At 38.5% G+C, this 72,089-nt stretch overlaps 1 protein-coding gene and 1 long non-coding RNA gene across 2 annotated transcripts; both read left to right on the plus strand.

Moving 5' to 3' along the window:
- Positions 1-20,196: 20,196 nt before the first annotated feature.
- On the plus strand, positions 20,197-26,101 carry LOC126934436 (histone-lysine N-methyltransferase SETMAR-like). Its single transcript, XM_050755237.1, has 2 exons — positions 20,197-20,960; positions 26,082-26,101. Exons 1-2 carry the CDS (start codon positions 20,471-20,473, stop codon positions 26,099-26,101), a joined length of 510 nt encoding a protein of 169 aa, XP_050611194.1. The 5' UTR covers positions 20,197-20,470.
- A 5,746-nt stretch (positions 26,102-31,847) lies between these two features.
- LOC126933524 (uncharacterized) lies at positions 31,848-37,546 on the plus strand. The gene is made up of 3 exons (XR_007718648.1): positions 31,848-32,657; positions 35,102-35,427; positions 37,305-37,546. It is a non-coding gene; the product is annotated as an uncharacterized LOC126933524 (long non-coding RNA).
- The last annotated feature ends 34,543 nt before the right edge of the window (positions 37,547-72,089 follow it).

The raw sequence follows: 72,089 nt of genomic DNA on the forward strand, positions 1-72,089 counted from the left end.
TGAGTGGGGTGCCTGCTCTCTTTTGGGGGAGTAACCTCTGAGTGGGTTAAAATGGAGTGAAAGTCTGCTTCTATAGGCTCAGAGATGTGGGAGAATCGAGGAATTCAGAATTTTTCAGGTCATCAACCAAGTCTTTTTTCCATGTTTCAGGGGCCCATTCATCCCAATCAGGGTCTTCACCTAGATAAGAATGGCTTTCTTATGAGTACATTATTCTTTCTAGTTCAGCTATCATGACAATTAAGTTGTGGAACTTTTCTCCAACTTTCTTCCCTGCTTTTAAAGGAGAGGAGAGACTTTTTATAGAGTACTATATAAAAGTTTTGGCTTTTGGCTTTGGCTTTCACACTTAATCTTATTTTTGTTTTTTCTAGAGCTTAAATAGAGTTTAACAATAGTCATACAACCTCTTTGTCCTTATAGTCCCTATCCCTCCCATAATTTTCAAATACATTGAAAAGCATCCATTGCCCCAGTGAGCGCATTCCCTTCCATTGGTGTAGCTTCCTAGCTCACATTCATGAAAGTTTTACCAAGCAGTTCCCACCTTGCACCAGGACTAGCTGTGCTCCACCAACCATAAGTGACTGCATCTTAATCACTGGCTGGGTGGTGAGTCATCCAGCTCCAAAATCCCATCTTAGCCCCACTTGCATTAATGACACCATCTATGTTCACCAGGATGCAGACTCTGAGATGAAGTTTAATATTCAGAGTGTTCTTGTAATCAATCTCCATGGAAGGAAAGCATAGAAAGTGGGACTGGACAAAAGGAAACGCTGAACTATTATGCGGACACAGCCTCAGCCAGTTTCATGGAGAGTTCTGGAACTAAGATGGCCCCAATTCCCCTGCACTGGGCTGCAGTGGCTGGGCCTTCATAGCTCCTGCATCCATCAGTCATGGATGTGGGTCACATGTGGAAGGGCATGACCTTGGGCAAGCTGGTTTGCTGCAGCTGAGAAAAATCACTGGAAGGGCTAGCAGCTGGAACCTGCCTCCTAATAGCTCTACCAAGGGCTGGTGAGAAGATGGGGGCAGGATTTTCCCTTCGTAGGGGATAAGGGTCCTACATCTTTATGGGTCCTGCGCCCTGACTCTGCCAAAGCAAGATGTAAGCAAGAAATTAGGATTCCTTTTTATCTTCTACAGCACTAGTCCTTTCCCTGCTATTAGGAAAGAATTATAATCTCATTCTGAGATGCTTCCTAAAGATTCTAATAAATCCCAGAATAATTATCAATGCACCTTAAAAGTATCTCTAAGTGTAAGAAGGGAATACAGAAACTAAAGTATTAATTCTCTAGAACATAGAGGAATAATTTCAAAATGAGTCAGTCAATAAAAATTATTGTCTATAATGTGCTAGATACTATGCCAGGTGGCAGTGATTCCAAGATATATGCTCCAAATCCAGTAGGAGAAACAAGACAAAAACGCATTTGACATGAATATTGTTCAATACAGACTATAATTAAATAATGTCCCCATTAGAGTGAGAGCTCAGAAAGGACAGCTTCCCAGGAAAGCTTCACAAAAAACAGGACCTCGGAACTGAGGTATCTGACACCTTGCACTCATTCAAGGAATATTTGGTGAATAAATTATGGGTGGAATATTAATAGGCAGCAGAAATGATGGTGGATGGGAGAATTCCAAGCAGACCTCGGAGGCCTTGAAATGTTTCCCTGTATAGAAAGCAGTAGGTAGTCGGTATGAATATTTATTAGGTAAGGCTAGAAATATAGGATGATGTCATGTTGCTTTGAATTCTCTTAGAAGGAGTACTGACAATATTCTGTGGACAGTGGGAGAAGGTGTGGGATTCTGAATGGTTTTTGAGCTAGTGAACAGCTGACACATGAGCAGTTTATAGAATGGTTTCTCTGTGGAAGTCAGGGGAATGGACTGGGTAAGGAAGAACTAAGGGAAGATGACAACGAAGGTGCTATTGCAGTGGCCTGGGTAGGTGGCAGTGAGGCCTCAGGTATGATACGGCTGTACACGTGAGGGAGCATCTTCATGAGGATAAGCTCATCACCAACTGTCACATAATAAATCAACTGCTGAAGGAGCAGTGCTGGCAATGTTTCTGCCTCCAGAACAGGACATGTCACCTCAAAATGCAGTGTCTCGGTTAATAACAAGAGATCCATCGTCTCAATGAATGACGAGAGTTTGGAAGGGTATTCCAAACTCTTTCATGGAAATAAAAAAAAGTTTTAAATTCTACATAATTATTTGTTTATTCTATTTTGAAGGAAATGTCATCATTTAAATATATGTTTGTTGTCACCCCTTAACAAACTCTTCAAACTCTGGCCAAAATACCCATTACACAACAGAGAGTACATTTTTCTTTCTGTGGTCCCTGCATTGTATTCAAACTTCGATCTACCATTTTCTCACATTATGTTTTCACAACTTTCAGGATGCCTTCTAGATAATCCAAATAGATTCACAGAAAGCAGATCTGTTCTTCCTGTCAGTGTGGCCTCAGGCAATGCCCAGGAGTAAAAGGGCATTAGCAGTTATTACTTTGATGACATCACCAGTAATTTGCCTCATTCACTTTCTAACATGTTGTAATTTTGCTTTGAAAATGCTGCATGTAATAAAGTTATTGGCAAGGGTTTTGAACCACTGCATCTCAAGTCAGCTTACAGTTTAACTCTTCTAGCACTGATAATTTCCTGCTGGCCTGCAGCTTGAGAGAATGCCCATGGCATCTGAGGATCGTGCATATGTGCAGATACTATTTCACTGTTTTCATGGCTTCAAATTATGGCAGCCTCTCATCAACACACAGTCATCTGCAAAATGATGAAGTGTGAAGCAATAATTGGGTAGCGAGAAGAACACACGATTTTGAGTTAGAAGATCTGTATCAAGTCATAGGTCTTGGCCAAGTTACTTACAGTCTTAGAGTCTCAACTCCCATCTTTCCACTGATGAGGGGAATCACCCAAGAGCACATACCTAAAGGGGATTTATCAAATTAATAAAAATACAACAATATGGAAAGGTGCAAAAATTATGAGTATGTTGCTCTGTAAATTTCATGAAAGGAGCAAACCCATGAAAATTACAACAGAAATTAGAAGCTGAAACATTACCTGGACCCAGGGGTATCCTCTTTTCCCATTCCAGTTATTATGCCAGCTTTCCTAAAATAACCTGGATTCTTACTTAAATTATTATAGTTAGATTTGGCCATTTCTTCATGTAAATGAAGTTGTACTCTATATACTCACTTGGGTTACTAGTATTCTTTTCTCAACATTCTGTCTGTTAGTTTTATCCTTGATGTCTCACATAGCAATAGTTAAAACCTTGTTGATGCACCATAGTATTACTGTATGTGATTTTGCAACAATGAATCTATTGTATCCTGGGAGGTTATGTCTGTTGTTTCCATTTAAAAGCTATTATGAAAAATGCTTCTAAGAGTGTCCTTGTGCCACTTTTTTTTTGGTGTATATGTGTGTGCATTTCCTTGGGGCAAATTTCTAAAAGGGAAATTGCTCAATCATCAGGTATGCCTATGTTTACTTTCAGTAGATAGTACCACAAGTTTTTTTTTTTTTTTTTTTAGACGGAGTCTACCTCTGTCACCACTGCAACTTCTGGCTCCCGGGTTCAAGTGATTCTCCTGCCTCAGTATCCCAAGTAGCTGGCACTACAGGCACACGCCACCACGCCCAGCTAAGTTTTGTATTTTTAGTAGAGACGGAGTTTCACCATGTTGGCTGGGGAGGTCTCGCTCTCTTGACCTCATGAGCAGCCCGCCTCAGCCTCCCAAAGTACTGGGATTACAGGTGTGAACCACCATGCTCGGCTGGTTTTCCAAATAACCTGTGCAAATTCACATTCCTACTAGCAACACATTCCCACCACCACTGGTCTTGATAAGTTTGTCGTTTGTTTGTTTTTGTCTTTTTTCTTTTTTTAATTTGACATTTCAGATAGTGGTATCTATTTCAATTAGTGGTTTTTGAAAATTTGTGATATTGAGCAGACTTTTTTTTTTTGTTTTCTGTAAAACACCTGTTCATGGCTTTTGCTCATTTTTTTTCCAATTATATTTTCTGTACTGACTTGAGGAAAAAGGAATAAACATATTTGTTTTCTATTTTTCTCATTAAATACAGCTAAAATCAAAACAAGTAGAAGGAAAAGTAACAAAAGTAAGGTAAGAATTTAATGAAATAGGCTAGGCACGGTGGCTCACGCCTGTAATCCCAGCACTTTGGGAGACCAAGGTGGGCAGATCATGAGGTCAGGAGATCAAGACCATCCTGGCTAACACAGTGAAACCCCGTCTCTACTAAAAATACAAAACATTAGCTGGGCGTGGTGGCAGGCGCCTATAATCTCAGCTACTCAGGAGGCTGAGGCAGGCGAATGGCGTGAACCCGGCAGGCGGAGCTTGCAGTGAGCCGAGATCCTGCCACTGCCCTCCAGCCTGTGCGACAGAGCGAGACTCCATTTCAAAAAAAAAAAAAAAAAAAAAAAAAAAGGAAGAAAAAAGAATGTAATGAAATAGAAAGCAGAACAAACTAGAAAAGAGAAAAAATCAAAATGGATTTTTTTGTGGAGATTAATACAATTAATACATTCCTAAAAAATTCTTCGGGAGGCTGAGGCAGGAGAATGGCGTAAACCCGGGAGGCGGAGCTTGCACTGAGCTGAGATCCGGCCACTGCACTCCAGCCCGGGCGACAGAGCCAGACTCCGTCTCAAAAAAAAAAAAAAAAAAAAAAAAAAAAAATCTTAAAGATAGAAAAAAGAAAACACAAATTTTCAATATCAGAATAAAAGATATCCGATAGTCTTTAACAGGATGGTAAGAAAATATAGGTTTCATAGATCCTAAAATCAGTAAAAGGATTATAAGTCAATAAGTAAAATAACTTTCATACTAATAAACTTATCTACATTAATACATAGCTCCCTTTTCATTTTAGCTGAGGTGTAGTATACTTTGCAATTGGATTATTGTATATTTTATTTATCCTTTATCATTTTTGTGATAATGAACAAGTAGACTGTTTCTAGTATTTTTTTGCATATCCAATAACCATCAATTATATGTTGGTGACATAAATGGCAAATACCTTCTGCCATCCTGTAGAAAAAGCTGCATTGTCTTTTGTTGTACAAAATTTTCCATTTTAAGATAGTTGATTTTATGTTCATTGTGTTTTATTTAAGAAATTCTTCATTGCCAAGCCCAAGGTCATAATGTTAACTTACAATCTGTCTTTGCAGGTGATTTAAAAGTTCATTGCTTTTCAGATTTTCATCATCTGAGAAGAATATTTATCTTACGCAGTTTGGGGTAGAGGCATATTTTTTCCCTGTGTAGAGAGCAGATTTTGCAGCACCAAGTATTGTATAATCCTTTCCCCATCTGGTTTAAATGTTACTTCCCATATTACAAGTTTCCATACATGTGCCAATCTAACTTTAGATTCCTTTTTTTTTTTTTTGAGACGGAGTCTCGCTCTGTCGCCGAGGCTGGAGTGCAGTGGAGCGGTGGTGCGATCTCAGCTCACTGCAGCCTCCACCTCCCGGGTTCAAGCGATTCTCCTGCCTCAGCCTCCCGAGTTAGCTGGGACTACAGGCTTGAGCACCTGGCTAATTTTTTGTATTTTTAGTAGAGACGGGATTTCACTGTATTACCCGGAATGGTCTCCATCTCCTGACCTCATGATCCGCCCACCTCAGCCTCTCAAAGTGCAGATTCTATACCTTGTATAACTCCATTTTTCTATTTCTGAACTAATACTACACCACACTTTTAAAATTATTAGAATAAATCTTGATTTCTTTTGGCTAGGGCAAGTGCTTCCACTTTATTTTCATTCAAATAAAATGACTGTTTTTGGCTATTCTATGTATGCCTTTTGGGATCAGTTTATTAGGTTATACAAAATACTATTGGAAATTCAAAAAATAATAGTGTTATTGGAGTATAATTTATATGTTATAAAATTCACCCTTTTGATTTATAACTCTCAGAATTCTTTTAGCATATTCACAGACTTGTGCAATCATTACTTCTATTTAATTTAAAAATATTTTCCTACCCCTAAAAGAAACCCATACCCATTAGCAGTCACACTCGATTCTACCCACCCCCTGACCCTGACAACTTCTTATTTACTTTATGCCTTTATGCATTTGCCTATTCTTCACATTTCATATAATGGAATCACAAGATACATAACTTTTTGTGCCTGGCTTCTTTCACTTAACATCATATTTTTCAAATTCTTCCATGCTGTAGTGTATGTCCATACTCTGTTCCTTTCTATTACCAGATAATATTCCACTAGGTATATGTACCACATTTTATTTATCCATTTAGTCATGTGATGGTCACTTGATTGTTTCCACTTTGGGGCTATTACGAATGATGCTGCTACGAACATTTGTTATGAGTTGCTATGAATGTACCTTTTCAAGTACCTTGGGCATACGCCTAGGAGTGGAATCGTTTGTCATACGGTGGCTATATGCCTAACTTTCTGTGTGCACCAAACTAGTTCACCTGTTGGATTGTCTCTATCAGTTGTCTTTTCTCTTAAGAATTGATCACATTTTCCTCATTCTTTTTATGCCAAGTACTTCTGGATTACAACCCAAGGCACTTGCTACCCATACGCAGAGCACATTCTGCATATCTGCATATTTAAATGGAGTGCTGGGGAGCAATGTTGGATTGGGTTGGAGACTGGATTCTCTTATATTTCTCTGAAGAGTGTGGATTATCTTTTAAGCAGATTTTAGCTTGGTTGGAATCAAGCAGGTTTCCCTTGATTGAACTCAAATAGCAAATTCTGCCTCTTGCAGTTCAGCTGGATTGTGTCCCATTTATTCATGCTTCAAGAATCAGCAAGACACTTAGGAAGTGTTTATATGCAAAAATCAGTTTCAGTTTTATTTTTGGTCTTTCTGTTTCCTGAAAAACAAAAAGAGACCTGAAAAACATGTAACCTATTTTAATACTTGTTAATGCTGAATGGTGGACAGATGCATATGACTATGCTTTTAGCTTAGTTTTTTATTAAATTAAAGCCAGTAAATACTGATTGTTTGCATCCTGAAATATAGCAGAATTTAGAAAGTAGTCAGTTTTCAATTATAATGTTGACCTTTGATTTACTTCTTAGAAAGAAAAGGCATTAACTCTTTACTATAACTAGTATTTCTAAAATTAGTAATTTTTTGTGTTTTGAATTGTTCTGATATTTCGAAGCTAAACTTCACTTTGCTGCACACATATATTGCACACACCTACATATATGTATAGATGTATATTCATGTGTATTTAATATGTATTTTAGGTAGTGTATGTGTAAATAACATATGTAATTTGCTTGCATGTACATATGCATATCTGTAGCTATACATAAGTATATATACACTCCTATGTATATGTGTACAAATGTGTCATATATTTGCATATATCATTTAAAAATATAATACACTATAGAATTATAGTTTTGAATTTTATTTGGATTTTTATATAGATGTTCATATGTGGCATTCATCAGTTGTTTTCTCATTGTGGTCATTTTCAGATTTGGGGTTTAACCTCATGCTGGCTTGGTAAAATGAATCTGAAAATTTTTCTTCTCTTGGCTGGAAGAATTTAAACACACTGAAGTTACATAGCATTCAAAAATGTAAAAGAAATTTTCCTCTGCAACATCTTCTTAGCATGTGCTGTGATGTGTGAGTATGGGTGTGTAGAGGCAGGGGAATTGTCCCATACTCCTTTATTTAAAAAACTGTGGGCATTTGTTTGTTTGAGTTGATGAGATCGTTTTTGAAATACATTTCTGTCCTTGATATTTTCCTGGAAATTCATCCATTTTGTGTATTCACAAACTTATTTTACACAGAAGTTAGTGATGCTACTTGGCAGCAATTGGCAATATTGTATGTGTTTTCCCTTTAACCAAATTATTTCATTTACCTTAAAATAATCCCTCCACATGTTCTCAAAAAAAGGTAATGAAAAAGCATGTTTGATAAAAATGCATTTAGCAATATAACATAGCATGATACTATTTCTGTAAGTGTTAAAAGATCTAATGGTTTCAAATATATTTCTCAAATATGAATAGATATGTTGTTCATGGACATATGTATGTTAATTTATAATTTAGTTCAACAGATATACACCAGTTCTTCACAGTGTCTGTCTCAGAGTAGAGTGAAAGGGGGAAGGCAGATGGAGAGTGTGATTAATCTGTTATGTTTTCTTTCTTTCTTTAAAAATGTCTTGAAATAAATATAACACAATGTGAAACTGTCAATTCAGGGTAATAGATATCTAGCAGTTTCTCACCTTATTCTTCATGCTAATCTGTATTTGTATTTTTTTCTCAACAAAAACTAACTAAATAAATAACCAGAAAGCAGCACATAAAAAGCCCATTCCTATTCTACCACCTACACTCATTCCTACTGCCCAGGGAGCAGTCACTGTTCACGCCGCTCCTCCAGGTCTTAGCCTATGCAAAGAGAAATATGCATTTCATCTCATTCAAAAAGATCAAGGTTTGTAGGAAACATTTGTTTCTGTTTTGTTTTTAATTTGCATTTCCTTTTTCAAAATTTAGAAAGATTTTGCATCATTGGTTTTTTAGGATTTACCTTTATACAAAAATGAACTTTTCCAATAAACCTGCCATTTTTTGATCTTCCACTGTGAACATAGGGAAATAGGAAACTTACATATTCTCTTTTCCCTCCCTACTTCCTGATATTTGTTTTAAAACATTTTTCCAGGGTCCATCAGAGTGATATAGTTGTTTTTATTCATAATGAAAAAAATCTTTTGTTTCTGTTTTAAAATATATATTTTAGGTAACCGTAATCGCCTCAATTATTTCACTTTGGTTTTATATTTAAATGGATTTAGTACTTACTGCCAGTCCTTTCATAGAAGGTCTTTCCATTCCATTAGTTCAGTTTTTTTACTATGGAAATTTCTTGTTTTTATCCGTAAGCTTTTTCAAAAAGGTTTCAGTTTCTGTATCCTAGCAATTTCTAGGATGCCTGTTGATTTCCTTTCTACCTGAATGACTATCAGGCTGTCTATAACATTCACAGATCATACACATTTCCACCCCACAAGCCTCCGCTGAAATTCCTGTATTGTCTTTTGGTATTAAGTGATGCTGTGTAGAACTTTGAATGCAATGCAACTTTTTTTTTCCCCCCCTCTTACAGGATTCTTTCTTCCCCCCAGTAATGTTCAGGAACTTTGCCAAGATACAAACAATAGCTGATACTTGAAAAGAATATCCTCTATACCAGTAACTCACCTAAGTACATGACATATATTACCTCATTTCATTCCCATTCACGACAAACCATGAAGCTGGGATTTTTAATAGTCACACTTTGCAGATTAAAAAATCAGCCTGAGAAACCCACCCAGAGTCACAGCTACTAAAGAATGGAGCTAAGATTCAGGTCAGATCCAGGGATCTCTTTTACTCCCTTTACACGCGTGGATGTAAAAGCTTCTCATGTTTGAAGGTTTGGCAAATGTTTCATTTCAGGAAATATTTTTCTGTATCTCTGAGTGTTCTTTATCTGTTCCATTATTTTCTCTTCTCCATCTCAAGGACACAGATATTCACGTGCTGCTCCTTTGATGCATAACTTCCGTATGTGCCATTTTCATTGAAATTGTTGTCATCCTGCCATGCTTTCTAATGACAGTCTTTATGATTATTTCAATTCTCTCTTCCATAACGCAGCATTGATTTTCAACTGGCATCTTCTCTTTTCTTCACCATCTAAAGCATGTTTATTAATCTGCAGTGCTATTGCTTGATCTTCAAATACTTTCACTACTTTTGCAAATTAATTCGGTGGTATTATATTTTATATTTGTATTTTTATGTATATCAAACTGTTCATTATTTTAATAGTTTCAGTGTTTTTATAAGTTCTTCTCAGAAAGTGTTTTATGAGAATATTTATTCTATTACTTGGTGTATACCTTCTTCTAAAATAAATTCCTCTTTTCTATTTTATATGCTAGCTTTCTTTCTTTTCCTCCTCCTTCTCCTTATTTTTCCTTTTCCTTCATAGTTGTTAACAGTGCCATGACTCTTTTTTCTCATTTTACTCATCTTTGATATTAGCAGCTCTATGTGGACACTTTCTTTGTGCATATATAGCATAAACAAATTATTCTGCTTACCTGCCTATCTTAGTGGAGCCTTATTTGTTTATTCCACTAGAGGTTCAGCTTGTGACCTGGTTACTGCTGATGTCTGTTTGCAGGTTTCTGTTTTCTTAAGGGGCTTCAGATGCAGTTGTGACTGTTTTGATTTGTTGTTTTCTGCTCAATTTCATGTAATTGTATTATTATTACAGAGTTTATTATGAGTACTCCAAGGTGTATCCTTCTTAGGTGAGTAGAGAAATTATGTTTATATTGGATTGTTCTGCTATGTAGACATCGGTTGATAGCTACTACAGTTTCACATTGCCATCTTCCTGAGCTATTCTATACTGTTATCCCTCTTCTGACCAAGCCAGAGATGGGGAACATGAGTGAAATTTATTATTTGAACAAGATGCTATAGGAAGAAAGACCATATCGAGCTCATTTTTTTTTAACCTCCTTTCACATTATTCCCTTTGTCAAGGGACAACCAAATTGCCTCAAGACTTTGTCTTATCTTGATGTTGTTTATTCCTGGAAGTAATTAGTTGTGCTCAATCTATGCCTCTATTCCCTCATCCTCGAGGTGTAGGGGAAGATTGATGAGTACTAACGATTTTCCCTTTGTTGAAAAATTTTTCATCTATGATGTTGGGAAGAGGCTTCTATTATGAAAGAGACATTTTATAAAATTACCCAGGATGGCCTTCCAAACTGGAGAGAATTTTATGCAGTTTTGCCTATAGATGTGTTCTCACACACTTCTCACATAAGAATTTGTGTACCATTTTCTAGATTCATCTGTCTCTCTGTTTCTAGATTATCTTTTTCAAAATGAATAATAATAATTTTTGCTCCATTTATTTTTGTATTGCTCTTGGAGAATTAATTTTTAAAACAAATTTTCTCATTTCTGTTTATTTCATTAGGTTTTGGGTAGAGACATTGAGGACTCTGCTTTGTATCATTCTGTTTTCCCAGAATTCCCCATCAGTTTTCCTCCTGCCTCTAAAATCAGCTCACTCATTTCTGATTTCTGTATTTTCATTCAAAATATTCAAATAACTCCCCTTAATATGGTTTTCTCTCTTACAAGTTATAATCCATGTTTTTTTTCTTTGCTTGTTTCATTTTCATTTTGTTGTGCAACCTCTCTTCCCTGGATAGCCATCTTTCTTGCTTACTTACTAAACATTGATTTGATCATGATGTTTTTAGCCTAACCATTCCCTCTTTATTTTTTTATAGTCTATCGTTGTTTCCTAATCATCTATTGCTGCATACAAATTAACCCGGAACTCAGTGATTTTAAAATAACAATAATCATGTTCTTATTTTTCTCGCACCTCTGCAGGATGACTGGGCATAGGTAGGTGGCCCTCACCCCGTGTCTCTCATTTTGTGATAGTCAGACAGTGGATAAGGCTGTAGTTACCTGAGGGTTTTGCCCAGTCATGTGTCTGGCTGGACTGGGAAGACTCAAATATTCAGGAAAAGCAACAGCGGGAACTCCTTAGGCATCTTTCTCTATCACCAGCTGGCCTTGCCATGCTGTTTCTCCAACATGGTGATGTTAAGAGCAAGGCAGTGACAAAAGTCCTGATCAAGTTCAAGGTCGAGGGTAAATAAGCTCCACCTCTTGAGTGAGGGATGAGAAAGTTCTAGAAGAGCATGGTGTGGCCATTTCCTGAAAAAACAAACAAACAAACAAACAAACAAAAAAAACAATTGGTCAGAGTCCTCCCTCTGCCTACAATAATCTACTTTCCATACACATTAAAAATACACTAACCCTTACCTTCAAGACTTCCTAAAGCTTTATTTCATGATGGGATCAAGCTGAGGCCTTAGAGCCAGAATTTTATCATCTCAATTAGTTCCAGGTATGATGAAGCTCCTAGGGTGCACTTCCTCAACTACAGTTCCTTGAGAGTGTGTCCTCTTGATGTAAAGACTTACTATTTTCAGATCACAAAAGAAAAGTTACCCTCCCCCTTCCCTCTCTGCACTTAACATAGGGAAGCACAACAAGCATAGGAAAACTACTATAGATGTTCCCTTTCAAAGGGGGAATGCTGTGTTGCACAGAGAAGTTGCTGGTCCATTGCTGGTCCGTAGCATTCCTGAAATCAAGCCTGGCACATGTTGTCAGTTTTTTTTTTTTTTTTTTTTTTTTTTAACAGCTTTATTGATGTATAATTGATATACAAAGAACTGTAGATATTTAATATATAGAATTTGATGGGTTTGTAAGTATGTAAACACTTAGGATACCATCTCTACAATCAAGTTAATAGACACATCCAACATCTCCCAATGTTTCCTTGTGTCCCTATGTTTTGAGGTCTTTTGTGTGTGCCTGTGACAAAAACACTCAACACGAGTTCTAGCCTCTCAACAAATTTTAAAGTACATAATACCTTGTTGTTAACTATAGGAACTGTGTTGTACAGCATATCTCTAGAACTTCTTCATCTAGCTAAGATTTAAAACCCATTGAAAACCTAATTTCTGTTTTCTCCATCCCCTTAATCCCTGGCAACCACTACTGTATTCTTATTTCTGTAAGTTTTACTATTATACACATCTTATAAAAGTGGAATCTTATAGTATTTGTCCTTCTGTGACTGTTTTATTTCACTTACCATAATGTCCTGCAGTTTCATGTTGTCAGAAATAGCAGGATTTAGGATTTCCTACTTTTTTTAAGGCTGAATAATATTCCATTGTGTATGTATGCCACATTTCCGTCATCTATTCGTCTGTCAGTGGACATGGGTTATTTTCATATCTTGGTTCTTGTGAATAATGCTGCAATGAATATGGGAGTTCAGATATCTCTTCAAGATCCTGATTTCAATTCTTTGGAATATGTAACCAGATGGAAGATTAATAGATCATATGGTAGTTCTATTTTTAATTTTTGAGAAACTTTATCACTGTTTTCCTTAGTGGCTATACCATTTTGCATTCCCATCAACAGCATACGAGGGTTCCAAAATTTCCACATCTGCACAAACACTTGTTAACTTCTGTTTCTTATTTTGAAATTAGCCATACTAACAGGTGTGAGGTAATATGTCATTGTGGTTTTGACTTTCATCTCCCTGAAATTTCTGATTTCAAAATATATTAAAAGCTCCAGAAATTAGTCTGATACTAGCATAAAGACAGACATGTAGATGCATGGAACAGAACAGGGAGTCCAGAAATAAATCCATGCATATATGATTTGGCCTTGGTACCTTTTTGATGAAGGTACCAAGAATATACAATGGAGAATGGATAGTCTCTAATAAATAGTGCTGGGAACACTGTATATCCTCATGTAAAAAAATAAAATTGAACCATCACATTATACTATACACAAAAACCAACTCAAAATGTTTTAAAGACTTAAATGCAAGACCTGAAACTGTAAAACCTAAAACAAACAAACAAACAAACAAGAAAAACCCACAGGAGGCCAGGGGCTGTGGCTCAAGCCTGTAATCCCAACACTTTGGGAGGCCGAGATGGGTGGATCACTTGAGATCAGCAGTTCGAGACCAGCCTGTCAACATGGTGAAACCCTGTCTCTATTAAAAATAGAAAAAATAGCCGGATGTATTGGTGGGAGCCTGTAATCCCAGTTACATGGGAGGCTGAGGCACAAGAATCACCTGAACCCAGGAGGCAGAGTTTGCAGGGAGCCGAGGTTGCACCACTACATTCCAGCCTGGGTGACAGAGTGAGATTCAGTCTCAAAAACAAAAAAAAAAAAAAAGGAGAAAAGCATCTTAACATTAATCTTGGCAATGATTTCTTGGATGTGACACAAAAAGCATAGGCAACACAAACAAAACTAGACAAGTGCAACATCAAATTCAAAATGTTCTGTATAGCAAAGAAAAGAGTTACCAGAATAAAAAGGCAACATACAGAAAGGGAGAAAATGTTTTCAAATCATATATCTGAGAAGGAGCTTAATTTTCAAAATATATATGAAATTCCTATAACTCAGTAGCAAAACCAACCAAACAACCCCAAATAATTCAATGAAAATTTTAAAAAATGGACAGAGGACCCAAACAGACATTTCTCCAAAGAGGCATACTCATGGCCAATAGGTATCTGAAAGGAAGTTGTCAGTTGTTGATCAGAGCTCAGTTCTAATGTCTGGAAATCATTCCCATAGTATATAGCTCTGAAAAAATGTAGCACATGTACTCCACTTTGTAGTTTTTCAGCCTGCTTCCCGCCTGTAGAATCTAAGGATTCTGATATCTCTTTGTATTTTCTTAGTTTTGATAGCCCTTTCAGTGTAAGCTAATATAATTCCTTTAAAAACATTCTGGGTTTTCAATGAATCAATTTATAATTCACTCCATTAGATCTAAGCCACTCCACAATTTCTTCAAGATAATTCTTTCTGTGCTATGAACTCCCTTGGGGAACACTGTGGGACAATGATCTTAATGTTCTCAGAAAAACTGTTGTTTAAAGAATAGAATCTTCAAGTCATGCCCTCAAGATCTTTAGAAGGATTTCTGTCTGTTGAAAAGGTCTATTAGGCAACACCTTAAATTGATCTGTGGACTTAACAAAGTGTTTTATTTTGATACCCTTAGCTTCTCCCTTACATCATATTTTTCTAAAATTATAAATTTGTCTTCTTTCCAGAAGTCATTTCTGAATTTCAGCATTGTTTGGCCACTGGTGTGGCTGGGCATGAGAAAAACTTTTATTTCAAAACCTGGCAGGTCCTAGCTCTCTTATATTTAACAGTTCTTTATTTAGATTTTCTATCTCCTTTCGCATTTTACTATGTTTAATAAGACGAATCTACACAGCACTACCAACATTCCACCTAGAAATCTTGACTGGATCATCCAAGGCATGAGGCAGACTGCCTATTTTCCACCTTACAGCTGGATGTAGTGATGTTAAACTGTCTATCACTCTGTAAGAAAGTCTCCTTTCTTTCAACTCCTAATTGCCTTACTCTCACTTCCTTTTAAGTCTTTCCTGATGATCTCTTTGGGGTTCATTAAGCTCCCACTGTTTTTCTAAAGTTTTTTCAATGTTTGCATCGTCGCTTAATCCCAAAGTCCCTTAGTTACTTAGTCCCAAAGCCACTGCCTCATGTCTTAGATTCTGTTAGAGCAACACTTCACTTACAGGTATCAGAAGGTTTTCTGATAACAAGTGACCTATTGCTGAATAACAAGTTGCCCTATTCCGTAGGGGTCTTAAACAACAGTATTCATTTCATTACTATTTCTCACATTTCTGGGAGTTGGCTGGACTCTTATGCAATGCCTTTCATGTAGGTATCAACCCATGCAGCTGGTGCTTGAATCTTCTGAGTATTTGCTCCCTCTCCTGTATGGTGGCATTGCTGGGAGATTCAAACTGCTGGGGTCCTGGATTAGCTGGAGTCCTTGGAAGTCTCTCTCAGTCTCTATGTGGTCTCCCAGTTGGCCTTTCCAGCATGGCAGCTTCAGGATAGCTGCAGGGTTGCTGGAATTCTTATGTGGTATATGAGGGCTCCTACAAGAGAGACAAACACAGAGAAAGAGAGAGAAAAAGAGAGGGAGAGAGAGGAGGCTAAAACTGTAGTACCTTTTCTAATCCAGCTTTAGAAACCACCTGTGTCCCTTCTGCCACGTCTCTTTCTTGGACCAGCCATTAAGACCTGTCAAGACTCATGGTGTGGGTAAATCTGCTCTGCTTCTTGATCACAAAATTCTGGAAGACCATGTGGTACCAGAATTATTATTATGGAGACTACAATCTACCACACTGAGTGCTATTCTTTCAAGCATTCAACGTTTCTAGGTGTGAAACACTGTGATGTTGTCAGGGGTTAGAACAAGAGTGACTCCATCTTGAGTAGGGGGTGGGTAAAATAAGGCTAAAACCTACTGGCTGCATTCCCTGTTAGGCATTATAAGTCACAGGGTGAGATAGGAGACTGGCACAAGACACAGGTCACAAAGGCCTTGCTGATAAAACAGGTTGCAGTAAAGGAACTGGCTAAAACCCAACAAAACCAAAATGGCCATGAGAGTGTTGTCCTCACTGCTACACTCTCACCAGCGCCATGACAGTTTACAAATGCCATGGCAATGTCATGAAGGTACCCTATCTGGTCCAAAAAGAGGAGGCATGAATAATCCACCCTTTGTTTAGCATATCATCAAGAAATAACCATAAAAATAGGCAACCAACAGCTCTCAGGGCTGCTGTGTCTACAGAGTAGCCCATTCTTTTATTCCTTTACTTTCTTAAACTTGCTTTCACTTCACTCTGTGGACTTGCCCTGAATTCTTTCTTGCATGAGATCAAAGAACCCTCTCTTGGGGACTGGATCCAGACCTCTTTCCAGTAACAATGTAAGCAGATGCAGAGTGAGGATAAAGAGGATACAGTGAGCTACATCCTGAAAAATAAGGATGAGCTTGAGACTCTCTCAGGGGGGAGTTAGAAACTCCAGAACAAGGATCACAGCTGTAAAGACCTTGTAGTTTAGAAAGCTTTGCCACTCCCTCTGGTGTGTTAGTTCTGCAGTTCTTCATCATTGCCAATGATCCTTGCATGTGACTTCATGAGCAAACTGGAGGAGCGTTAGCTGCAGACTGATTCCACACTGCAGCTATTTACAAAGATTAAAAACTCGAAGGAGATCATGAGAGGTGTCTGCTCTCAAAGGAAGTGCAAACAGCAAAGTCCTGGGTCCTGAAGCAAGAAACACATGCAGAATGGTGGATGACCTGGGACAGCCACACAGCAGCTACCCCTTGTTGACTCATAGTTCAGGCTCTTCCATCGTGCGGTTTAATCTTCATAGCAAGCCTGTGAGGTAGCTCTCTGCATTGTAGGTGAGGAAATGGAGGCTTCCATGATTTAATTAACTTCATACAGCTTTAAGGCAGGAAACTAGGATACAAAACCACGTAAGTCTGTCTCCAAACCCTACAACCTTTCACAACAGTGTACTGGGACAGGTGACTGACAGGACCACATGCAACCCCACTTATCAGGGACGTGTTTTTTCCTCTCTGGAAATGAGAGAACAAAGATTACAAAGACCAAGAGACATTGGCCTGAGGAGTGGGACGTTCACTTAGCTCTTTCTTTTCTATAAGCACTTATAAGTTGAACTAACTTTTTTCCTAATATTCTCCTGTAAATGGTGGGTAGATCGTTTCTGCTATTGATGGTCTTGTTTGTAACTAACAAAATGCATATATTAGTTAGGAGAGAGGAATGAAAATAGTCTGTCAATTACTTTTGTGCTCACAAACTATGCTAGACATTTCAAGTTCTTCATTCAAAATTCCACAGCATCTGTTTAAGGTAGTAGGTACCTACTTCATTTCACAGGTGAGATACTAAGGCTCAGAAAGGTGAAGCATCTCGCCGATGTCACATAGGTAGTAACTGGAAGAATCAAGGTTTAATCCAAAGTTGTCTAACTGCAAACTTAATTTTGGGCTTTCAAATGTAAAATAAAAGCACTGGCTAGGCTGGTTGGGGAGAAACTGAAGAAGAGGAACTCGTGTAGAACAGGGGAACTGTTGGACCAGCCAAGGGTGCTTAACCTCTTCTGCTGTAATAAAACGTTCAAGGGTACCATGGCCTTAGTCAGCTGGGCCTAAATCCACTCTTATGAAGCTGTGATTCTGTGACATGCTTGATAGACACTTACCTGAGTCTATCAATTAAAGCTTCAGCAACCACTGTCCGGATGTATTTTCATCTATAGTTTTAAGACAAATTATTATTTAGTGTCAGTCTTTTTTCCTGCAAATGTATACACCATGCTAAGTGCTTTACATACTTAGCATCAGTTAATCTTCACAACAGCTCTGTGCTGTGGCTTGTTATCCTCATCCAACAGATGTGAAAACCAAGGATCCTTCCAAGCTTGCACAGCCAGTTTTGGTGGAACCACAATTAAGATGCAAGTTGGTTTAACTCTGAAACCTGTATTTCTTCATTAAATTGTGCCACGATTTCATTAGGAGAAGCCCTCTTGCAGGCCCCTTTCGTATTTAACGAATAATCCATACTTCATGATTTCTGCTGCTTTTCTTTTCCTGGAGGATTTTATGAAGAAATCCATTTGTCTTCGCGCCCTGGGAGCTGCTTCCTCCTGCTGTCTGACTCAGGCTTTTCAGACTCTTTGCACCTCAAATCCCTCATTAGGGAATCCAAGCTGGGGAGAGTTCTAGGCACAGTTTAAAAGGTTTTGTTCCCCCCCCACCGCCCGCCCACCCCTTCCTATTTTTGCTTTTATTTTTAACTGCACTTCTTTCTGACAGGAACTCTGTTTGTCCTGACTTGAGTCTGATGTTATGAGTCATTGGGGAGATATAATATGCTGATTGCCGAACCAGGTTATTATTTTTTCTTTTTCTATGACTCATTCTCTTCAAAATCTCTAATTTATGATAAAAGTCAGTAAGATGTAAGCACAGAAAATGTTCCTAATGGGCTGTCTTATTATGTTCGGGCCCACTTTGTCTAGTTTAACTCTTGAGGTGAACAATGTAATTCAGTGTGCCCCTTAGAAAGACCTGGGGCCGGTGGGCCATAGTTCCCCTGACACCACTTCCAGACAGGGCAATGAGCAGTCCTGGGGCTTCACTCCTAGGTAAGAGTTCAACCTGTGGACCCAGTTGAAAGAAGAGAGGGCTTCTGATGAGATACTACTAGCGCTGCCTACATACGTGCATCAAAAGGACATAGAGCCATAAAAGCCTATCTTGCTTTACAATGTTTCTAATGAAGGAACATTATAAGTCATCCTCTTCTTAAAATGCCACCCCAAAATGGGGCAAACACATATGCAAAATACAAACATTGCTCACAAGATTACAGTGTAAACTAAGAAAACCTATCAGGTGTAGAAAGAGATGGGGAATTTTTATGAGCCACTTTATTATGTAAACAAAGAGTCAGACTCTTAGACCAGGACAAAATTTTCAAGGTCTCATTCAATGCACAACCACTTTGCATAGCCCCTTGGACAGATGCGGTCAGTGATGGGGAGCTCCCTGTATTCTCAAATATTTAACCATTTGAAATTCATTGGCGAATAACTGAACACTTACCCTGTGCCCCCATGTCTCCTAGGAACCAGAGACACGAATGTGATAATGATGTCTCTGAGTTGCCCTGGTCTTAGGAAAACAAACTCCTGACTCTTACTCAGCAACCCCCACTGTGTCCCTGGCTTCTTAGCCTTGCCCAAGACTGTTTAACCTGCGCAGGAGCCACAGCATGAGGCTGAGGCAGCTTCTAAGCTGCTATAGATGTGGCCTTTAGTCCCCTGGGTTGCTCTTTTGTGTCAGCCTCTGCCTGGTGACATAGCTTGTCAGTGCCACTGCTTGGGAGCTGCCACAGTGCAGCAGCCGGAATGAGTGGCACGCCTCTTCCAATTTCAGTGGTCCTCTGTTGTTATGGACTGAGTTCTGTCCCCCTAAAATTCACGTGTGGAAGTAGTCCTAACCCAATGTGACTGTATTTAAAGGTAAGGTCTTTAAGGAGATAATTAAGCTTATTTAATTTTTTATTCATGTAAGTTTACTGGATATAAGTGTAATTTCTTTGCCTATATAGATTACATAGTGGTCAAGTCAGGACTTTTAGGGTACCCATCGCCTGAATAGCATAATTTCTCATCCTCTACCAATTTAATTAAGTTTAAATGCTGTCAAAAGAGTGGGATGCTAATCTGATGAAAACTGTATCCTTATTAAAAGAGGAAGAGACACCAGGAATGTGCAACTTGCTGTTTATTTTATATTCATTTTAGATTATGAAATTATGTTAGACAAAAAGCAAATTCAAGAGATTTTCTTATTTGGGTTCAAAATGGGTTGTAAAGACATTTGACCCAGGATCTGCTAATGAACATACAGTGCAGTGGTGGTTCAAGAAGTCTTGCAAATGAAATGAGAGCCTTGAAGATGAGGAGTGTAGTGGCCGGTCATCACAAACTGACAACAGCCAATTGAGAGCAATCATCAAAGCTGATCCTCTTACAACTACATGAGAAGTTGCTGAAGAACTCAACCTCAACCATTCTGCGATTGTTCAGCATTAGAAGCAAATTGGAAAGGTGAAAAAGCTTGACATGTGGGTGCCTCACGAGCTGAGTGAAAATTTTAAAAATCGTCATTTTGAACTGTTGTCTTTTCTTATTCTGTACAACAACAAATCGTTTCTCAATCAGATTGTGACATGCGACAAAAAGTGGATTTTATATGACAACTAGCAATGACCAGCTCAGTGGTTAGACAGAGAAGCTCCAAAGCACTTCCCAAAGCCAAACTTGTACCAAAAAAAGTCATGGTCACTATTTGGTGGTCTGCTGCCGTTCTGACCCACTACAGCTTTCTGAATCCCGGTGAAACCATTGCATCTGAGAAGTATGCTCAGCAAATCAATGAGATGCACCGAAAACCACAATGCCTGCAGCCAGCATTGGTCAACAGAAAGGGCTCAATTCTTCTCCATGACAACGCCGGACCACACATCGCACAACCAACTCTTCAAAAGTTGAACGAATTGGGCTATGAGGCTCTACTTCATCCACTATATTCAACTGACCTCTCATCAATCAACTATCACTTCTTCAAGCATCTTGACGACTTTTTGCCAGGAAAATGTTTCCACAACCAGCAGGATGCAGAAAATGCTTTCCAAGAGTTCGCTGAATCCCAAAGCATGGATTTTTACACTACAGGAATAAACAAATTTCTTATTGGTAAAAAGTTGTTGATTGTAATGGTTCCCATTTTGATTAATAAAGATGTGTTTGAGCCTAGTTATAATGATTTAAAAATCATGATCTGAAACAGCAATTATTTTTGCACCAACCTAGTAACTGTGGTTTTTAGAACCAAAGACAAATCAATCTTTCTTGTCTCTTCCTTTTTGTTAGTTCCGCTTTTATTCAGTCACCAAAGGTCTTAGTACTCCTCTTTCTGACTTCAGAAGTCACTATTTCTTCCACCTGTTTTTCCAAAAGACATTTGTTTTCAATTTTTATGAGCAGCCTTGACATAGTTTTGCATTTTTCTTCAAAGATATCATGACCCTTAACCTCCCCCTCCAAAAGAAAAAGCTTCCTAGAGTTCATAGTTCAATGATGGAGACACCTGTAGAAAAATGTCCAAAGAATAAGCCAAGGAGGGCTATACAGGGCAAGTGACTTCTTTTGACTGGTGGCATTTGAGCAGATTTCACAGTGGGAGGGGTAGTTAAGCTGGGCCTTGAAGGATAGGTGATTATGGGTGAAGAAGAGAGGAAAAGGGTCCCAGCAAGGGAAGTAACATGTGAAGCTGCAGGGAGACATAGAAAAGGCACATTGGAGCAAGAGTGAGTGAACTCCTGTGGTTGCAGCCCAGGGTTCTAGGTGTGAGGGAAGAGCTGGGGAGGTGGCACCATGTGGGATGTGATTATGTCGGATTTACCAGCACCTTTAGGACCTTCCCTGCAGGTGTGTAAGGAGCAGTTCCTGAGCTCTCTGCGCTTGCCTTTCTTCTGAAAAAGACTTGGATAGATGACCAGTGAATGGCATAGTGGTTTTGGCCATCAACACCTGGCATTGCGAAGGAAGTTCTGGGTAAAACAACTTCTTCCCATTCTTTCTATATATGTTTGTATGTTGATGAAATGGCACCAACATTTTTTGAAAAGTGAACTTCCTTTCTCCTTGAGAGTCTCTCACTGATATTTTTACTGTCTAATCAAGGCACAGTGAGGCAGGCTATGCAACTTTTTCAGATCCCTCACCTGGTAAATAATGGAGCACGAAGTGAGACTCACATCTTTATGGCTCCAAAGCTGTGCTCCTTCCACCATTTTCCCTTCCTCAAACGTGGATTGTAGAAAAATAAACACAATTCAATACATTGTGGTCATTTATTTTGCTAACCTTAGGAAAATGTCCAACAGTTGCCTGAATTACCTATGACAAAAACATTTCCACTGGAATCTCCTCCACTCTCCTCTCTGAGTGAGTTAAGTGGATTTCTATAACTACCTTAATGGGTGTATATATTTTGAAAAACAGTATACATAGGTGCTTAAGCCGATACCTGTTACAGTATTTGTTCAATAAATGTTGACTATTACTAATATGAATAAATAATATTTTCTTAATTGTATATATATTCCCAAAGTATATATAGATATATGGAATTTTTTTTAAATGCAGTGCTCGTAAAGCATTTCTTTCTTTATTCAGGCAATATTCCCTGAGCACCAATATCTTCTAGGCCTTTAGATTGGAGATTACATTTTTGTGGAACTCATAGATGAAGAGGGGCTAGGAATCACTTAGACCTTATTAGAAAAATGCCATGGCAAGTGTTATAATCTTTGATAATTTCTTCAAATGACAATAATTTTATAATATTTTTTATTAAGAAAAGGGAAAGAGAACTCAGGGTCTTTCCTTTTGCATAGTCGGTTGATTTCTTTAACTTATTAACAATTCAGAAAAACTTCTGTTACTTTCAAACTCCCTATCAGTAAGGCCATGAAAACGTTTACTGTTGTGAAATTTGGAAAAAAACACATCACATTTATTTCAAAGATATAAGATTTCAAGTCACTTCACATTTTCTTGTGCAGCAACCATTCTTAAAATCTTTGATTAGACAAACTTCATTAACCAGCTTTTTAAGAAGCCTTTGTTGCAATGGCACATTATGAGTTTGCTATTTTGACGATGTCAGTATTTCCAGTCAAATCAGTAGGAAATTTAAATAGTCACTTTCATAATTCTATTTTATCTAATTCCCTTCTTAAAAGAAAACAATGTGGGGTGTTTTAATTGTATATGATGTATGATTAAGCATATTCTGAGACAGATAGAACTTTTGTTTCAAATTATCTGCTTGCAGTTTTATGTGTTTGATGATTGAAAGCATTTTCCACAGATTAGCTTCTGAGCCTTCACATTTCAAAACCTGTTTCTCCTCTGCTCCCCACACATTTCTGCAGCCTTGGGGCAAGCTTATATTGTGTATCAACCTCCAGCCCTGCTCTTTTTTGTCATGGCACTGGGTGAGTCAACACAGTGGGTGGTAGGAATATTCTAGAAGACATTTCTACACCAGGATGGTTAGCAATAGCTTAATTGTTCTGGAAGTGACTAGGAGACATAGGAATTCATTTCAATAAACCCAAACTAACCCTAACTGAGGTTCTTCTCAGTTAGATCCTCAAAATGCCGCCCACCTCTGCACCACAACTCAACACGAGGAGAAGTTGGACAGAGATGAAGTGAAATGGAAAAAGACAACAGTCTTAATTGACTACAATTAAAATATCTTACTTTTGCAAATTTGACAAAACCATATGATCAAGACACATGGTCAGGGACTTTCTGAGAGCCTTGGAAGGAGCCCATGCACATGGCGGGTTCTGGAGCTGAAGTTTCCTTAAACTCAGGGAAAACACACCCCTGGCTCCATGTCTGGAGCCTTTGCAGGGTGGACGACTAGTTTACATCGCTCTGAAAAGCACCGAGTGGGATAACAAAGAGCACGTGCTAATCCCCAGTCCACAACCTGGGGCGCAGTTTTTTGTTTGTTTGTTTGTTTGTTTTTAATGAAAATAGCTCTCTGGTGACCATGAAGTCTGTCAGGGCCTGGATTTAGAAGTCGCCTCTGTTTCCATGTATTTTTTGGCACCCAAACTGTTGACTTGTGAGCTGTGGTCATTGAAATGATCTGTGTCAATAATAACAACTTTGAGCCTGAATCAGTCCACTAGAATATAGCTAAACCCTCTCCTATAGTTCTTCGTCATTGTAATTCGATAAAAAGCAAAGGGAGAAAGAAACTCTGCCTTAGGGGCGGCCCAAGCACATTGTAAAATAAGTTGTCAGCAGGGAAGAATGAATTGGACTGTAAGTATTAGAAGGGCTGAATGGCTGGAAAGTTGGAGACATGCCTCACTGACGGGCAGAGGTTCAGTTGAAGGCTCTGAGGAATTGTTTTCTTGAAAGTCATGCTCTCCTAAATCTAGTTTCTCTGGAGATTCATCCCTTACATGCCTACAAGCAGGTGGCTTTCCAGAAAATAAATATGACCATTTGGCTCCTCTTCCTGAAGACTATCAATGGTTCTGATGAACCTCAGGATAAAGTCCCAAGGCCTTCAGCTGATACCAGGAGATCTTCATTATCTGACCTTGGCCACCAACTCACGGCCTCACTTTCTGGTCATCACCCCCTCCATGCCTGTGTTAGGCAGTGTTTTCCAGAGAAACAGGATCAAAAGGATGTGTATGTCTGCATCTGTACCTGTATTTATATCATTTACATAACCTATCTATATCTACATTTATGTATCTAGATCATCTATATATCTATATCATCTCAATAACTATATCTTTCTGTATCTATAGAGAGGTTTTAAAAGCTCATCACAATTACTTTCCTAGCTCGGTACATAATACTGATTTCCGTTGCCGCCCATATCACATTGCTCCATAATCTGAGTCTATTGAGGAAAACTCTAAACTTCTATCAGTCTGTGCCCAGTCAGAAACCACTTTAGGTGTTTCATGGAGGGAATTTAATACAGACAAGGTGGTATAAAGCCAGAAAAAAAATATATAGAAGAGAAAATAAAGAAGTGGAGGAAGAGAAAGGAAGAAAGGTCGGATCCACCCACCAGCTTAGGCGAACACCCTGGCGCTGGCAGCTACAGTCTACTCCTGCCCTGGGCTGTTGGAGACGCTACCACACCCAATCCTGGATCCTGACTCTACTAAAGGGGCATTGCTTGGGCCAGAGCTGGAACTGCTAAGCAGGTGCTACTTCCCCTGGGGTTACTGGAGCCTGCCATTCCCTATGTTCACTGTCAGCTGTACCCAGTAACTTCTACACAATCAGAGGCACAAACCTCCAACTTCTTTCCCCAGCCTTGTAATCTTCAGCCAGTGCCTCCTATTGGCTGAATCTAGTGGGAATCCTGCTGACCGAGGCTCTCTGGAAGCATAGTTTGCAAACGCCTGGTTTTAGCTCCAGGCAGGAGTGTCTTGTCCTTTGGAGGCCTCCTGAAATCACGGATCCCAAGCATTTTACTGTGGTCTTTGTCTTTCTCTTTAGAGCATCTTCTTCAAAGCAGTGATGAAAGTTTAAATAAGTTAATCTGTTGCCAAGCAACACACTTTTACATTAGCACACTTCTTATTGCTAGTGGTGGCATTTTTTTTTTTTTTTTTTTTCCATTTCCGCAGTGACAAGGTACTGGCAGGTTTTAAGGAATTATACATACACCTACAATACTGAGAGGGTTTTTTTCCCCCCTTCTCTTCTAAAAATGTGCTGAGTTTTATTACCTTAGATAGAGGATTCTATGAAGCTAGAGAATGAATTAACATGTCTTCTTTCAAAACCTCACGTGCTTTCAAGAGATATTGGTTGCATATTTTATGGGCTTTTCACTTTTTTTTTTTTGTTTTGAACATAAAGTAAACCTGGTGCCTTAGATAAAACCATGAGCTTCTCCATCTTCTCATTTTCTCTTTTTCAGTGCTTTTCGCTTGAGTATGAATCATATTCCACAATGGGCTTTGTTCCTTAAGAAAATAATACTCAAAGCTAACTGATGAATCAGAGATTTTTGGACACTGCCATTCAGCTGTGATTTGGTCTTTCAGTTAGAAAAGTTTTTGTTTATTTTTCTTTTAGAGAAATCTATACACACACACACTCACAAGTGTGCATTTCTTCACATCTATATTGTGTCTGTATAAATGGAAGAAATGGACATTTGTTGTTTGTTCTGCTGTAAATAGGTGCTGTTCTCAGCAATTCTCATCCATTGCTATAGCCCCCAGTCAGTATTTCATGTTTTTCCCTCAGGTTTTATTGCTGCCATTTGATAGACGAAAAAAACTGAATAGCAGAAAAGTAAAGTAACTTGCCAAAGTCATCGCAGTCATTGATGGAGACAGAAATCAAACTTAGGTGTGTTGTTGCTAAGACAGAGGCTTTGCCACTGGTTGTCACATCATGTCAGCACACACGGTGCGTGCCTCATGCTCATGATCATGGTGAAGCTGATCAACTCTAAGATTATCTTATACTCAGAATCTATAAAATATTAACTTGTTTTACTTTTGCTTGAAGTTATTTTTTATTACTATAATCCTAACCAAAATACTTTCACATGCACAATTATAGCACAACGATAAGTCTCCAGAAATGGAAGGATGAATCTATGAACACTCACTCAAAACTTCTCATCCTTGTTACAGTACAGGAGAGCAGTAGTCTCAAACTGGCTCTATGTGCTTAGCGAGCATGTGTTAAAGACATGGTATTGAGCTATGGCAGCATGTTCATCCATAAGATTGGTCTCCCAATTGGGCAGTTTGACCTGATATTCTGAAAAACACACACACACAAAGTTGCATTCTATTGTCTTTAATATCCGCACATTAGCTAAAAATAACCCTATGCTTATTTTCACCGTATCTCCTCTCTGTAATTTTTTGCTTTGTTTACACAACTGTACATTTTAAGAGCAATAGTTAAAATAGTAGCAAGCATTTTTTTTTTTCCATTATTTTGCTTACTGGACTGACCAAGACTCAGGGAAAGGGAAAGTAAGACCATCTTTTGGTTAAGTGCATTAGGATTTTCCAACCAAAAATACTAATCTTGCTATCTATTGCTACCTATCACCACCACCACCTTGTTGAAACTATGTACCATTGCATCTTAAAATAGTTCTCTCTATCTATCTATTGCTACCTATCACCAACCACCACCTTATTGAAACCATGTACCATTGCGTCTTAAAATAGTTTTCTCTATGTGATATTTTTTCAATATATTAAAACGTTAGAACCCTTGGTGATATAAAAAATTAGCTATCAACTGGTTAAACTCTCAGAGGGAAGTTGCTGAATAGTTTTACATGGAGACAGTATAAGAAGAAAGGGTTATTGTCAAAGTAAATTAAAGCACAATTCGAGTCCAAGGCAAATTTTCAAAATCTTTCCTTTTTACCTGTTATATATTTTTTAAAAATCTTCAACTTATACCCTTTGCAATAAGAAAAACCTAAAACATATTATGTGCAAACAATAGGCAATGTATAAGTGCAAATTGGAGAGAAAAGAAAGGCTGCTCTGAAGAAGGGAGGGGACACACAGTCGTGTCAACACCTTCCCATCTTCCCTGCTTTTGGGGTTTGGGAAAGTTAAGTCAGAAGGTTTTCTTGCATACAAGATTAACTTTTATTTAACAATTCTAGTCTATATATTATGGAGCATTTGATAGTACCTTGTTAAAATGTAATAGCATCTTCCATATTAATTATTCACTGGATTCTCACAGCAGATGCTCCCCTTTCCAGGTGTAAAATCTCCTAAGGTAGGGATGAAGTCCCACTATTTCCTCCTCTACTGGCCCTACTCTCTCCCCCATAGCGTCCAGCACCAGCAGGCATCTCACAGGAGGCATCTTACAGGTGATTCTAGGCAGAGTGAAGAGCCCCACCTCTTCTTTCCTTTCTTTTTGGGTCTGCCTGCCTGCAGAGAGGATAGACTTTTAGAGATATGCTGTGTTCTTGCTCAAGGAGGCCAGTACTGACAGTGACCAGGTGAGTGTGTCTGTCTAATTCCAGGAATCAGTATGGGAAGCAAACTGTGGCCACAAAACTAAGTCATATCTTTTAACTTGGCCTTTCTCACTATATTTTGAATTTCATCTCTCTGGGTCATATGACTCTCTCTCTGTCAGTTCTGAACCTTGACAAAGAGATGGTTAGCTATTGGTTTCTCCAACTCCAAAGTGCCAACTATCAGCTAGTCATCATACTGATTGCATATAGTCACTCATTTAATGCTTATAAAAATCCCACAAGTTCCAACTGGGGAAATTGTGCTGCAAGGAATCAAGAAAACAAAAAATAAAACTTGCCAGTGTTAAACAGCTAATCAATGGCAGAGCTGAAAGTCAAATCCAACATGGCTTAATTTCAAATTTTATGTCATTTATACCACCATCTACAACCTTTAGTAATCATTGCCTTTGCCCCACTTTCACCTCTTCAACTATATTTTTTCTTGACCCTTTTAAATACCTATTCCAGATGTGTTGAAATAAAATCACCCCAATTGTTCAGTGATAGATTCTGCTTTTCAATTTCATTTTCTTTTCATTGCACCACTGCATAGGATCTGTAAAAAAGGGACAGGTCACTGAGTTTCCCTCCAACTCTTCATTCTGTGGGCAATCTAAGATTCATTCTGTGGGTAATCTGAGATGGCCTCTTTTCTTCATAACCAAAGACCTATTTATACAACAGTGACACTTTCGCATATGAGAATAAGCGGATTGTGACAAAAAAGAAACCCTTTCAAAAAGCAGAGTGATCTCTTTACTCCAATATTGTGATCAAGTTTGTATGTTTCCTGTCCATTAATTTATTTATTATCTTTCTTATAAAGGCAAATTATGTCTATTTAATAGACAGTGTTTTGTAAACGTACACTTAAAACAATAACAGCAAGTGGCGTTTGCAACTGTTTCTATTCATTTTCTTTAAATTAAAATGAAATCTGAGTATAATTGCCAGATCCTCTCAGAACCCTGAGTAAGTAAGATTCGTGATGTCAACAGACACGTAGGTTGTTTCCATAGCTTGATTATTGTAAATAATGCTTCGATGAACATGAGAAAAAAAAGTTTCTTGGTTTCCTTTTTATGTTTAAAAAGAAGACTTAAGTTTCGAAATAGCTGGCCATCTCTTGTTTTAAAAGGCAAGTCGCTGGACTTGATCTGAGTGAAATCAGATACTGTGTTCCCTCCCTTGGATGGATGATACACTCTGAAGTTGCTGATTGCGCGCTATAGCAGAAAAAGCAATCTGCAGAGTACAAGAATCTAGAGTACGAGAAAAAGCCCAGACCTCTCTGCTTGATGAGACTTTTATCAACCATGTGGAACAACTTTAGGTTACTCAATCACTGCAGCACTGAAATATTTTAAAATTCCGAGCCATGTGTTGCCACACACTAAACACAGATTCAGCAAACCTTCCACTGTGGCATGGTAGAGAACCCGAGGCTAAGGATTAACAGACATTCTGAATTTGCAAACCAGAAAGAGCTGCACTTCATCACTGCTTCAAGAAGGCACCTGGGACGGGAAGGCCTTCTGCTTTTCTGTCTTCCTCTCTGTGTAAGCTCCCCAAATGCGTATTTTGGTCACCTGCATAACCGTTTAGTACATGTGAGATTCTCCAACGTTGCATTTAATGGGAATCACATCAGTTGTTGGGGGAGCCTGAGGAGAGAGAGACGACCAGAGCAAGACAGAGCTCGGGGGGATTGCAGTCCTTGGGGACTGTCCACACTCAGGCAGAGAATGATCCTTGTCTACTTCTGCTCCAAGGAAGTTTTCACTCACGCTAGAGAGAGCTGCTTTTCCTTCTGCTGATATTTTTATTTAAGGCAACAAGCCAGTCCGAACATAGAGGCTTTTAAAAAATTTATCCTTTTGCACAGACAGTTCCTCTTCCTGCAACACTGTTCCCACCCACATCCACCAGTGAATTTCTTCCCATTCTGATATTCAGCTCAAATGTCATCTCAGGCAAACACAGTAGTTCCACATCACATCTCTTCTGTGCTCTCTGATGCCCCATGTGTATCTGTGTTAGTTGGAGTTGTAACTGTTAATGTCTACTACGCTGCCAGCTCAGGGATGGCTCTGTCTGATTAATTTCTACATTCCTAGGAGTCAGCACTGTGCCTGGAAAAGAGAATTCTCCAAGAAATTATTAATTGACAAATTAGTGGATGAATGAATAATTGTCATTGAGAAGTTATTATCTGCTCTGTGTGTGTGTGTGCGTGTGTGTGAGAGAGAGAGAATTACCAATCTACCTTTCTGCATAAAAACCCCACACCTGTCTATATGTAATCACCTGATGGACATTTATATCTGTGTGTGCCACAGGTCCCCAAACCCAACATAACTAAAATTGCTGCATTCTTTAAATTCTCCCAGTACCTCTCCTAAGTTAATCCTCCTTCTCTATTTTCTAGTTCAGCCATTTGTCTATTCCACACTCTACATTTAGGGTCATCATAAATTTCTTCCTCTCTTTTCAAAAGTGCAATGTGTCATTAAACCTTCATAAATGGCTTTTCTTTTCATGCCCTCTTACATTCTGAGATAACTTGCTTACAGTTTCCAGGATGATTTCAAAACAAAATTTCTGGCCAATCTCCCCTGTTTAAGCAACAAACAGACAACGATCTTTGATGGATGTCTGTGGCCTGTAATCTGAAGAGACTAAAGTTCTGTGATGGTAACTCAGGAGCCAGCGGGAGGGAAGTCCAGAGGCCAAGTGTGCAAAGGGATGTTTCCTGACCTCAGAGTATGCAGTTTTCTGAAATCCACAGGTTGTGTACATGGGTCTGGCTATCCCAGAAATCAGCAGAACATCTCTCCTACATGGGAAGAAGGAGCAATGGCAGCTCAGGACTACAGATGTGAGGGCAAACAGCGCCTAGGATCACTGGGCCACCCACATCACATTCCAACAAGGCACACACTTTTGCCAACAGACTGCTTCTCTTTCCTCCAGAACTTGTAGTCTGAATTTCATCCAATATGTTCATAACTTCCTTCTCATCTCAAATTTAGACGGAGCCTGTAAATACTAATCATGCCCTTTGCATATTTGATAAAATTTAAAGGTACAAAAGAGACTCTGCAAAGAAATAAAAGTATTTCCCTTAGCAAGTCTTGTGTGCAGGAATTTTTTTATTTATAATTAAATGATTGAACCATGACTGTCCCAACCCATTTCATCATTCTTCAAGAGGTAAAAACACCTGTAACTGCCACTCTGGCTTTTAGAGTGTTTTGCAGTTTACAAGGAGGTTTAAGATGGATCAGCTCCATATATCGTGTATTTCTTTAAGGAAAGAAGGCCTCAGATGATTATTTTTGTTTAATAGAGGTTCGAAAAGAAAATGGAGGCTTCTAGAAAGTAATTGTTTTGGCCAATGTTACACTACTAGCAGGCAGAGAGACAAGACAAGAAGCTGGATGTTTGGGTTTCCACAATTCTTGGCTGAATCTCACTTTCTAACACTAGGTACACTAGGCATTCACACTGTCTTGTTTTTGTTTTTGTTTTTGTTCTCGTTGCTTTTAGTTTCCATTTTTTTAGAAACATACCTATTGTCTTTGATCTCAATTCTTCAAGATAGAATTGGCTTATACAAAAGTGTTAGGGTGTGTAAAAACCTGGCTCAAAATCATATTCTTGTACCGTATTCGCTACATGACATTGGATAATTTATTCATCATTGAACTTCACTTTTCTCATCTTTAAAAAAGAACTATGACAATCTGCATCCTAAGGTAAGGCTTGCAGGGTGCACAGTGAGAACACTTGGAATCTCCACATGCATCACCAATGCCAACTGTTGTCTCTGTAATGGCAACTCCTGCCCAGCAGGACTTAAACTGATCCTTGTTCAGCTTTCCTAATTTGTGGCCTCTTGCTTTGCATTTGGGCCATAAACAATGGGCTACAGGTCCTCAACAGGGGTTCCATGTGATATTTGCTTCTGGGTCTGCCTTATGTGGATAGTAAGCAATTAGACTTAAGCCTAAGGAGCAATTTTGCTTATGCAATATAATTAGAAGCCATCTCTGTTTTTCATTTGTTTTTTGTTTTTGAGACAAAGTCTCACTCTGTCGCCTAGGTTGGAGTGCAGTGGCACAATCTCGGCTCACTGCAACCTCTGCTTCCCTGCTTCAAGCAATTCTCCTGCCTCAGCCTCCTGATGTGGCTGGGATTATAGGTGCCCACCACAACACTCAGCTAATTTTTATACTTTTAATAGAGACAGGGTTTCACTACGTTGGCCAGGCTGGTCTCGAACTCCTGACCTCAAGTGACCTGCCCTCCTCGGTCTCCCAAAGTGCTGGGATTACAAGTGTGAGCCACCGTGCCCAACCTAGAAGCCAACGCTGAATGGTGTTATAATTAGAGGTATAGTTTAGTTTAATTCAACATATATTTATTGAGCACCAGGTATTTAATACGTAAAGATAAATGAGGTGAAGTGTCCTTAAGCATGCATGGTATATGAAATCTGGAAGATAAACATGCAGATAATTGCAGATAATTGTGATATATACTCTATGTGCACACAAAGGCTGTGAGGACGCAAGAACGAAGCGTAAGCAGCTGTGCTTGGTCAGAGGAAGGGTTCCAGGAAAGCCACACGGAAGAGATAGCATTGGACTGTGACCAGGACTAAAAAGATGATGTTGCCTTGGCAGACAACTGGAAAAACATCATAAGCAGAGAGAACAATGTCTAAAATATCAACCAAGGTATTTTGCAACCAGTTACGACTCTGATTCTGATTTTCATGCTTCCTACCTCTTTCGCCTTGGGTAAGTTACTAAACCTATCATTTAGTCTTTCTTATTTGTAAATTGATTCGAATAACGTCTTTCAAAAAGGTATTGACATTGACCTTACATTGTGGGATTTCACTAATCTAATGCTTGGTGTATAGAAGGTACCCCATAAATTTCAGGCTGGAACTAGCAGAGGCATGGCTTATTCATGGAATGCAAAGGACAGGAGGAGCGCAGCATAATTCAGTGTTTTAATGAAGGTGTCCAAGGGTAAGACCCTTGGGAAATGAACAGTGTGCAGCATGGCTAGATGTTGATGTCTGTGAGAGAGACAATTATGACCAGGTTTTGTGGTGGTGTGTCTGTTCCTTGTTTAGATCATCAAACTGAATCATTGTGGTGCCTTTCTCCACTCTCTCCAGACAACTATTCCCTGTTCACGCTCTTGAGGGTTTTATCGGGTTTTTCGGAGCTGAGATCTCTTGCTTAATGTGTGTGGTGGCCATAATTTTCTCAGCATAGCAACCTGTCCACCGTGACAGCGTCCCGTTGCTGGCCTTTCAGCAGCGCAGTGGATAAGCTCTGCAGTTGACAACCATCCACCCTGGCTTAATGTTTCACATGACTGAGGTTGTACTGGGGAAGCCAAATTCCAAGAGGAGTGAATTATGTACAACTGTTCCAAGAGCATCTGTTCAAGCTCCCGTTCTAGGGCCCCCCATACTTAACTCCACACTTGTGTACCCAGTACACAATCGTACTTTTGACCCTGGAAAAAATCATCCAGCAGACAACAGGCGAAATAAATATCTCTCACCAGGTACCTAATGGAAAATAAGCGGGTGGCTCATGTTCACTGTGCAGCTATCTTTATTTTTAAGGTCTCCTGAGCAAGAGGGCCAAAGTCCAAACTTCCCGAATTCATAGTATTAAGTTACTGTTAATAGGACTGGATTCAAACTACTGCACTGTAGACTGACCCTCCAGCTCGTGGTTTTGTTTTTTAACTCCAGGCTCGAGTTTAGAGCAATAAGGTTAGCCACCTGAAACAACAACATTTGCCTAATCTAGTGTGATCTATTTCCCCAGCGAAGATTACTTTCTGTGTTATTTTATTTTTAAAGGGAGTTAACATTTAACGTACACGTTAGCTCGTTCCTGTTGCCCTGAATGGTTCTGTTTGTTTCAGCACGTCTCTCTACCATGCTGTTGAGCCCCGCTTTTCTTAAGGTTCAGGAAACTCTAAATATTAATAAGGGCCAAAGACCCATGCATTTGGCAACTCCTTCCCCACCACACACTCCATTAAACACAATATCCGAAGGCATTTTGTAAGTTGGGAAACTTGACCAGGAAAAGTATAGCACCATTGCAATTGGGAATAGTGACTTTTTTAAAAAAATGTCATTTATGGAGAAGCAATTGATAGAATTGGCTGGTCAATAGTTTATTTTAAGCAACTCCAAGGATTTATAGAGATGAGTAGTTCTCAAAGTCATCAGTGGTATCAGCATTTCCTGGGAAAATTGTTCGAAATGCAAATGACCAAAGCCTCCCCAAATCTGCAGAATCATAAACTCATCAGAGAGTCTGAGATGGGGCCTACCAGCTGGCGACTCTGATACACCTTACAGTTTGAGAACTAGTAGTATAGACACAACCTCCTACCTCGTAGAGCCGTAATAATCAGCATTAGGGAAACACAAGTGTACTTCAGGGAGCTTAGGACCGAGGCCCAGACAGTCCTGAATTCTATTCCCAGTTCTGCCATTGACTGGATATTAATCTTACATGTGTTTTGCAATATATCTAGGCCTCCTATTCCTCGTTTATAAAATGATTATAGTAATGCATTCCATTCTACTTGACTCCTTGAGTTTTGATGGCATTAATAATAAATAATACATTTTAATAATATTTTTAAAAATATTTTATTTTAAATAATAAAATGAATATTGCTCAAAGTGCTTTGAAACATTGAGAGGGCTTCCCGTGGTGACCAACCTGTGGCAGCACTTTATTGCAGAGATCTCCTTAATCAGTCTCTCCAGGTATATGGGGATTTCTGAAATTCCAGACGAATAATCTTATCACAGTGCAAAATTATTCTGTCCTATAAATGGCAACAACAAAAAGCATTCATTTCAAGTGGTTAGTAGACAGATAAAATGAAGGAGGCGTCAGTGGAACTTGAAGGATGAGTTTGGCAAGCAAAAATAATAGCATGTCCTTCTTGGAGCCAAGAGGGAGCAACCTGTGTTCACTAACGACAGAGCTGAGGATACATAGAGCAGAAGGAGTGCATGAATATGTATAAATGCTTGTGTGTGTGTGTGTGTGTGTGTGTGTGTGTGTGTGACCGATAGAGACAGAGAGAGAGAGCAAGAGATAGAGAGAAGGAGAAGTAAAAAGAGGACAGTGGCAAGGTGGAAGCACGCAGCTCCCATCTGTACCTAATGGTACTTTCTCCTTTACAGAGTACTGCACTCCCCTCAATCCTCACCCAAGCGGTTGGGTTGACACAGGAGGAAACTGAAGCCCAGAGGACATAATTTATCTCCCTCCTTGATACTGGCATGTGAAGAAGCTGAGGCAGAAGCTGAAGGAATGGCCACAGGCGCCAAGGATGGCCAAGGAGGCCCTTGATGCTTCTGGTCCTGCTGGGACCACTGAACACACATGGACCTCTCGGCAACTTGAGCAAGGGAGGGTCAGGCTGGGTGACAAAGGCATGAGCAGAGCTGCCCAGGGTGTCTCTGTGCATGTTCATCCCAGTCTTAGCAGAGCACAATTTCAATCCACGGTAATGCTCCAAACTTGGTCCCCCCAACACGTCCAGACACTCTTGTTAAGTCAAACACTAAGAGATATTGGACAGTATTTATTTTTGTTTCTCTGTCTCTATTTATTCTTGTTGAAATAATAATATACCAGTTAGACTATTTAAATAAAAATTCTATCTCCATGATCTTCAATACATAATATTTTTCACAATTTTTTTTATTTATTGTCCACAGTTGTTTTACACGGTTGTAATGACAGCATACATATCCTCTTGACCCTTCCTTTTTTATTGCTACTAAATAATAAACAATTAGACTTGTTGTTATGGTGTTTCCACGATGTTCTCTTTAATAGCTATGTAGTATTTTATTCAGAAAACACACCATAAATTTTTGAACCATTTCTGTTTTTTTTAGTTGAACTCCCATTTTGTGCTAAGACATTCATTGCAGATATATACAATAACTCATTCCATTTTTACTATGCTTTTTGGTACTTTGGTTAATATTTATTTCCTGTTACGTTTTGATAGAATTTGGAAGGTAAGCATCCTATTTTTAATAGGATGCTCATTGTTATCATAAGGAGTTCCACAAACATTCCGAATACTGTGATGTTCTATTTATATCCATCTATTCAAACACATGGACACTCAGCTCCCTTTTATGGAGTTTTGTGCATTTTGCCTCTTCTCCCTCTCCTTCTCCCTTCCTGTTCTTCACTAGTTTAATCTGGGGAGTCTGACATCCTTGCTTAAACACCACCACCTCCCCCCTCCAACACACCACCACCAGTTTGCTTCTTGTGTCCTGTTTCTAGTCAAAAATGAGTTAGATTGCCAGTTTTCTTTCTCTGTTTTTCACTTTTCCTTTTCTCTTTTTGCTATAATAATTGCCCATCGCGTTCCTTTCTTTTTAAATTTAGCACTTGATTTCATCACTCATATTAAGTATTCTTTTCAAGAATTTTCCCCTCTACTCTGTTCTTGCTGTTAACAGATTTAGGGAAATGTAGGAGTCCCTGGCAAGAAAGAGCACATCAGGGCAGCATGAAAGAGAATTACAGGCCCTATGTTTGAGGTCGCATTCTTTGCTTTGGCCACTATTAAATGAGCTTATTTACAACCCTCAACTTCATCCCTCTCTTTTAAAGACATGCATGTATACATTAAATGTAATACTCTCACCCCCATCTTCATTTAATTTTACTACCAATAATATTCCATTTTCAAGGTCCAGGGGTCTATTATTTACTTGTTGAATTTTATTTTGTAAGCTGTCTCAATTTACTTTTTGAAAGGAATGGAAAAACAAAAGAAAGGTTGTCTACATGATCAAACACACATAGATTTGACAGTGAAAAAAATCACAGAAAGACATTCCATGGTGTGGCAACTCAGATACAATTGATCTTAAAAACCCAGTTCAGCAGAATGCCTTAGTAATTATTATTCAGAATACCAAGGCCCAGGCCCATGGTACAATTATCAGAAGCTCCAGTTTTGATACTTACTCTCTGTTAAGAGAACTCTCGGGAGAGGAACTGAAATAAAACAGTCTCTGGAATCACTGATGAAAGTCTCTCCTAAATGTCTGCTGCACACTGAATGAGGATGAGCTGTGGTCCTTGTCATGCCTTCTCACTGGAAGAGGAAAGAGGGTAGAATGGGAATTTCTTCTTTTCCTTAAGTAGCAAAAACTGGCCTGCTGTTTACCAAACCCATCCTCTTTTTCTCCTGAGCATACAACTAGGAGACATTTCCAGTGTTCCCTAAAGTCAGGTGAGGTTACATGACCGAGTCCCGGCCAATGAGATGTGTGTAGAAGTGGTAAGTGCTATTTCCATGGTGGTCCATGATAGTTGATTACATGTCATTTCCTATGCTCTTGCCTTTAGTTTCAGATTCACCCAGATGCCTTGGATAATTTGTTTTGGAAAACATATATTGAAGTTACCAGAGCCACAGTATGACAGAAGACTGGGTCCCAGAATCAGAACTGCAAGGAAAGTCATGCACTAATGAAGAAAACAATTCTTAAGGCTTATGTGAGCTGAAAACAAACTTGTCATGTTGCTGCCTTCATCCATTTTTAGAAGATGTTTGTCCCCAGTAGTGCTACTCTAATAAAATACATCATCAACACAGTAACTTAAACTGGTCTCATTATAAATCCTAGCTCTCCTATCATCGCAGTTTAAATCCAGCCTACTGATGTGGAAAGGCATATAAATGCCTTCCAGATTCTGAAAGGCATAATTTTCTTCACTTATTTCAGGTTTTACTAAGGATTCCATACCCTTTGCTTCTGTTGAATTATTTCGTAGACACTATTTTGTAAAGTAGATAGAAGAGGTGCCTAGGATTTAGGGTTTTTAATGTCTTTCCATCTTCCCAGGATGCCTATATAGTAATCATTTAAAATACAAGACAATCCAATAACATGACATGAAGCTTTCCACGAACTCAAAGAACCAATGAGAATAGACTTCTCTAAAATATTGGTGAACAAATGAATACTTGCCAGAGTCAGAACAATGCATTTTAATTGAATTATTGCACTCACCAGGCATTCCTGAGCCAAAGCACTTTTCCTTTTTTAAGTAACAATTTTGTCTTTTAAAAAGTGTATTTCTAGCTTGACATAAGCATGACTTTTTCTTTCATGTGTCATGTATAAATGGAGCAATTTATTTTCTTTGGACTCACAGAGTAAATCCTCATCTTTGCTTGTGCTGATGGGGTGCAGGCCTGTGTGGGAGGAATTCTGTGAATGTGGAGCTTTCCCGTGGGTGCAGAGAGAGTTTGATGGGAGCTGATGAGGTGTGTGTGTTCTTCAGACTTATCAACCACCACATGATGCTGGAAGATGAGCCAGTGAATCTGTGGGTGTTGAGCTTGTTGGATATTCTGGATGCAGGTTTTTGTTTTTTTTTTTTTTTAAATTTACAATTTAATAAAACCCAGCTGACAAGCTTTTTTTGTAAATCGTGTTTATGAGATATGAGTCAGTGATGACATATCCGTAAGCGATTCCAATGAAAGGAAAACCTTTCAGGCAAGCGGCCCTTGGTTTTGTGGGAAGCTTAGCCAAGCATGTTGCTCTAGCCTCTGGGGTGAATTCTTTCCTAGCTTCAGTGAGATGAGAAAATCTTCAGAGCACATTCCAAGATGGGGCTTTTTTTTTTTTTCTGTGAGAGGGTGAAGATAGAGACCAGTTTGGTTTGGTGGTTGTCATTCCGACTTTCCACACTGTCATAACTAGGACATGGCTGTGAAAGAACATCTTGAAGATGAAGCAAATCCTGTTTTAGTAGCCGGAAAGATTTTGTTTAGTTTTAGTTTAGTTTTTTGTTGTTGTCGAAGCTTTCAAAAGTCTTCTCTGAAAGTGGTTCTGTGTAGTAGGGGCGGAGAGACAACTTTGTTGTTTTCTAAGAAACAAACAAACAAAAAACCTGCTTCTTTGAATCTCCCAAATGCAAAAGCAAAGATACTTTCCTTGTACCTTCCTCCAATTCCTGCCGTACGGGTTTGCTCTCATCAGACTTCTCTCCTTACTGTGCCATCCAACGAAATGTCATGGTCCTTGAATGGTTTTATTAAATATCAGTTGGCAAATACGTATGCAGTCGTGAGGCACAGGAAATAGCAAACCATCCTAATATCCTCTAAATAAGATGAACATTTCGCTTGAGGGAAGGTATTGCAGATGCTCCAACTTGAGGAAGAGAATACACCCTCTATAAATTGAAACCTTTCATTGTAGTTTTTAAAAATCTCGTATTTTCATTAGGAACTGGAAATAAGATCAATTTTCTCTTGGGACCTATATTGAAAAACAGAGAGAGACAAATATAACCCAGGCATACCGGAATTGATGGGCACTCAAGTAGGGATTTTTTTTTTTAAATAAAAACTTACCTGCCCATGGTATGGTTAAGCTTGACTCAACTGCAACATGATTTTTGTCATTGTTAGATGCCATAAGGTATTGTATTAACAGCCTAACCTACATGAGAGATCGTATGCCTCAGGAGTTCAAACATATCATCAACATTATGGCTAGAACCAAGGTTTTTAACAGGTCAGGCTACTTTCAGGAAAACTCTTTCAAGTGTCATATGTATACAATGTTTGGAATTCTTATTTAACGCATTCTATTATTTAGAGGGCTTGCTTCTATTTTTCAGGGGCTGAATAGTGCTTTGACTTAGTTGTTTACAAAGTGCAACTTAAAATGCAAAGGAGGGAGAGAAAGAGAGAGAGAAAGAGAGACTTCTGTCAGAGGTGTCCTCTGCAGTAAAACCTTTGTATTTTACTTCCTCGAAGAGCCCAGGTCTTGATCTGAAGGATCTTGACCTGCCCCAGGCATGACTGTGTGACAAAGCCGAATATGAAAACAGTTGGGCATAACCACTGGAGAAAAACTGCTACTTTCTTCATGACTTTGCTCCATCAAGCACAGCAGCTATATCCTACTCAGTTCTGAGCATAAAAGTTTAAAAGTAAAATTGACAATGTGGAATTTATCCAGAGGAGAGCAACTAGTATGCTAAGTATTATAAAACCAGAAAACTACTTGAAATGAGGAGATAACACTGAAAGAAAAGGAGACATTTAACTGAAGAAAGAAAACTGAATGGGGACCCTAATTCTGTTTTCACGTATAAGGGAACTGTCAAGAGAAAGTAAAATTTGATGCTTTCTAGGTAGCTCCATTGGGTGGAAAATTAAGAGAGGGAGATTTCAGTGGAATGATTATTTAACTGATAATTAAAATGAAATGACCTCTCTCATAAGTGACTTCTTATCACTGGAAGTAATCAACGGAGATCCTTGATAATCCTGACAAGGAAGCTATAGATGACATTTATAATGGATGAATGTGATCAGATTATTTCTATGGCTCTCTTTCTGCTTCAAACTTCTGCAATTTCATAAACCATCTGTTGCGGCTTTTTCGTTGTTCTCATTTGTTTGTTTTTAAGACAACCCTATTAAATTGATGTAGAAGAGCCAAGATTAAGAGACTGACAAAGTTTATGCTGAAAAAGGCCTGTCAATAGATTTGCTGACATGTAGATGTTACGTGATATAAGCACACTAAGACTTTCCTGTTCTCATTAATTCCTCATACTGATTGTGTCCAAGTTTCTCTGAGTAGGTAGCCAAACCATCATGAACTTTGGAGGTTTTCTCCTTCTCATGGATGTCTTATTAAAAGAAGATTCACTAACATCTAGCAGAAAAGTACTTTTTCCGTATTTTACCATCTAGAGTGCCATACGACTCAGACATTATATCACCCACTTACGCCTTACAAAAGATGTGTCAGGTTGTTACCACTCCCTTTTTGCAAATGAAAAACTGAGTCTCAGTGAAGTTGGGGGGTTTCTGCCAATAGGCTTTTATGGAAGATATTTTGGAATGCAGAGAAAAGTGAACTTTCTTGTGTTTCCAGGATGTTACTTCAGCATGTCCACTGGATACCTACTAGGTCTCCAGTAAGAGCCTACGTATCTGGATAGATAGATCTAGGATACTGAGATGCTACGTATCTCAGTAGGTCTGGTGGAGAATTCCTTAATCTACTGGAAAAGACTAAGCCAATAACTCTTTGTGGGTATGACAAAAAAGATGTATGTTTTTGCTGAATAATTTTGCCTGTGTTACCTGCACATTAAGGATTTTATTCCTCAGTAAATCATCTGTAATAAACCAACTGTGTAAAATTTTCTGTCACAATAATCTTGATGTCTTAAAATTAATATCTATATGGATTTACAAATTTAAAGACTTTTTTGACAAAAAGTCTCATTTTTGAATTATTTTAAATGCCCAAGAAATTTAAAATACCGTCAAAAATATGAAGTACTTGGGAATAAATCTGATGAGAGATGTGCAAACCTTCGAAAGTTGAGTGGTTTTTAAATACTATCATTGACAATTAGAGCTTTCTCTTCTATGATTGCCTAATTTATTCTTTGACTCTATTTTTTGTCTCTTTTTTATCATTTATGGAAATTCATCATTTTGGCTTACATAGCCATTTAATTTTTTTCCAATTTTGGTGTATCAGTTTACATATTTCATATTTTTTTGACATATTACTTATTTTGTTTGTTTTTTAAGCATTCAGGTTTCAGGTCGTTTTTACAATGTTGTTACTTAGATTATACTTACAGAGCTTTATTTTATTGATTTTCATAACGGTTTTTAATTTTTCTGGAATTTAATTTTTAAAAGGTATTTTTTGAAACACCTTTTCAATGTGTTAAGTGTATAATGTATTAAACAGACAATCAGTTTTCAGTTTAATTAAAATTTTATCTGAAATAAATTAGATTACCATATTCTGGATTTTATTTTATTTTCAGCGATCCATTTATGCACTTATATTCAAGTGCATAAATGACATTATTATATTACAAATAACATTTTAAAACTTTGTGTTATTTTAATACATCAAAAGCACAAATATTTCCACAGTAATTTCTTATATCACAGTTTTATTTACTCTTTGTTATTATCCCACTGGAATTTTAAGAACCTTTTATAGAAATCTTTGTCTTTTTCCTTCACCACTGAAAAAATGAAATTCTTATTGGAATCATATGCAAAATTTTATGTATGTTTTGTTAAAATGAGCATTAAGATATCACAATTTCTCATTCAAAAAGTGTATGTTTTCATTTCATAAAATTTTGTATTTTTCTATACAGATCTTATATCTCTAATGTGAAATACATTCTTAAATATTTTATAGCTTTGGCATATTTTTGTATAAAAAAAGTTTTTCGACTGGGCACGGTGGCTGACCCCTGTAATCCCCACACTTTGGGAGGCTGAGGCAGGCGGATTACCTGAGGTTAGGAGTTCAAGACCAGCCTGGCTAATATGGTGAAACCCCATCTCTACTAAAAAAATACAAAAATTAGCCAGGCGTGGGCGTTGGTGCCTGTAATCCCAGCTACTTGGGAGGCTGAGGCAGGAGAATCACTTGAACCCAGGAGGCGGAGATTGCAGTGAGCCAAGATTGTGCCATTGTACTCCAGCCTGGCCAACAGAGCGATATTCTGTCCCAAAAAAAAAAAAAAAAAGAAGAAGTTTTTCATCTCTGTTTATAGCTAGTTATTTCTGGGATTGGGGAAATCTATTGATATTTGTGTGCCTTTAATTCAGCCCCTACACCAAAGTAATTTATTCAATCTAATAAAAAATTTTTCATTTTTTTGGCCAATCATTGGATTTCCAAGACACATAATCACATCTTTAGAAAAAATATTAATAAAAGGTATTTATACTAATTATTTAATACTGTATTATTACAAATGTACTTTGCCAGGAATGTTGAATAATGGTAATATAGACAATAGACATCCTAGTTCTGGAATTTAATACTAGCAGTTTTAGCAACTCTGTTGCTAGAAATATGTTTTCTGTTAGTGTGTGATAAGTAAACCTCATTATGTTAAATCATTTTCTTGTATGCACATTTTACTAAGAGATCTTTTTATAACTTTTCGATTTTATCTAGCATCTTTTTAGGATCTATTAATAAATGACAATATGATTTCATTCTTTAATTTGTTGAATTGTAGTATTTCTGATATTAAACTATCTATGGTTTCTTATAGTAAGTTATCCTGTAATAGCTTCAAAACCCAAGTTTCCAGGAGATAGTGCCATTTAGGAGTTCTCAAAATCCATGTGATACCGTGTCTACTTTTCTGTACCTTACATTTTTGTGGAACACTATATTTTTGAGGTTCCATTAAGTCCTTTAATTTTGCTATTGTACATTAGTGTTTAAGTATCTAAAAGTTGATGTGCCTATCCCCCTTTGGGTGAAAATATAAGGCATTGTTTTCAAAATTGAATAAATATTGAAATCATCTAGAAATATATACATTTTTAAAAGACAAAAATCCCAGTTCCTAGACTTTATCACAGATCAGTGACTTGAGAATATTGGAAAAAACTATCCAACCACCAATATTTTTGCATCCTGTTTTATGTCCTTCGATATCCCCATCAATGTGTAGTGTTGCCAAGTTTTTTGTTTGTTTTTGTTCTTGACAATCTGTTGGGTATAAAATTGTATCTCATTGTGATTGTAATTTTTATTTACATAATTACCAGTGGGGTTGAACATCTTTCCGCATGTTCCTTGACCATCTGTTTATTCTCTTCTTTCAACTGCCTCTCAATTTCCTTCACGTATTTTTATTTTGAATAGTTTTTCTCTTTCATAATAATTTGTAGAAGTTTGATTTTAAAATATTTTGAATAATAAGCTTTTGTCATATATATATTGATCACATATTCTCCAATTATTTTAGTTTTTGTTTTGCTTTTAGTAGTTTCTTTTTAACACCAGAAGTTTTAATGTTCAGCTAGATTAAAATTACCGCTCAATTCTTTGTAGCTCTCATTTTGAATCTTGTTTAAAGAACACATTTCAAAATCTGAGACTATAAAGATGATCTCCGGTATTTAATCTTAAAATTACACATTTTTTGTTTTTTCATTTATGAAATAAATAAATAAATATGGTGTAGGGTGAAGATGTCTGTGGTTTCTTTTCAATATTAATAACTTATATTTCCCTGTTCGTTTAGTTTATATAAAATTTAACATGCTTTAATGAAAACATGAAATGTTTTAGCAATTGTGTTCAAATAAGCTACGGCAATATTTCACTGTATGAATAAGTAATAATTTTTGTATTTGGTAGATCAAGTTCATTGACATTGTTATGTAGCTCAAGAATCGTTTTGTTTATTTTTGACTTTTTTCTTCTACGTACGTTTAAAACCAGCTTCTCTGGATATTTGAAATATTCTTGGGATTTTTTCACTTGTTTTGAATTTACTGGTTACTTTAGAAATAATTGCTGATTTTGTCTTGAGGGTTCTTACATAAATTTTTAAATTTCTCCATTTATTAAATTTTCTTTAATAAAAATAAATAAAGTTTAAATTTAAATTGAAATAAAGTTATAATTTTTTCCAAAGGCTCACACACACTGTTTATTTAGATTCATTCCTAGGTGACGTTTTAAAAAATATATTATTGTAAATGGGACTATCATAAAAGTTTCTCATTATGTTTTGTTGATATATAGAGGAACATTATTGTGATTTCTAATCCACCAAAATTGCTGAACTTTTAAAAAATTTTAATAATTTATATGAACACTTTGGGTTTCTTTAGGCAGATAATCACATCAACTGCAAAAAATTGTGACTTTGCTTTTTAATTCCCAGTTCAGTTGTGTCCTACTTACTTGCTTTATTTCACTAAGAGTGTCTTGTCCAAAAGAAACATGTTATATTTAAATTTAAATTTTCTAGTAGGCATATAAATAAGTAAAAGATAAACAAATTAAATTGAATTTAATAATACGTTTTATTAGGCAAGATATCTTAAATATTATAATGTCAACATATAATCAATATAAAATTACAAATAAGGTATTTTTATTTTTATTTTTTACTAAATATTTGAAATCCAGAGGGCATTTTACACTCAAAGTACATCTCCATTGAGACTATCCTCATTTCAATTGTCTATAGTCACATGTGGCTGGGGCTACTGTATTATACAGTGTGACACAAACTTCAGCCATATTAGCTACAGTGGTGATATTGGACATCCTCTTCCATTTTCTGATTGCAAGGAGATTGCCTGAAGAAAATCTGAGGGTTTTCTTCTTTTTGTTATTTATTTATTTATATTATTATACTTTATTTTCTGGAGTGCATGTGCAGAATGTGGAGGTTTATTACATAGGTATACATGTGCCATGGTGGTTTGCTGCACCCCTCAACCAGTCATCTACCTTAGGTATTTCTCCTAATACTATCCCTCTCCAGCCCCCCACCCCCTGATGGGCCCCAGTGTGTGATGTTCCCTTCCCTGTGTCCATGTGTTCTCAGTGTTCTACTATAAAGACACATGCACACATATGTTTATTGCAGCACTCTTCACAACAGCAAAGACATGGAACCAACCCAAATGCCCACCAATGATAGACTGGATAAAGAAAATGTGGCACATATACACCATGGAATACTATGCAGCTATAAAAGAAAGGATGAGTTCATGTCCTTTGCAGGGACATGGATGAAGCTGGAAACCATCATTCTCAGCAAACTAACACAAGAACAGAAAACCAAACACCACATGTTCTCACTTGAAAATCTGAATTTTAAAGGCAATATCTGCAGTGTACCTTTGGTTCCAATTTTTTTTTTTTTTTTTTGAGACGGAGTCTCGCTCTGTCGCCCAGGCTGGAGTGCAGTGGCGCAGCCTCGGCTCACTGCAAGTTCCACCCCCGGGGGTTCATGCCATTCTCCTGCCTCAGCCTCCCCAGTAGCTGGGACTACAGGCGCCCGCCACCACGCTCGGCTAATTTTTTGTATTTTTAGTAGAGACGGGGTTTCACCATGTTACCCAGGATGGTCTCGATCCCCTAACTTCGTGATCCGCTCTCTTCGTCCTCCCAAATTGCTGGGATTACAGACGTGAACCACCGCACCTGGCCTGATTCCAAATTTTAATCAAGTTAAAAGAAGTTATTCCTATTCTCGGTTTCAGATTTTTAAAATCATGAATAAGCTCTACATTACATTGAATATTTTAGTCAATTCTTGAGATTAGCATATGTTTTAGAACTAATTTATTAATGATTGATCACATTAATAAAATTCTCATATTAAAATATCCTTGCTTTCTTAGGCTAAACCTAACTTATTTAGGTATTTTCTTTTATATAACTGCACTTTGTTTTATATTATTTATAAACTTTTATTTTATTTTAGAGTGAGATTTGCCTTTAGTTTTCCTTTATCATGCAATTCTTTTCTGTCAAGATTATAATGTGTCATAAAATGTGTTGGGTATAATTATTTTTCAGTTCAGTGGATCAATTTTAATAATAATGGAAATGATCTTTTGTGGAACTTATTTTTAAATCATTCTGGACACTGTAAAAGTAGGTTCCAACAATTACATTTTGTTTTTCATTTGTATTTTGCTAAGTCAAAATTTGAATAAAACTATTTGAAATAATCTGTGATTACTTACTACATATTCTGAGGACATGGATATTTAAAAACGTCTTTATTTTGGTTTTCTTTAGTCAATTGATATTAAACAGGTTGCTAAAATTTTCCTTTCCTTTTTATCAGTAAGTTTTGCTTAGTCTTGTTTTCTGAAAAACTAGTGGCAAAATTATTTGCAAAAACTATTCTCAGTATTTTACCATCGATTTTATTCAGTATAATTTATTTTATTTCTGCAGCTATGTGTCTCTTCTCTCTCTCTCTCTCTTTTCCTCCCTCCCTCTCTCACTAACGTATTTGTTTGAGGCGGATCCATTCCCCTGGACACACTGCCTTATCTGTATCTCATAGGTTTTGGTGGGTGGTATTTTGTATAGATAGATACATAGTTTTAAATTCTTAACGTGGTTTTTTATTTGATATTCATATTTAAATATGTATTCTCTTTAGCATTTGTTTTTTGGTCGGGTGAAGAGGTTTGAATTAAGTTCATGCCCCCATCATCACTGGTCTGCACAAGGGGTACAGTGCCATCCTTCCTCCACTAGCAACAATTATTCTAATAGTTTGATTGATCTCCTTTTATTGATATGTGCCTTCCAAAATGCATATTGCTATTTCATGCTTGTACCTAAATATAGAGAAATGTTCATCTTCTTAATCTCTTCATATGCTTATCAATCTTTAATATTTTCTTTTCCATAAATCGCCTATAACTGTTATACTAACTGTTATAACTGTTATACTTCTTTGTCCCAGCATTCTTTGTTATATCTAGTATTTTTCTTTCTTGGATTTAATTTTTATTTTGCTAGAGTCCAGATTTGAATAATACTATGAGAAATAGCCTGTAAGTACTAGGTATTCTGTGGCGTTGAATATTTAAAGCACCTTTGTTTTGCTTTTACATGTATATGCTAGATGGATTTATTGGAAATAAAATTGTAAGTTTTTCATTACATTTCTCAGAATTTTGAAAATGAATCCTCATTATCTTCCAGCAACTTCAGTGATGATCTTCCTGTGAGAACCTTCATCATTGATTCATAACTGAAATATTCTAATTCCTGGACTTGTTCTGAAATCACACCATGTTGGGACCAGTTGAATGTTTGTTGATATTCTTTTATCCTGTTTGGCATTTCCTTGTTTCTTTAATTCTAAAGAATCTGGAAAAATGTTTTTCCTCTTACTTTGATTGTTTCCCCTATATATTTCATACACCTGGAATGCCTGCTGGGAAGGTGTTGCAGCTTCTGGATCTGGCCATGATGTTTCTGAAGTGTTCTGTACTTCCATAGCTCTTAGTCCATTTGTACTGCACCCTAGAGAGATCCCATGGTTCAAACTCCCACTTAGCTAATTCTCTCTTAAGGAGTCTCCTACCTACTACTAAGCCCTGGTGGGTTTTGTGTAAGGATCACACTTTTCATGCATAAGATCTCAAATGACTGTTTTTCTTAAGACACTAGTTTTTTTTTCTTTTGTCTATCTGAAATTATTAATTGTTGTAGTTCTTTTTCTTCATTTCCTACATTATTTCTCATTTTTAGTGTATTTTTTTGAGTTTGCGTCTCTGTTTCATTTAGTTTATTTTCCTAAAATGTTTGTTTATTTCTGACTTCTCTGTTCATCTTATTTGTCAATTCCTGTCCAAATGTGAAAATTTGTATTTCAAGAATTTCTGTTTAGATTATGGCAATCTTTCTTGATTTCCAGTATTGCTATGATTTTATTTATTTTTAGATGTTTCTTTTTCTTCTGTCATTCCTAGGGATTTGGGTCAGAAGCGAAAGTGGTATGTGCACTTGGTCCAACATGTCGATCTAATCCCTCTCCACTGTTTTCTAATTGAGTACGTTTTTGTGTTTATTATGCTATAAGTTTGCGGCAGTGTATTCCTTCTTTGTTCTAGGGCAGAGTTTCTGTTTAGAGGTAAGGGGTTGAGTCTGTCTGGTCTATCCATGTGAGAGTTACTAAATTGAAAATCATATCAGGCAGGTTGGAACAGTTCCAGAATGAGATTTGGGTGATTGGCCAGCTGGAGATATGTGATCAGACTGTATGGATAAGCGTCTTTAAAATGTACAATTCATGACTTCACTAGTCCTCCTCTGGACTAATGAATGCCTTTGCATCTCATAGCATTTTACCAGCATGATAGAAATCTCTAGAATATTTATGGAGAAGGCCAGCCGTCTTTAACAGTTTAAAATTCTAACGTAATTCTGAAACTTCTTACAGACAAAAATCATGAGAGGTTTATAAATATGAAAGTTACATCAAATTATGGAAGAATTATTTTGAAAGACGTTCATGTAATCAATATATACGCCACACAGTTATAAACAAGAACCCTCATAGTTAGAGGTATAACATCCTATTGGAAAGTTATCAAGTTGTGTACTAAGGATTTATTTTGAGGCGCCCATTTTCGATGAAATGCTTGATACATAATTGCTGTCAGTAGGACAAAAGAAAAGTGTTCAAATTTTCTCTCTAAAAAAATTAATATTTTATTCACTAACTTTCATTGCAGAAAAAGCATATTTTGATAAAGGTAAAAATATTTTTTAAAAAATAACTTGCTTCTGCAAATTTGTCAAAATCAAATCAATAATCCTTTCAATGTCTATATCAAGTGCAATGGGATATGATAGTAATGAAATCTGGAAACCAATGAATTGAATATTGAGTCAATGAAGTGTGAACTTTTTGTGTTTTTTTAAACTTATTTCCTGTTTACTTAAAAGCAACCTAAAATGTTTCTGGTTTTTTAAAAAAATCAACATATATTTTAATATGCAATGAAATTTGATTGAATACCAGCTAGTCAGCTACACCTTGTATTTTTCTTGCCATTATCTGACACCCATGACTGACACTTGCCAGTGGTCCCTAAGGATCTCCTTGCTCTTTGGACTTCCCTCTTTCAGGTTTTCTTCTGGTTTTGCTATGGCCCCAGAAATAGTACCCTGAGACATAGTAATTATCTGTCAATTTCCTCTGACCCTTATTTTACATTGCACCATGACTTTTGGATAGCTATGTTCAAGTTTTCCTCCTTATAAGTTCTTTAAAGGCAAAATAGATTTTTTAAATTCCACCAGAAGAAACTTAATGACTAGGATTTGAATAAATATCTAGCAATATGGGTTTTGTTTGTTTGTTTGTTTATTCTGGGATAAACTTTCGCACACATTACATCTCGACACCAATAACATTGAGAAGCATCTTACAGTTGCCATATAGTTACATTTCTCCTGCTGGCAAGAAGTTGCTTAATATTCTAGTGGCATAATAGGAAAATGGCAGGTCTTTGATGTTTCAGTCAACAACCAGTTAAGGACTACTTGAGAAATACACATGAATTCTGGTTGTTGTCTCAATACTTTTTTGACACCTTTTTGTAAGATCAAGAATCTGCCAGCATTAAATGTTGCAACTTGATATAATTGACTTGGAAACAAATCTTGAAGCAATTGTGGAAAGTTCTTGATGGCACAGAGGATAATAATTTGTGGGGAAAGAAATGGACATCAATAACTAAGTTGAAAATTATTTCAGACAAGTGGCTTTGAGTACGAAGTAGTTTGAGGATCACTTAACCGACGAATCTCAGTTATATTTTCTTTTTAATATTTGGTTAAGTGGTATGAGATTAAAAACAACGTCTCATGTGTCTAAAAGAACTCTTTCAATAAATACAGAATAAAAATTCTCTGTTATAAAAAGCATTGTCTTATAGCTCAATTGCCAGCAGATAAGAAATTGCATTTTCTTTTTTAGATGTACATTAAAAAAATGGCATATTAGAGTCTTTGGAATGTAGTATTAATCTCAGAGCAGAGAATTTAATGATTTAAAAAGTTTCAAAAGCATTTTTTAAACAAAATTTATTTAGCCCCTGTTATGTACGTGTAAGTCACCTTGCTAGTCCTGATGAAAGTGTGGACAAATTGTCCAACAAGTAAGAAGAACCTTATGATGTAAAGGAGGAAGAAGTGAGACTGTACATAAATACTCTTAATAGCATGAAAATGATGAGTACTTTTCAAAGAGCCATCTAACTATGTACTACGAAGACTCCAAAGACAGGAAAGATGATTTCCAACCTGAGCTGAGGAACAAAGCCATCTTGAATGCCATTTGAGCTTGGTACGCGATATGGGCAGGATGTTGACATCAATGATGGTGGAAGAGATGTCATGGGGGAGAAGATATCACCCTTGCAGGTGTGTTGTTGAGTAATGAGCAGTTTGACCAGCCTACAGCTTATGGTCCTCAAGGGTAGGCAGTGGAACACATGGCAAAAGCCGGGCAAGCTCTCTCATAGGGTGTCTCCAATGTCAGGTTACCAGGTCATGGCACTTGGACTTCATTACATAATCAGTTATAAGCCACTGAATATATTTTACATAATAAATAAATCTGACCATGATTTGATTATGTTCTAGGAATATAATTCTGGTATCACAAGTAGGGTGGATGTGTGTTGTGGCTAGGGCAGAGGGACGCAGCAAGGTACACAATGGAAGAGTCAGGAAGGGGTAGGAGAGACCTTTGCCCACTTTACAATGATTTGTGGATAGTGCTGCAACAATACCCACAAGTGCTAATCAGAGGTAAAACCAAATCCTATCTGATTGAAGTAAACATCATGACAATGAGCGCCAAAGTCATTGTTATAATTTACATTTTTTATTCAAGATAATTATCTCTTTTGAGATATGGACTAATTTCTGTAATTATCCTGTGTGGGCCCAGACCACTACAATTGCTGATGAAATCAGGAAATTTTGGTAGTTGGGAAGTGAGGAGTTTATTCACAGTTTATTTTCCTCTGTGGCAGCCACAAGCCAAGACGAGAAACCGAATACTGTCTCCACAGTCCTAGCTCTCAGAGTCGTGACTCTTTAGCTTGGGAGAGAGAGAACTAGCAGGATGAAAGACACACACACATACACACACACACACACACACACACAGAGAGAGAGAGAGAGAGAATTACCGATATAAAAAACATGGGAATCAAGAAGAGTTTTTTTCTTTCTCTGTCTTTTAACATAAAGCAAAAGCTAGAAAGAGGTAGAAAGAACACAGATTTTGTCACTTGCTACGATTGGGGGTTGGGTTCCATCCTGAGCATGTGACCCTAGGAAAGTGATTTAACCAGGATCTCTGAGCCTTGTTTTGTTTGTAACTATATTGCAGGTCTGTCATGCTCACTTACAGTTATTTTTTTGGAGCGGGGAAAAATTTCCTCACAGAAAACTTGAGGTTGGTCTAGGTGCCCTATCACATGCCAGGCACTCTACTCTATCCCTCACATACTTTCCAGCAAACACCTTCAAGCCAACACGTCCAGGAGAGTGGGTCGGCCAAGGGTCACTGAACATTGGGTGTTTTGGTGAAGCAAAAAGAAGAGGCTCCTGGCATGGACAGATTCAGCCTGGACACGCATAGGGTACGTTTGACCCTAGGCCAGTCACTGGCTTTCTCTGATCCTGAGACAGCTCATAAGTAAAATAATTACAATAGAATTGTTATCGGGATTCAATCAGACTGCGACGTCCACACATAGTAGGTTCTCAGCCCTGTTCGCTCTCTGCCCCGATACCCTTGCTGAACTGAGAGGTTTTGCTGTCAGCCTGTGGTATAAGCCGGCTCTCACACTTTCCCTCAGCTAGTCTGGTGTGTGCTGATGTTATCTCATTCAGCAGAGATAGCTGCTGGGAGCTGACCTTCATCTTTAACTGTCAGTTTCCTTTGAACAGTTATCCCTCAGAACATTGCAGTTTATTTAAAACCAAACAGAATAGACACCGCCCATCCAACTACACTCGGTGTGAGACTCTTGTATCTCTTGTATTGGAAGTTCTTTGCTGACAATTTATCTGTGGAATTGAACCTATAGGAGCATGAAGAAGGAAAATGAAGAAACACACACACACACTGCATTCCTCACTTGTGACAAGAGTACATCTTCCAGAGAACAAATGGAAAGTTCTGTCTCAGTATCACTTAAGCCCTTTAAGTGTTCCTGATAAATGTTCTATTGCATGGTACTCGAACACTTTCTAACAAAATGATGGATTCAATTTAATCTCAAGCCAGGTTTTGGTACCACATCTTCGTGCTGAAAAGCCCTGGAAAATTCAGCTTGGATGACAGGTTCCTTCCATCATATGCCCTTGAGAAGAAACAGCACCTTCAGCCTGTTCACCTGCAGGAATCTGGCTGAGATCACAGTTCCTGTCTTATTTTTAATTTTATTCTTTTAAGAAGCTGCATCTTCCTGCCCTTATCTCTCTCCCGTGATTCATTTCAGTTTCCCCAGTTGATGTTGAGGATTAACAGTTCATCATCCATTTGAACCCAGGCTCTTCTTATTGGACTCAATCTGTACAAAGTCAGATTCATTTGACAGAGATTTGATTTTTCATGGATTTGAACCACTCACATGCACTCCAGAATTTGTTATTGTGATGCCATATTCCAGTGGTTTAAAAAAAAATGCTTCCATTCACTGAATTCAGCAAAATATAATGAGAGTTTAATAGGTATCAAGCTCTGTGCTAAGCGAATATGTACACTGGTGTATTATTTAGGGCTCTCCCAAGAAATAGAATATATGTATTTATATAAAACTTTATATTTATGATAATATATATGATTATAAATAACTATATGTAATTATTTGTAAATATGCAGAGAATATATATATAGATATATATGGGATTATATGTAATTCTATATAAATTACCTATATATAGCTAGAATACATATACTTATATATAAACATATAGGGTCTATATAATTATATTTATAAATATACAAGAGATATAGAGACAGTCAGGGGAGAGAGAGAGATTTACCATGACAAATTGGCTCATGAAGTTACACAGGCTGAGAAATCCCACTGTCTACAAACTGGAAGCTAGCGGTGTAATTCAAGGCCAAGTCTGAAGGCTGAGACCAGGGGACCCAAGGGCACAAATTCCAGTTCAAGAGCAAGAAGAGACCTACATTCCAGCTCATGCAGGTAGGCAGGAAGCAAAGGGGGCAAAGTCTTCCTTCATCTGCCTTTTTGTTCTCTTCAGGCTCACAGCAGTTTGGTGAGGCCCACCCACAGTGAGAAGAGCAATGTGGAAGTGAAAATCAAGTCTTCTAGCCTCACCGTGCTTTAAGGAGAGCCTCAAACTGAGTCATCTGATGAATTGGTGAATGCCGTGTTGTCTTGGACTGCATAGAAATTCTCCTGACTGAACCAGGGAAAGTTCCAATTGTTAGACCCAGTGACTGAAGACAGATGAGCATGACATTTCCATAGGAGTTTGTTTAACTATCTCCAGGAAATCATCTGTCCAGATGTAATTGTCCCTGGGATTTGGTCCATGAGTACGAAAGTCAACTTTGGTGTCTGTCCTCAAAACTATGAATTCAGAATGATTATAGCTCTAGTATAGAAATACCAGTATTGGAACTGAACATATGGATTGATAAGAGGCCTTTGCAAAACGTGAAGTGCCTACTAGAGAAGGGGTGAGCATTTCAATATTCAGGACTTGAGGGAACTGAATCCCAGTTCTAGTGCTGCTGCCTATCCACTGTTTTACCTTCTTGATGAAGAATTGGCCCTCTTTAGCTTTATTTTCTTCTCCATAAACTGGAGCATTTGGCCAAATGGCATCAGAATACTTTTATCAATCTGAATGCCTATGTTTTAATTTTATAATTAACAAATGACACAAGAATAATAACTACTGTGATATATTTGACTCTGAAGGTTTATTTGTGTATTTACTTACATTGGAGGCTTTTGTGAATGTGTAGACAGAAAACAATTAGTCAGAACATCCTCCAGAAAGCCAGTACAGTGATGGCCAAAGAATACAGCCTATTAACCATGAAATCCTTAGAAGAAAACCTAGGAAATACCATTCAGGACATAGGCATAGGCAAAGACTTCATGACTAAAACACCAAAAGCAATGGCAACAAAAGCTAGCATTGACAAATGGGATCTAATTACCCAGAATCTACAAAGAACTTAAACAAATTTACAAGAAAAAAAAAAAAAACATCAAAAAGTGGGCAAAGGATAGAAACAGACACTTCTCAAAATAAGCCATTTATGTGGCCAAAAACAATATGAAAAAAGGCTCATCATCACTGGTCATTAGAGAAATGCTAATCAAAACCACAGTGAGATACCATCTCACACCAGTTAGAATGGCGATCATTAAAAAGTCAGGAAACAACAGATGCTGGAGAGGATGTGGGAAATGGGAATGCTTTTACACTGTTGATAGGAGTGTAAATTAGTTCAACCACTGTGGAAGACAGTGTAGCAATTCCTCAAGGATCTAGAACTGGAAATACCATTCGACCCAGCAATCTTATTACTGGGTATATACCCAAAGGGTTATAAATCATTCTACTATAAAGAAACTTGTACACCTATGTTTACTGCAGCACTTTTCACAATAGTAAAGACTCGGAACCAACCCAAATGCCCATCACTGTTACACTGGATAAAGAAAATGTGACACATATACAACATGGAATACTATGCAGCCATAAAAAAGAATGAGTTCACGTCTTTTGCAGGACATGGATGAAGCTGGAAACCATCATTCTCAGCAAACTAACACAGGAACAGAAAACCAAACACCACATGTTCTCACTCATAAGTGGGAGTTGAACAATGAGAACATACGGGCACAGAGAGGGGAATGTCACACACTGGTGCCTGTCAGAGGGTGAGGGGATAAGGGGAGGGAGAACATTAGGAGAAATACCTAATGTAGATGATGGGTTGATGGGTGCAGCAAACAACCGTGGCACATGTATATGTATGTAACAAGCTTGCACGTTCTGCATATGTATCCCAGAACTTAAAGTATAATATAAAAAATGCATTCCTGAATGTTAATATTCAGGAAGCTCATAACCTTTAAGCTATATAAATACAAAGAAAATTAATCATCATGTAGAATTTCATAGTCAATGAAATTCATAGTCAATGTTTCATTCCTGAAATATATAGATAAAATAAAGATGTTTTTGGTAAATAAAAGCTGGAAAAATGTATCACCTAACAGAAGAAAAATAGTTATTGATGGAAACATGAAAATGTATGAGGGAATGAAGAACACTGGAAAGGGTAACTATGGAGGGAGAGTAATTAATATTGTCTATAAAAAAATGCAATAACTGGAATGTCTTGGGAATTCCAATGAGAAGGCCTAACAGTCATTATTATTCAAGGCAAGAGTGCACAAAGGACATTAAAGTGCCCAAAGTCTCCAGCAGGAGTATGAAAGTAGTAAGAGTAATAATTTGTGTTAGACAGTGATATCTCAAGAGGCATAGTATAATATCTAGGTATCCACTAAAAAAAAAATAGCAAAATAATGTGTAATTAACAAATTAGCAAGAGTAATTTCCAAAACTTAGATGGAATAAAACTGTGGATGAATAAAGACTTTTGTCAGAAATGAGATTAGGGAAGTCACACTCTGCTAAGACAGTGAGCATCCGTGAAGAAAGGAGCTCACATTGTTCTGTAAACCTAACACACTAACAGAACCAACAAGCACAGAAACTCAACTGGCCCCCACTGATGCCCTGTTAAGCAAAGTACTTCTCTTTTCAGTGATCCAGAATGACCTTTTAATTCAAGGTGAAGGTGCCATTACTCTCACGACAAGGATTTTTATTTCATCTATCTTTAGAAGGGTCAGGCCAGATAAAATCTGTGTTCTCTGAGGACAACTTGAAAAGTGAAAAAAGGAATATAGAATTAATGAAAGATTCACGAGATGAAAATTGGGGTTGAAAATTTGAGAGACTCTTCCCAGATCTGAAAACAGGTCCTCTAGCTACTCTAACCCTTCTCCCTTTTCCCCCAAAGTCACATTTTGGGGAATGGCCGCACATCTGGTCTCTGGAGATCCTTCACCTGGCTCCTAAATTCATTGATGATTCAGTGAAGTTGAGCACACGAAATCTTCTAAGGTCAGACTCATGGTTTCCTTTCAGGCTCATTAGCCTTTAATTGCAAAACCAGTGCATCTGCTAACCACAAAGACATGGTTGGTGCACGCTGGAGACAGTAAGAGCTTGGTGCCATTGCTTCTGAGAGGTGGCTGTGGGCCCGGGGCACAGTTTATGTGGCAGGGTGCCAGATGATGAAGCATCACTTTTGTGGCTTCTGAGCAGAGTTGCTCCTGCAGAAAGCATTGAGTCTTCCGGCCAAGCCATTCTTCTGTATCGGCAATCAAGGTCAGGCTTTCTTGAAAGTAGTGCAATGTGTAGTTACCAACAATTTTAAAGATGCCATAAAGACCCCCTGCCAAAAAGGGACACCCTCGCTTCCATACTAGAATGCCACAAACCCATGTCATTTGCCACTCTGTTAACTCAGATCATTGGAAGGTTTTGTATTAGTGGAACCGACAGACTTGTTCTCTAGTAGGGCAATGTAATTAGGACCTCTTCAAAATAAGACCTTCCTACTGAGAAATTTAATGAAGCAAGCCTCCTTTACAGTTAAATCATACAAGCATCATCTCCTCATGTTCTCTAGTCTCCCAGACCCTGGTCAGGAGGCGGTGTTCTCACAGCAGCTGTGAGTAACATTCTAGCAGCACATGCTGGGCTGCAGTTGTCTATTTATTTGCCTCTCTTATTAGATTGTGAACTTTCTGAAGGTAGTGATTTTACACACATCTCCGAATACGTAGGCTCAGGACCTGGCACTAAGAGGGTACTTTGAAAATGACTAACAGAAGAAGAGAGGGAGAGGGAATGAAGGAGAGAAAGGAAATTCAGATGGTTCAGTAAGTGTTCTTAGTTACCTTACCAAAAAAGCATTTTCACTTATTTTTTTAGTAAAGAGGGAAGAAAGATCAGATGGGTACTGTGACCAAAAAGCAAGTTTGGAAAACCAGTGTTTGAACTATCGTTCAGTTACTTCTCCTGAATGCTGCGAGGCAAGAATCTGAAATCCTTTATATGATTTTCAAATTTTTTGTAGTCTGTGTCCAAACACTGAATTCAAATTTTTTTTTTTTTTTTTTTTTTTTTTTGAGACGGAGTCTCGCTCTGTCTCCTGGACTGGAGTGCAGTGGCCGGATCTCAGCTCACTGCAAGCTCCGCCTCCCGGGTTCACGCCATTCTCCTGCCTCAGCCTCCCGAGTAGCTGGGACTACAGGCGCCGCCACCTAGCCCGGCTAGTTTTTTTTTTTGTATTTTTTAGTAGAGACGGGGTTTCACCATGTTCGTCAGGATGGTCTCGCTCTCCTGACCTCGTGATCCACCCGTCTCGGCCTCCCAAAGTGCTGGGATTACAGGCTTGAGCCACCGCGCCCGGCCCAAATTTATCTTCTACCATTCTTTATCATCACACTCCTAAGCAACATCCAAGCTAAAATTGTTATTATTATCTGGTCCTTGTGATGCGTACAGAATTTAGCTTCTGCCTATAATGTGTTCTCACTGAGAATAATTATTTATCCTTCAAAATTTATCTGAAAAATTGTTTCTACTTTGAAGCTATCCCCAGGCCCAATTGCTTTTATTCTCCCTTTATTCCCATTACTCTGTGTGCTCACATTTATTACAACATTTGTCAGCCTCATTTTTAATCACTTGTCTTCCTGGCTTCTCTACTAGACAGTGTGCGAGCTGCGAAAAACAGGGCATTTCTGTTACAAACCGTGCATTTTATTTATTTCTGAATCTCCAGTCTCCCGAGTTTCTGTGTTGCCTGACACAATGCAAGTACTCAGTGAAACGTTGAACAAAGATAACCTTGCAAAGACTAGAGGAATCCAAGGACACTGAATTACTAGGAAGAGGTTAGCCTCAGAGATAGACACCAGCACCCCCCGTGGTGTAACAATTATACTAGGACTTGGAAATCACCAACGGTGGTCATAACCATGGTTAGCAAAACAGAAAAATCGCAGGGCCGTGCTTCACTACCTGGAAGGGAATACTTAGGATTCATATGTCTTCAGGATGCAGTACTGAGAAAGACCCCACACAAAGTCATTAGAATAATTGTGTTGAAATCACACACACATTGTATACTGTGAAATCAAGATGATTATGATGGAAACTGTCATATGTGCATTAAACCACCAATATTAGTTCACCTTTCCTCCTGGGCACACAGTTAGGTGACCTGTCCCATCTCTCTTGTAGTTAGGTGGGACTCTGTGCCTGAATTTTAGCTAATGTACTTTGAGCAAAAGTAACATACTTGACTTCCAAGCCTGGACCATTGAAACTTCCCATGCGATCCTCCACCTACTGTTTCTTCCTTCCTCTGCTGCATAGGCAAAGGGTGGTGGAGGACTCCAAGTAGATCACTGGATGGTAATTGAGTGGTGAACTATTAGATAGAAAGAGCCTTGATCTCTGCAAGATTGCATGGAAAAGAATCCTCCCACATTCCTGCTGCCAACTCGCATCAGACTTTGATTTGAGTGATAAAGACCTCATATCCCAGTAGCCTCACATATTAAAGATTTTTTTCTTATAGCGATTTGCCTATAACACAGACTAATTCAATACTTAGCGAATCTAAGCTCCCTTGTCTGACAAATAGAGATTAATTCTGTATTGCCTTCTTTACAGAATTAGTGTAAAGATCAGAAGAAGGTTTTGTCAATTGTAACGTTCTTAGTAAATGTCGGTAGAGTTTATTGCCTTTTCTTACAGGGAATCAGGCAGGGAAAAGAACATAATTTCAGACCAATCGTGTTCCTGTGTGAGAGAACAATCTGGAAAGTGTGGATCTTGCCCATGGTGAGTTGGAGGCACCTTCTTCTATTTTAATGAATATTTTGGGATGAATATTCTATGATTTGATAGTCTTGTTTCTCAGATCTTTTCAGTGTGGCCTTGGGTCTGGTTAAGCTGCTCTAAAAATTACCCTCCATCATCTGGACACACACTGCTCAATGCATGGTCCTGGACAATTCTTAACCTTTCTTTTGGCCTCCACACCAATTATCACATAGTAAGAGGTGGAATCAAGGGATCTCTGTTCCTGTCCCATCTATTGGCCATTACCAGATGTAGTCAGCTCTCTGTGCCTGAACGTGCTCAAGGGGAGTACAAAATGCTTGGTAGACACCACAGAGGTGACTCCACCACTGGGGAGGAGATGAGGAGGAGGAGGATTGCCTGACCTGTTGTCATTCAAAGTCATCTTCAAGTCTGAGATTTTTGAGATGACTTTGTGGTCAGGAAGACTATGAGTCACACAAATTTCTAATTCTATTTCAGGAAACTCGTGGGAGGCAGGGTAGTGTTATGGAAAATAATAGGGCGCTGGAGCCACCCAAACCTAGGTTTGAAACTTGACTCTAAAACTCACAGCTGCGTAAGACAGAAACATTACTCTGACTCTCTGAACTTCACTTCCCCTCTCTGTAATTGGAAGAAATATCACCGACTCTCAAGTTTTGTTGAGCACTTAAAGGGAGTAGCGTGGGAAAACACTGGAATGCTATCTGGCACACCAGGGTGGTACACGTATGCACTCTGGTAGTACTGCTAAGAGATATTACAACTTTCCTGAATCTTCCTAGAATTCCAAGATAGGGTGAAGAGCATCTCTTTTCTAACTTAGTTATGAAACCTCCATTATCATTACTAGATAAAAACCATACATTTAGCTTTGCAGTAAAGCTACCAAATGTATGATTCAGAAAAATGCATTTCAAGTACACCAACACAGCTTGGTGTGGTGGCACACATCTATAGCGCCAGCTACACTGGAGGCTGAGGCGGGAAGGTCATTTGAGCCCAGGAATTCAAGGCTGTACTGCATTATGATTTGGTTGTGAATAGCCCCAGCACTCCAACCTGGGCAACATAGCAAGACCTCATCTCAGAGGGAAAAAGTATATACCAACATAGACTCAGTTTTCTTACATGGGAGAGTGAAGTCATTACTAAGCTCGTGGAATGTGTGCAGGATTCAAATGCATTTATTCTTTAGGGATCACACAGTTATTATATGCATACTGTACTGTACCCATGTCCCATGCTGAATGACGGGATTCAGCGAGATATGACCCATAGCTATAATAAACACAACTAGCATTTACTGAGTACTCAATATGTCCTAGGCACTGTGCAAAGCATATTAAGTACATTTTCTTGTACTTACTCTTCAAAACACTGTAATGAATGAACATTAATGCTTTAATTGTAAAGATGAGAAATTTACTGAATAGATAGTTGCAGTAACTTTCCTGGTTACTAATTGCCAGAACCTCCACCAACAACATCTACTCCAATAACGATGTATTCATTTACCTGACTCCTGTCTTTCTTCCTGCCCTGCACAGCTGGGTATGTAGGGATTCTTGTCCTTGAAATAGGGAACTTCATGGCTTGGGGGAGATTAGTTCACCCCATGATGCGGACACAGTGCAGGTGGGATGTCCAGGCAGAGCTGGCCTCCTGCTACTGTTAGAAGAGAGTTTCCTGGAACTCAGAAGGTTCAAGGCAGAGACTTCAATGTTAAATCCCTTTAATGTTTTTTTGTTTTGTTCTGTTTGTTTGTTTGCTTGTTTTTGAGACAGAGTCTCGCTCTGTCCCCCAGGCTGGAGTGCAGTGGTGCCATCTCAGCTCATTGCAAGCTCCGCCTCCCGGGTTCAGGCTATTCTCCTGCCTCAGCCTCCCAAGTAGCTAGGACTTCAGGTGCTCACCACCACGCCCGGCTAATTTTTTTTTTTTTCGTATTTTTGGTAGACATGGGGCTTCATTGTCTTAGCCAAGATGGTCTCAATCTCCTGACCTTGTGATTCTCCCACCTCAGCCTCCCAAAGTGCTAGGATTACAGGCGTGAACCACCGCGCCTGACCAATCCCTTCAATTTTTATAAAATAGTTAACATACAGGAATGGGAAAAGCACATCACTAATAACAGAGAGAAGAGCACTTACGTTTGAAAGGTAGGCTCCTACTGAGGGGCCTGAGAATTTAGAGGGTAATTGTTTGATAAAAAGATAATAATGGCTACCATGTTATCTATTTTTATGGCGTACTTATTTAAAACCACCATCTAGAGAGCACGATTAAAATATTTTAAACCCAAGTCATCTGTTTCCTTTTCCCTGGATTTTTGGGCGATTCTTTTGACAACTCTGGGTCCCACTGACTTAGACTTGTGGTTTTAAGTTATTATTGGTGAACCTCAAACCAGATGTTTCACGTGGGAGAGAGGCAATGTGGGAAGGCATGGTGGCATTTACATGCAGAGGCAGAAAGATTGAATCAGCAAAGATTTCTGAGTTGTCTCTTGCTCAGATATGATGTGCAGAGGAGCATAGTGGGGGCCACGCCACGAATCCGGGAACCTGACTTCCAGGGCCAGCCCTGGTTCTGTCTTGCAGTTGTGTGGCTTTCAAGGGGCCAGTTACTTCCTCTACCTCAGCCCCTATGTCCTTCATTTGAAAGCTTTCTGCCAGTTGCCGATTCTCTAATTCCCTTGTCAATTCCAAGTTGTCTGATGTCAATTTTGTGTCCCATTTGCCCCCTTCCAGAATGTTCTTGCACCCACCTCAGTCTGCTAACACATTTCTTAAATTTTTGAGTTCATAGATTTGTATATATTCGTCTTCTCAGCAGCAGTGCCTTCCCCTGACTTCCTGAGTCCACACATTATTCAAGGTTCAGTTATTCTTTCCCTCAGGGAGAGACTTCGGGTGACTTCTGGTCATGTTCTAATTCACCATTCAGAAATTTTGATTCCTTAAGAAATCTAAATTCATTAAATATTAGGCTTATGCAGAGTCCTCAGAAATCCACTAATTTTACACAGGGAGTAAATGAGGACCACATAGACTTGACAGATAATAGAGATTCCACAATTTTTTCAATTATGTTGAATATATTTCTAGAACTTAATAGGAAACATCTATTTCGAATTTCCTTCCAAGACATAAGTTTTCTTTTCTTCCTAGCATTCCCTCCTTACTACTAGAGTTCATGGTAACCTTGAGAAATTAAAATGTTGCAAAGCCCATGCCCTCACCTCCACGGAGAGCCTGGTAGAGAGGTGGTGTAAAGGATACTGGGATTAAAACCCAAGCTCTGTCTCTGACATTCATTCACTGTATGACCCTGGGAACATCAATTATCTTGTAAGGGTAAGCTCTCCGCTTCCTTTTTCCAACTTCCCTGCTCAATTCCTAAGTGTGAAACCACTGGTGTATGAAGGCCCTGTGTAAATTGCAAGGAGCTGTACAAATGCAAGGTACTTTTGATACGCAGTGATACCAAATCCTTGCAAGTGATGTAGCAGTTGTATGTGTGTGTAAGCAGGGGGTGTTATATGTTTCACAGCTGCTTGATTGAGATATAATTCACATGCCATATAATTCTTCTATTTAAAATGTATTTTTAGTCAGTGAGGTGTGCACTTCTGCCAAATTTATGTGGCACTAAGTCATCTTCTTCTCTTTTTATTGGCTTTATTGTATAGCTGGTTTAATCCAGGTTCATAGAAGCAAAAGCCCTGTCAGGTGACCTGGTTTGCAAGGCCCGGGCCCCTTGGCTTTCGGTATGAGTCGTCCTGATGTTCTTTTGCCTGTTCAGTCAGTGGAGGGGCAGGAAGGGGAAGGGTGGAGGAGCGTTCCCACCCTTTCCTGCATAACAGCAGAGACCTCAAACCTGCACCAGCAAACAAAGGAGTAGGGGTTTCATGTATTTTGTGTTTCTTATTGCCTGATCCTAAACTTAAAACCATCTTTCATCTTCTTAAATTGTCAACTGTCCTTCTTTCTCTGTTTTTTTTTAAAATTATTTTAACGAGTCAAAATTGCCTGATAACTTGCAAGAGTATGTCAGTAATACAAAATTACTACCAGAAAAGAAAGTGGCATCAATAAATATCTGCATCCTATTCAGTTTTAGACAACGATTGTTAAAATTAACCATTGTTACTAATTTAACATGTAACTTACAACGTGAAATACCTTTTCTCCCTACTAAGGCAGAGAAAAAAAAAAAAGGACTCCAATTGGTCTTGACACTACATGAGTCATCTTTATTGGAACACGGCATTATTTTTCAAAACTAATATTGTTCATCACATCTAAAGTGGCTCCAGACCAACAAATAAGACAGCTGCCAACTGATAGATCATTGGCAGTGCTGGCTGCACTGTGGCAGCTAAGACAGAGGCCCCAGGTAGCAGGGAGGTGAAAGGCCCCGTTGAGAGCTGAAGCTCAAACTTGTAGACTCTTTGTTCCTCTAATTCTCTAGCTTGGATTCTTCAGTCCTTTCTCCGGAGCTCAGTTTCCTCCCTACACATTGGAAGAGAGTTAGGGCCTCTTCAATGCCCCGTGAGTTCTGGGAGGCTGCACTTCCACAATTCTAAGACCCAGCGGAACAAGAAGATGCACAGCCCCTGTGAGTCTGCAGAAAAATGGGTCCCTATAGGCATGAAAAGTCAGACATGTCAAGACTTATCTCATTTCTTTCACCTAATTTTATAAATTCATGGAAATTTCCCAAGTTTTCTGCATATTCATAAAGAACACAGTGAAATCTGTCATTAAGTTTGATTGCCTCTTCTTTCAGTGTCTGGGACTGTCTCCTTCCCACCCATACACTGTCAGATGTTACTTAGCATGAATGGAGTTTTGAGTCTATACCGGAAGCAGATGAAGCAAGTGTGCTGTGTGGTGTAAGGCTGACCCATGCTCTCTGACCTTGAGCAGCAAGTGAGGAAATGTATATATGCATTTTGTCACAGTAAAGAAGCCATTTTTATATCAATTATTTCATCAGATCCACATTGCTACTTTATGAGGTTATGATATGAACGAGATAATGGAGGCTCTAAGACATTGGGCAGGCTGGGCACGGTGGCGCGCACCTGTAATCGCCGCACTTTGGAAGGCCGAGAAGGGTGGATCACCTGAGGGCAGGAGTTAGAGACGAACCTGAACAACGTGGTGAAACCCTGCCTCCACTAAAAATACAAAAAAAAAAAAAAAAAAAAAAAGGCCAGAAATGGTGGTAACTACCTGTACCTGTATGTACTCTGTATGTAAATGCCTGTAACCCCATGTACTCAGGAGGCTGAGGCAGGAGAATTGCTTGAACCTGGGAGGCAAAGTTTGCAATGAGGCGAGATCACACCAATATACTCCCACCTGGGCAACAGAGCGAGACTCCATCTCAAAAAAAAAAAAAAAAAAAAAAGACATTGGGCAACCAATGGAGGGGCAGTAGCAGAGCAGGGAGTGAACCAGGTGCCCTGGCTCCCGAGTCCAGCCTTCCATCCAAAGCACCTTTTCCCTTTGGACAAATGCCAAAGCAGTTAAAATGCAGAGCAGATGTAGATAAAAAATAAGTGCTCTGGGGGCACCAAGAAGGAAGGTGAAACCCAAAGGTTCGTCTCAAAGACAACACTTGTCCCTTAGTTATATACTTATCTACAGACCCTTGAACAGAGCCTGAACAATGGGAACATCATGAATCCTTGTTGAGGGGATGCTAAGCTCATGATGAGATGCAGAAGCTCTTACCAAGGAGGTGACATTGAGATGGACAAATAATGCTGGTGCTTTGGAGGCAGGGAAGGCCTTTCCAAAGTTCCGCAGAGAAATGGTGAATGGAAAATGGGTACTCCAAGCATGAACAATTAATCCACGTAGCTGGAGAACTGGGATTATGAAGGGGAAATGAAGAAGCAAAAACCACATTATATTTACTGAGAAACGTAAGTGTTCAAACAAGAAATTTGAACACTGTTCTCTAGACAGTGAAGATCCTAAATCTAATGGTTCTGAGTAAAGTATTGACACTTTCATGTGAGCAAAGAAAAGATTAATTACAATAGTCAGGCATTTAGCGGGCAAATAGGCATGTAGGTGGGCACATAGAGATCCATGCCCCATTAGGGACAGGACTCTATGGACTGTTAATAAGACGCCCCTTGTTTGCTGCCTCATATTTGACAATATACCCTGGAGTATCTGCTTTCTCCTCATCTCTTTTGTATGCCTTCCTCACTAGCACATTTACTTATGAGTAGGGTGACCAATTCATCTTGGTTTGTCAGGATGTTCTTGGTTTTAGCACTAAAAATCGTGCTTCTCAGAAAACCCCTCAGTCCCTGAATGCATCTACTGTGTGTATGCTAGCATCTCCCAAATCCCTGGCTCCAGTCTAGTCTTTCTCCTGCAATCCATACCCATGTATCCAGCAATGTTAAGGCAACTTCATTTGGGTGACTCAGAGTTAATTAAAACCTGCGATGTCTGACTATCACATCACTTTCCTGCTTTCCAAAACAGCTTTCCAGCCATTGTCCCAACACAATCCACCCAGCTGCTGAAGCTGGAACCATAGGAGTGTCTTGTGACTCCTCTCTCTGACTCATCCCGCTCTCATCCAGTCACCTCCTGAGGACCTCTCAGACACATCACCTTTCCGCTGTCCCCCCACCTCTATCCCAGAGCAAGCCACTGTCGTCTCTTCCTTAAATCTTTATAACAGAATCTTAATTTGGTCTTTTGCTCTTCTGACAAATATTTGTTACCCCAACCAGAATGATGATTTTTAAATGCACATATTATCCTGCAACTATGCTCTTTAGACATCTTCAGAGGTTTATATCCAAACTCCTTGTCCAGACTCATAAGGTCGACCATATCTGAGGAATGCCTACGTTCCCAAGCCATCTACAAATAGAGTTCCACTCACTCCTGCACGAGGGGTAGGGGGAAGGCACGGGCTGGCGGGTGATGCCTTTTCCCTTTCTCCTCACGAGCAATGTGAACTCAGTGAAAAATAACTCTTCCTTCTTCCTACTGGGGAAGTAGGTTTAAAAATGCTCTACCAGCTGTCATTTTCCCAAAAAGAGACTTTTAATTGATCGAATTAGTGAGAACTCGAATGTATTAAACTACATTGTACTAGCAGGTAGGGCCTCTGTGTTAAATGCAGATCTCACTTGAAATTGTGACACCTCCAAAGGTATACACGGCTCTCAACTTCTGTACAGCAAAATCGTGGATCTGAATAAAGGTATTCTCTCTTTTTCTCTCTCTCTCCCTCTTTCTTTCTTTCTCTCTCTCTCCCACCCACCACTCTCCACCACCAATTTTCTCTCAAGACCTCAGCATACCTGAGTATACAGATCTAAAATTTTAGATTCAGAGATAGGAAGTCCCAATTGAACTTCAAGTCTAAATCACAATTTATTTGTTTTTTTGTTTCCCCTCAATTTTCTTTTCGGAGAGTTTTCAAATACCCAGAAAAGTTGAAAGAATAGATTAAGAGTACCTACAAACCAACAACCTACATTTAACTACTAGTAACTTTATCTAACTATATTTCTGAACCATTGAAAATAAGTTGCAACTACCATGACACTTTGCCCCTAAATGCTTCCTCGTGTGTGATTTAAGAGCAAGTATATTCCCTTTCACAACCTCGATGTCATTGTCACACATAAGACAACTAACAATAATGCCCTAAGATTGAATATCCAGCTCAAATCCAAGTTTCCGTAACTGTCCCAAGGATGTTCATTATAGTTCTTTTTTTAAGTCAGGATCTAATTAAGATTTACACATTGCATATGGCGACGTTGTCTTTGAAGCTCACATTTATTGGGCATTTACTATGTCCCAGAATACACAGCTCATTCTATTTAACTTTCACAAGAATATTTGAGATAGCTTTTGTTATTATATAAAATGACGATAAAATACTTAGCCTTGAACACTCTGATGTATTTTAGTTATTCACTGTTACAATCACAGAATCTATCACAGGGCATTAAGATGTACTAGGTACTAACATGTAACCACAATCTCTAATCCAGGGTATACCAAAGCTGTGTTCTGAAGCACCAAATGCCAGCTGTGATGGTTAATACTGATCGTCAACTTGATAGGATTGAAGGATACAAAGTATAGATCCTGGGTATGTGTGTGAGGGTGTTGTCAAAAGAGATTAACATTGGAGTCAGTGGACTGGGAAAGACAGATCCACCCTTAATCTGGGTGAGCGCGATCTAATCAGCTGCCAGTGAGGCAGAAAAATGTGAAAGGAGAGACTGGCCTAGCCTCCCAGCCTACATCTTTCTCCCATGCTGGATGCTTCCTACCCTTGAACATCAGACTCCAAGTTCTTCAGTTTGGGACTCAGACTGGCTTTCCTTGCTCCTCAGTTGCAGATGACCTATTGCAGGATCTTGTGATCATGTGAGTTGATACTTAAAGAATTCCCCTTCTATTTCATATATATATATACACACACACACACACACACTCCTATATATAGGAGTATATATATGTTTAGGATTATATATATGAAATATATATTACTTATGTAATATATTGTATTATTATATTAATTATTTCTCACTGATAGAACTAATACTCTATTAGTTCTGTCCCTCTAGGGAACCCTGACTAATACACCTGCCATCTTGATGAAGAAACTTTACTTCCCCAGTTGGCAATGGCTCCTTTTATTTGCTCCATATGTCAGAACTTCAGGTGGGACATAGCTTAAATGTGATTTTCTCTATTATTCCATCCATGACCACCACTATTAGATCGCCTACCAATATTCTTCTATAGCAACCCATTCTCCTTAGGTGACAGATGCCACAATTATAATTCCTTGTTCAGACTCTCTTCCCCACTAGAGTGTAAGCTTCGTGAGGTCAAGAATGGTGACAGTTTTATTTGTTTCTATATCCTCAGTCTTAGGCAAAGAGATTAGTTAGTGCATATTAGTACTCAACAAATATTTATGGAAGTGGTGCAGAAAACTTTGGTTCCATCTTTCTCAGTTCTGCTGGAGGACTGAGGATCAGGGAGAGTAAGCATGGGAAAGGTCTTTGAAAATCTAATAAGCTACATGGCTATGAGTGAGTATCATGACTTCCTTTCTCCACATTGAAACTTATTTTGGAACGGTGCTTGTGTATTGGCATCAGCCCTCACCAGGCCTCCTCTGTGGGGCAGAAATCATTCATCTGTTACTTAGCCTTTATGTCAGAGCTTGTATCTTGGAGCTCCTATGACACACAGATTTAGGTTGTGTTCAATGGAATGTGTTCTGTAACTATAGAGATTATGAATATTCTAAATCCAGATTACCTCTACTTTCAATGGAATATGAAAATCTCTCTTTCTGTCTCTCTTAACAAGATAAACATGTATTCAACCAATCAGATCCATTATTAGCAGGTTTTTAAAAATGACCACAGGATTGAAGAGATGAAGTAACCATCATCTGTAAGATTTGGCTAATGACAAGAGCAAGCACCATCCCTCCCGCTCACATGCCTTGATTCTCAGGGAGCTGCTGTTGTGGACGGAAGTGCTAGTCTCAGGGTATAAGTCCCCTTCAAGTACAAAAATAATTTGGAGCTATTTTGGAAAAATCATCTCTTATGTAATCTGGTTGTAAGTAAACTCAGGAAACTGAGGAAACGACGTTGCTTTTGGTGTCAATGCAAAAAATTCCAGTGAGTCACATATGTACCCGTTACTTCCTGTTATACGCACACATGCACACCTATGTACAAATACACATAGTGGAACCACATAACACACAAAGACAATATTCTTAAATGATGCAGATGAAATGAAAGTCACATATAGTCAAAATAACCCTGGGTTATCTCTTCTTTGGTTGAACTCCCAGTGAAGCAGTTACATTGATTCCAAGATCCAGGTTGTGAGAAAGCAATGGACCTGGAGGGATTCATGGTGAGGTGAGGGGCTTGCCCTCTCGAGGCAGCAGCCACTCAGACCCACCGAAAGAACTGCAGATTGTCACTTCCCACCTAGGACACGCGCTCACTGAGTGCAACAGTGGGGGAGTGTCTCCCGCTTCTCCCTCTTCATTTATCCCATTATCTCTCTCTTTCTTTCTCTCTCTCTCTGTTGTCCAGAGAAATAGAACTACTATTACATATATATTTTATATCCTAATAGTAATGTTATTCTATATACTAATAGTTTTCTATATTTATATACTATTAGTAATCATATTCTATATACTAATGGATATATATATAATATATATCCTATTAGTAATAGTATCTGGAATAGTATGGAATATATATTCATTATATATGTCTTACGGATATATATTTCCATTATATGTATATTACAGATATGTATTTCCATTTTTTATATATATCATATGTAGTATATAGTATATAATATATAGTATAATCTATGGTATTCTATATAGTAATGAATATATATCCATTATATAATATGTATAGATATAGAAAGAATAGATATCCATTATATATTATATATGGATATCCATTAGCATATAGAATACTATATATGTATATATAGTGTATATGTAGTGTATCTATCTATGTAGATAGATAGATAGATAGATAGATAGATAGATAGATAGATGGAACCTTCCTAAATGCAGAGTTGTATTGTTGTATACGTTAGATAATGGATATATATTATATATGTATATCCATTAGTATCTAGAATACTATTACTATTGGATATATATTATAAATATTGTAATGGATCCATTATAATATATGTATCCATAAATATATAAATGTATCTTTTATTTATAATTTTTATCCATTAGTAACAGTATTCTAGATACTAATAGATACACATATTATATATGTGTGTGTATATATATTTAAAATATATATCCTATTAGTAATAGTATCCTGTATACTTATATACTAATAGATAGATCTCTCTGGACCCAGGAAAGCCAATGGTATAATTTTAGTCTGAGTCCAAATGCCTGAGAACCAGGAGAGCCAACGGTGTAAGTTCCAGTCTGAGTCTGAGTTCAAAGGCAGAAGAAGACCAATGTGGCAACTCAGAGTCAGGCAGAGGGAGGTGATCTTTCTTAGTCCACCTTCATGTTCTGTCCAGGCCTTCAGTTGATTGTATGAGATCCACTCACATGAAGAAGGGCATTGTGCTTTACTCAGTCTATGAAGTAATCTCACCCAGAAACACCCTCACAGACATACCCAGCATGGTATTTAACCAAATAATATCTGGGTACTGTGTTACCTGATCATGTTGACACATAACATTTACACACACACTCTCTCTCTCTCCCACCTTCTGTCTCTCATTTTTAGAAGACAGAACATAATTAAATTAACATTAAAAACCATAGCACAAAGCGTATGCAACTCATTTTGGGAGCTGAGAGGAGGAAGCCATGACTTTGCCTCAATTCGGGGCAGTGTCAGGGAAGACACCACAGAAGAATTCACTTTCAAGTACTCCTTGAAGGCTGAGTCAGTCGAATGGGGAGGTTTGGTGGATGAGGGCAGCAGCCTGGCCAGTGCTAGGAGACTCTCTGTATGTATGAGCTAAATGAAATAATGGCTTGAATTGAAAGAACCTTGTCTCAGAGCAATTGACATTTTCTTCAGATGTGTTTGCTCTTCCTCTTACACGCCTCAGTTTCTCTACACGAAAGGCCTTGTGACCTCAAGAATAAAGTCCTGTGTTATGGAAGAAAAGGTGCTGGTTCAGCAGCCAGACAATCTGGGTCTTACTGGATCACCTTGTACAAATTATGTGACCTCAACAAGTCTCTGTCTCTTTATTTGTAAAAATAAATAAATAAATAATAAATACATAAATAAAACGCTCCACTGTTCAGTATTGATGTGATTTAAGAAGACGCATGTGAGAGAGACCGTAGCTCTGTGCCCAACACAGAAAGATACTCATAAACACTAAGTCCCTCTCCCTCTCGGTGTATGGGTGCGCTGTCCCTGCAGGGAGAAGGGAGCAGAGTCTCTGAGCCAATGCTAGAACTATTGGGGAGTGCAGAGGAGGAGGCAGCCTGACTCACACGAGAGATAAGAGGGATGTGGAATGTGTTTTCTGAAAGCCACCTGAGGTGACAGGGAAGGAGGCCAAGCACGGAGTGAAGAGCCTGTCGGCCAAACCCCTCAGAGAGGAAAGGTCCCAGGCATTGGCGAGGAAAGCCAAAGCACCTCTTGTCCCCACCCTGACTTCCCACGTTACCTTGGTCCTGTTACTCATCAGAAGCTTGAAAGGGGAGCACACTCATCTCCTGATTACAGCATAGCAATGGGCAAGGGAGGAAGCGGAGGCCTCAAAGAGCCTGTTCTCCCTGGACTACAAGGGAGGGTTCCAGCCTTGCAAGGCGGCCCGGTACAAGGTGTCTTAGGGCTGGGAGTTCTTGCCTTCTTCTAACTGGCATCTCAGCACATTCTGGTTTCCCCAGAAGGCCATCCAAAGACCCATTCTTTAGACAGCTCCATTCCTCATAGTAGCATCTGAGAAGAGAACTTTCTCCTCGTCCTGAGTTTGCTTCCTGGGGTCTGGTAGACAGCTCCTGACCACAGAAGGGGCCCCCAGGAGACAGAGGTGCCAGCATGGCGGGGGAGCACCACCACTTGGGGTCTGCAGAGGAGCAGCTGTGCAGAGCTTAGGGAGGAGCCTGCTCCTTTCCTGACAAGGACCCACATCCAACAGAACCAGCTCTAGTCTGTAGAGTCTCTCCAAGAAACCCGGACTTTGCCTGTCTATCCCGGCCAGGCCAGCCCTGGCACCTG

The sequence above is a fragment of the Macaca thibetana genome, chromosome 13 (genome assembly GCF_024542745.1).
Source record: "Macaca thibetana thibetana isolate TM-01 chromosome 13, ASM2454274v1, whole genome shotgun sequence".
NCBI lineage: Eukaryota > Metazoa > Chordata > Mammalia > Primates > Cercopithecidae > Macaca > Macaca thibetana.

Bases quoted from the DNA above. Each gene is read 5' to 3' on its own strand.
- LOC126934436 (XM_050755237.1), top strand. From the start codon at position 20,471: ATGACCAGCTCAGTGGTTAGACAGAGAAGCTCCAAAGCACTTCCCAAA. The intron at 20,961-26,081 runs GTAAAAAGTTGT...TTTTTCCCTCAG, and splicing joins AATAAACAAATTTCTTATTG to GTTTTATTGCTGCCATTTGA.